The 63,088-nt window shown below is 45.8% G+C and overlaps 3 protein-coding genes across 5 annotated transcripts in view; 1 reads left to right on the top strand and 2 right to left on the bottom strand.

Annotated features, from left to right (window-relative positions):
- Positions 1-3,055: 3,055 nt before the first annotated feature.
- Positions 3,056-12,546, bottom strand: LOC120921992 (serine protease inhibitor A6-like). The gene is made up of 5 exons (XM_040334520.1): positions 12,487-12,546; positions 11,222-11,869; positions 8,264-8,534; positions 6,606-6,753; positions 3,056-3,380 (listed from the first exon to the last, which is right to left on the bottom strand). The coding sequence occupies exons 2-5, from the start codon at positions 11,844-11,846 to the stop codon at positions 3,126-3,128; spliced, it is 1,299 nt and encodes a 432-aa protein (XP_040190454.1). The 5' UTR covers positions 11,847-11,869; positions 12,487-12,546; the 3' UTR covers positions 3,056-3,125.
- A 4,278-nt stretch (positions 12,547-16,824) lies between these two features.
- On the top strand, positions 16,825-31,736 carry LOC120921991 (alpha-1-antitrypsin-like). The gene is made up of 6 exons (XM_040334519.1): positions 16,825-16,971; positions 20,604-21,164; positions 22,471-22,741; positions 24,806-24,905; positions 28,788-28,871; positions 31,489-31,736. Exons 2-6 carry the CDS (start codon positions 20,711-20,713, stop codon positions 31,675-31,677), a joined length of 1,098 nt encoding a protein of 365 aa, XP_040190453.1. The 5' UTR covers positions 16,825-16,971; positions 20,604-20,710; the 3' UTR covers positions 31,678-31,736.
- Positions 31,737-43,383: 11,647 nt separating this feature from the next.
- The window catches only part of LOC120921990 (alpha-1-antitrypsin-like), a 22,901-nt gene continuing 3,196 nt past the window's right edge, over positions 43,384-63,088 (bottom strand). Inside the window, exons 2-7 of one of the 3 annotated variants that reach the window (XM_040334516.1) lie at positions 61,984-62,663; positions 60,066-60,327; positions 52,799-52,925; positions 48,558-48,641; positions 47,310-47,393; positions 43,384-43,628 (exon numbers count right to left, since the gene is read on the bottom strand). In XM_040334516.1, the coding sequence (XP_040190450.1) occupies positions 43,440-43,628; positions 47,310-47,393; positions 48,558-48,641; positions 52,799-52,925; positions 60,066-60,327; positions 61,984-62,659 (1,422 nt within the window). In that variant the 5' untranslated portion in view covers positions 62,660-62,663 and the 3' untranslated portion in view covers positions 43,384-43,439. The remainder of the gene's footprint in view (positions 43,629-47,309; positions 47,394-48,557; positions 48,642-52,798; positions 52,926-60,065; positions 60,328-61,983; positions 62,664-63,088) is intronic. The other 2 variants (XM_040334518.1, XM_040334517.1) reach the window with 2 other exon arrangements.

The following is a 63,088-nucleotide window of genomic DNA, read 5'->3' as shown; positions in this document are numbered from 1 at the left end:
CTAGACCTTCTAGGTCTGTGGGCCAGATTCTCGTAGTTTTGCCGCGGGCGTAGCGTAAGCCATTTACACTACGCCACCGCAACTTCCTGGAGCAAGTGCCGTATTCCTCAAGCACTTGCTCCGTAGTTTGCGGCGGCGTAGTGTAAAAGGCCCGGCGTATCCCCGCGTAATTCAAAGGGGGCGGCTTGTATTTAAATTAAGCGCGCCCCAGTGCCGATCGAACTGCGCATGCGCCGGGCTTAAAATAGAGAACTGCGCATGCTCCAGTTCTCGACGGAAAACGTCAATGACGCCGACGTGTGCGTCATTGACGTAAAGTCGTATTCAAGAACGACTAAGGAAAACTACGTACCCGACGGGAAAAGACGACGCGGACCCGACGCCATACTTAACATGGCATACGGCGGACTGGCGTAAGGTTACCCCTCATATAGCAGGGGTAACCTTACGCTTACGCAAACGACGTAAGCGACGGCTACGCAAATTCGTTCGGGAATCGGCGTATCAGGCTCATTTGCATAAACAAATGAGACCTGAACTTAAACGCCATCTAGCGGCCGGCGGAGAATTACATTTAAGACCTGACAGTGTAAGTGACTTACACCTGTCGGATCCTAAGTGTATCTATGCGAAAATGATTCTAGGAATCACTCGCATAGAATAAGTAAATAAATGATTATATACCTCAAAGTGGATGTGATAAACATTGATCAGCGCATAAATTAAATAGATCTATAATGGATGAATAAATTATACTAAAAGTGATGTATAAACTAGTAGTCAAATGTCAAAAAATAACAACAATTTATTATGGCAAAAAATATAGGCAAGGAAAATATATATATATAAATGTATACTTTGGCACACACCGAGGAGAGATCCTGTGAAACCATCCACAGTGACAGACAGCAGCTGGAGACCAACGCAGTGGAACCATCCCTGGATATATTTTCATCCATACAAGCTGTTACATACCTGCCATAAGGTAAGCGCTCTGTGAGCACAACTTATAGAAGAGCCACACAAGAAGACTGTGAAGACATATTTGTTTGTTTGATACTTGTCTACACAAGGACATTCATTATCCACTTTTTGGGACTTTTTTGTCTTACCATTCATCCCATGCGTTTTTTGCACATTGCTACACTTTACACAATTATATTTATATATGAGCACTGAGCACAGTGAGGCGTGCAATGAGCACAGTGAGGCGTGCAATGGGCACAGTGAAGCAGGCAATGGACACAGTGAGGCATGCAATGAGCACAGTGAGGCATGCAATGGGCACAGTGAGGCATCAATGGGCACAGTGAGGCATGCAATGGATACAGTGAGGCATGCAATGGACACAGTGAGGCTGCAATGGGCACAGTGAGGCATGCAATGGGCACAGTGAGGCATCAATGGGCACAGTGAGGCATGCAATGGATACAGTGAGGCATGCAATGGACACAGTGAGGCATGCAATGGGCATAGTGAGGCTTGTAATGGGCACAGTGAGGCATGCAATGGACACAGTGAGGCATGCAATGGGCATAGTGAGGCTTGCAATGGGCACAGTGAGGCATCAATGGGCATAGTGAGGCATGCAATGGACACAATGAGGCATGCAATTGGCACAGTTAGGCATCAATGGACACAGTGAGGCGTGCAATGGGCATGGTGAGGCTTGCAATGGGCACAGTGAGGTGTGCAATGGGCACAGTGAGGCATGCAATGGGCACAGTGAGGCGTCAATGGACACAGTGAGGCGTGCAATAGGCACAGTGAGGTTTGCAATGGCACAGCGAGGCTTGCGATGGGCACAGGGAAGCTGCAAATGTGCATTGTTGACTCTCTTTTCCGCTTACAGTAGCTGCTGCATTTCTCACCCTAGGCTTATACTCGAGTCAATACGTTTTCCCATTTTTTTGTGGTAAAATTAGGTGCCTCGGCTTATATTCGAGTATATACGGTAACAACATATGATACTGCAAAGTAAATCGCATAAGAAATCTGGGATAATGAACATATAGAAAGCTGAGAGTTCGTATGTGATGGTGTACCCAACACCCAAAAACAATACGCTCTTAAATGAAGCTTCTAGTTCTTCCACCACGAGTACTCAATGGGAAGGTGGCAACTCACCAGAGGTGTTTGACCACTTTTTAAGGTGGGTCAAAATGCCCATTTGGAATACCAAATTGATTCCTACTGCCAACACCAGGATAAAAAAAAAAAAAAAGGAATGAAACTAAAACTAACACATTTTTCAGCAGTGCACATGTCTAATATGAGACACCATTCCTCCCACTGACACCAATGATGGGGCAATATTCCTCCCACTGACACCAATGATGGGACACTATTCCTCCCACTGACACCAATGATGGGACACTATTCCTCCCACTGACACCAATGATGGGACACTATGCCTCCCACTGACACCAATGATGGGACACTATTCCTCCCACTGACACCAATGATGGGACACTATTCCTCCCACTGACACCAATGATGGGACACTATTCCTCCCACTGATACCAATGATGGGGCACTATTCCTCCCACTGATACCAATGATGGGGCACTATTCCTCCCACTGATACCAATGATGGGACACTATTCCTCTCACTGACACCAATGATGGGACACTATTCCTCCCACTGACACCAATGATGGGGCACTATTCCTTCCACTGACACCAATGATGGGCCACTATTCCTCCACTGACACCAATGATGGGACACTATTCCTCCTCCTGAGACCAATGATGGGGCACTATTCCTCCCACTGATACCAATGATGGGACACTATTCCTCCCACTGACCCCAATGATAGGACACTATTCCTCCTACTGACACCAATGATGGGACACTATTCCTCCCACTGATACCAATGATGGGACACTATTCCTCCTCCTACTGATCACAGGCTCTATGTAACTGAGGCAATGTTTATTCTCACTGATGTTGGGCCCCGGGATATTTTCTACCCTCACTGGGCACAGTCCGGCCCCCCTGAAAGTTTGGAGACCCCGGGTCTAAATATGTGACAAACCATCCGGAGAGTGTACAGCTTTTATTCATCAAGTTTTATTTAATCCACGGGAATGTTACATTGTGGCAGAGATGGAAACATTGAGGTTCATTTCTCTGTAGGATTGGTGACCGTCCCCATGAAAAGAATGTTGTCGGTTATTTGGTTAATAAATATCACAACAATTGGATGATTATAGAATCTTAATGGGGGGAGTGACATTTCAACATTCCCCACGGCGGCGGCTGCGGCGGCTGCGGCGGCTGCAGTGGCTGCGGTGGCTGCAGTGGCTGCGGTGGCTGCGGTGGCTGCGGTGGCCACGGTCCCTTTTTCATCCACATTTATGACGGCCTGATGTACGGCCTGAAATATAATAACAGACATGATAAGATCAGCAAATAATCACCAAACACAACCCGCCCAGCTGTAGTTCTATAAGATGATTGGATGTCGGGGGGGATGGGAGTTTCTAATCAGTACAAGAAAAGACCAAGAAACAAACTTTATATACAATTTTATTTGTGTGTTTTTTCTAATAATTTTCACCAGTACTTTTGCTTTCTGTTGGATAGACCCGTGTTTCCCAACCAGAGTCCCACATCACCCTGAAGTGCCATCTTGGTTCTTCTGGGGTGCCATGAGCATGAGACCCAGTTTGCCCCCCGGATCAATGCCGTGACTTGCCATGGCATGGACAGGTCAGCCGCCAGCACCATAACAACAATACTGCCAGGGTGCATGGCCCCATTTGTTGCTATGATGGTGGCAGCGGGGTCACCTGCACCATGGCAATGCATGGCTCTGATCCAAGGCAGCTTGCCTGCAGGACTGCCCCCAGCATTTAAGAAACTATGAAGGGCCACCTTCTCCAAATCTCCTCAACCTCCTGTCTTCTGCTTTGCTGTTGAAGCCAAATGGTAGGGCTGTGTTGTAAAGAAGGATCTGTGTAATTGGAAGGCTCAGTGATGGGGAGGCCTGTGTGGCTGGGGGCTCTGAGATGGAGGACTCTGTGATGGGGGCTCTGAGATGGAGGACACTGTGATGAAGGCTCAGTGATGGGGAGGCCTTTGTGGCTGGGGGCTCTGAGATAGAGGACTCTGTGATGGGGGCTCTGATGGAGGACTCTGTGATGGGGGCTCTGATGGAGGACTCTGTGATGGGGGCTCTGAGATGGAGGACTCTGTGATGGGGGCTCTGATGGAGGACTCTGTGATGGGGGCTCTGAGATGGAGGACTCTGTGATGAGGGCTCTGATGGAGGACTCTGTGATGGGGGCTCTGTGAAGGGGAACTCTGTGGGGATGGGTGGAATCATGTATAGGGGACTTTGATGTACAGGGGCAATTCTGATGTTCTGGGGGGCTTTCAGGTATAAGGGGGTCCCTAATGCATAGGTTAAATCTGGTGTGATATGGGGCATCTAATGTGAAAGGATGACTCGGATGTTATGGGGTTCTCTGATGAGATGGGGACATCTTGATGACCAGCGACCCAACCAAATGTCGTTGGCAGGGACGGCCTGCTATGTCCGCATAACACATATGTTGTTGTTTTCATTACTCTTAACCACTCGCCCTCCAGAACGTTTTGCCCCCCCCCCCCTTTCATGACCAGGTAATTTTTTGCGATACGGCACTGCGTTACTTTAACTGACAATTTTTTATTTTCTTATTTTATTTTTTGCGCTTGTAATGGTCAGGGGTTAACGCCGTTTACGATATTCCATTCCTCCAACCCAAGACAGCTTATCCGACACTCCAACAATCCAGCAGACACGATCCATAAGAATTCCCCAGAAGAAAGACGAGACACAAGCTCTGTTCTCTCTGGTTCAAACGAATGAATGCTTTAATGGTAACTCAGCCTTGTTATATACAGTTTAGAACCCAAGTGAACAATGAATCAACTCCACCCACCACATTACACAAGGAACTTCAATACACATTCTTTTAGATAATGACATTCCGATGAGTTAATTATTAGTCATTACCCGGACATTCTGCCTCCGTGACAAGCTATTTACACAATACACACGTTAGACATTCTGGCACCGACTCTAGAGGAGTTAATTACTACAGCTGACAAGTCACATTCCACATCTATTATCAATAGTATTTTCACACAAAACAGTGTCATTAGCATACACAATAAAAGATCTTAGGAGCAGACGTAATTAGCACAATGGATAATAGAATGCAGTCACAGCAAGTCCCATCACTACAGCCAGGTGGACTTAATTAGCATCTCAACAGTCTATGTTGCACATTGAATGAGACTCTATTATTGACCTGTTGTGGACAGAATTAACCACCTGTAATATCTCAAGCTATCCTGCACTACGTGAATTATCATTTCTCAGTCATCCTATGCCAAAAAGGGACTCCCGTTACAGCGCTATAAACAAAAAAACATTCTGTTATAGTACACATCCAATAAAAATAACTACCGGTATGGCGTTGGGTAGGAGTGCCCAACCTTTTCAAGAGCAAGGGATACTTAAGTGGCTTGGTAACCAGTCGTGGGCTACAATGAGCAGAGCAGGTGGATGGCAGCCCACCCTACTCTATAGAACCCACTCTACTCTTTTTTTTTTGTGGATCGGATTGGAGGTAAACGTTTGTGAATGGAGTCCATTTACATCTTCCACTCCTTAGAGGTGAATGGAGGATCCGATTGGGTTGGACTGACCTAGTGAAAGGGACCTAATGCCCCGTACATACTATTAGAATATCTTACGACAGGTTAGCTGCACTTTGCCATAGACTTCTTTTAAATCCTGTACATGTGGTTCACTTTCTGAAAACGCACCAAACTCGCAGGTCATAGAAGTCTACGGCTCAGTGCAGGTAACCCGCAGGTGTGCTGCTCTGCAGCTGCGGATCAGTTTAAAAGCGGCCCAGTAACCTCTGCAGAACAGATATGCCCATATACTTTATAGCCTGCGATTTTAGTAATAAACTGACCTTTAATAACAGTCTTCTATTCCATCCCAGAGCAGGAGGTCATGGACCACATCAGAGGGCCTATTCCATCCCCGAGCCACTGGTTGGGCACCCCTGACATTGGGTATGAATAACAGGATGGATGTTAGCCTGTTTTTGAAATAAGTCTTTGAAATTTTTCGATTTCTTCTTGACATGTTATTATTTCAGCATTTTTTTACGGGAAGAACTAGCGTTGTCTTATTAGTGTAGCGCCCTGCTCCTATTGAGTAGGCTCTAAATGTAAATTTAGAGTTATCTGAGCTGTAGTTAGCTCAGAGGGATTGTGTTAAATTGCTGGTTTCTGTTCCAGTTCAGCTGCGTTGTGCATTTTTCCACTTGACCCTGGGTGTCGCTGTCATTCTAGGTCAAGGTTGGAAATACAGTGGGATGGATGTATTGAGTGTTCTCTCCCCAGAGACAACCCAGTGGGAGTGTTCCTGTCGCTGGGCATTCTGGGAGAGGGTACTTAAAGGAGGCAACGGCAGGCCCAAATATAAACCAGCAGCTCCTACGGGGGTAGTGCTACATTAGATAGGAGGTCAGAGGTGACACCATGTCCAAATATAAACTCAATAACAGGAATAATGAATAGAATGGACTCTTACCGATCCCACTTTAAGCCTGAAATCAGGAGTGATTCCGGAGAAGTTTGCAGCACCTGTGAAAGGGGTTCTGATGCCAACTTCAGGTAACTCATCCACCAGGTTTATTTTGGAAGTTATATTAAATTTGGGTAAATAAAGGTCAATAAGCCTGTGAAGTAAAAAAACAATGAAGCTTATGAGAACTGGGAAATAGTAAAAGCTGTATCAGTTATTGGGATAAAAATACACAACTTCAACCACCTTCTCTATCCACCACTACTGCACCTGAGAGAGACACCCATATACAGCAGCTGCTGATCCACCAAAGAAAATTGTAGAGCCGTACATGACCTGACATTCTATAGAAAACAGGACAATTTATCATTAAACTTGCAGTGAGAATGATTTAAACTGCAAGGATTATTTAGATAGACCTTTACCCTAGAATTGTTGCTGATAGATCAATGGCAAACCACAGGCATTAGAATCTAATAGTACAACCTCTGCACAATCTTCTCTAAATTTAATGTCCAATTACATTTTTCATTGCCAGGCACCACAGTACTGAAATGAAAGCGGTTGTATACCCATTCTGATAACTTTTCTTTATGTGGACACTTGCAGGCTTTATATCCATTTGCATTAGAAGATTGTCTCCTTACCTGCCTTCCTTGTGAGATATATGTATAATTGTGGCTCGTGACGTAGCCCGCGCATGCGCCGTTTTTGTCCAGACCCTGCTGGAAAAATGCAGTGTCTTTGCCGGGGCTGCGTCACTTCCTATTGTCGACGTCAGCCCTGAGATCCCGTGATGCCAGCAACAGGATCTCTCTCTGATTCGCTCAACGTTAGTTTCCATAGTAACTGGAAATTAAGAAGAGGCTTGGACACTGTAATTAGTGCGCATGCGCAAGATTACGGGGAGGGAAATGAAACGCGTATGGAAGTTCATTTTCACCACTGTGCCCTTTAATTGTCGCCACTGTGCCAATTGATGCCACTGTGCCCTTTAATTGTTGGCACTGTGCCCATTGTCGCTACTGTGCCCATTGATGCCACTGTGCCCATTGTCGCCACTGTGCCCATTGTCGCCACTGTGCCCTGTAAAATACCCCTCCTCCCCCGCGCTTACATTTCTGGGGGTCAGACATCCTCCTTCCACGTCCCTCGAAGTCTTCTCCCGCCCTCGATGACGCTTCAGCCAATCAGGTTACCGGTAACCAGAACCGGTGAACCTGATTGGCTGAAACCAGGGAACGCACCCCCCGTAGTCCCTTAGATAAGTTTCCGGAAGCCGATTACAGCCTGAGGGCTGTACTCGGAAAGCTTATCAGAGCCGCTGGCTCTGATAGGCACTTCCACACAGCCAACCAGCTGTGCCATCTGAATAGTCGGCGGCAGCGGCAACAATAACATAGATTCATGCAATGCATAAATCTATGTTATTGTAATTAGTGGCGGTGCGAGAGCCAGAGAGGGCGGCGCTCCGGCGCCCACTATAGACGCACCGCAACTGCTACTGGATAACATCTTCCCTTGCCTGGACTGTTTATAGAGCCCACAGGATGGCAAGGACCAGGACTGATCAGTACCATGACAGGCATGAAAAGTTCTTGCTTCCTGTAAGTCTTTTGTTTAGGGGGGTTTTTGTTCATTAGCCCACAGTTTTCTCCGCTTACGTTTTGCTCCATGATGTCTTCCATCGTTGTACGGTCTCAGCAGACAATCCTTGCTCTACTTCGTGGATCTTGCCCGGCTCAGCCATGGCGATAATCATGGATACATCATTCTTGTATGGAAGCTCCACCACTGTACAAGGAAGCTCTGTATCATGGTAAGTGTTGTACTGTCCCTTGCGATGCATCATTGGAACATCCACCTCTGTGTTCTTATCAGCCTTGAACTTCCGGGTACTTGTAAATGCTGGATTAAAGGCATCCTGCCATTCTCCTAATAACATAAAACATGTATGTATTTTAAACCTATAAACAAACTCACAAAATTATTAGATTTGGTGCCACATATAAAACATGTTCTGTGGCATTAAAGCGAATGTGTGGAAAAAAACATTCAATTCATTCCAACAATATATGCACATTTCCCATGTTTTGTCTCTTTCGTCTCTAATTCTGCAAGCACAGCAAGCCACCCGTTCATCTGTCCAAAATCTGGCAAATTCCTAATTGCCTCTGCTAGACTGAAATGCCAATATTTTCATCTGGAACTGAAGGGCCACATTGATATACGAGTACACAATTAAGTTAGTTACAAAAATGTATTGAATTCAAAAGTTAACACATTTTGGAGGGCCAAACATGGCCCCCTTCTTCAGGGTTCAGGACAAAAGGGGACCCTCATGCATTTCCCAGAACAAAGTCTGCTTCATCTGAGATACTTTCTTTAAGGCGCCATTGAAGTATTTTGCATCCATCTATAGCAGTAAAAAGGCAAACAGGAAGACTACACAGGCAGGTCCGATAGTGCAGGCTCACCCATGGCATGGGGCCTAAGCATAGGTGTGCACAGCCTATTGCATTAGGGTGTGCACCCCAAAGCTCATACATATTTGCATGTGTATATACAGTATACTGATGGTATCAGCAGAGCGGTGGACGGTGTCAGTAGGGCAGAGGACAGTGTCAGTCGTTTTTTGTTTTTTTTTAGGAGCCCCATTAGGGAGCTTTGGTGAAATATTGGGGGTATATTTCTGTGCATTACTGCATGTTTAACGCACTATATTCCAGTGTGTTACTGCACGTTTAATGCAGCATATTTCTGTGCATTAGTGCATGTTTAAAGTAGTATATTTTGGTGTGTTATGTTCCATTTAATGCTGTATTTTTCTGTGCGTTAGTGTCAGTTTAATGTAGTATTTTTCGGTACAATGTGTACCACACAGGGTGATTAGGGTGTTCCCAGGCACACCTGGCACACCCTGTGCGCACGCCTATCGGCCTAAGCACTAACAGGTATTCACCAGAGCTACTGATGGGTTTTGCTGCGCGTTAGAACCAGGTTGCAGTCCTCAGGATCAGCCCACCAGGAGGTCCAGTAGTAGATAAAGCTAGGGATCACACAGAAGCATAGTCAGTATACAAGCCAAAAGTCAGTATCAAGTGGTTGCAGGTTAAGATCAAGCAGGGACATAGTCAAGGAACATGCCAAAGGTCAGCAATAATTTGTAGCGAAGCAAGAGAGACAAGAGCGAGATATTGGCTGGGGAGAGCGCAATAATCTGGCAAACACGAAATGCAAAGGCGTGGCTTAAATGGGAAGTTCATTGGAGGAATAAGAGGTTCAAGACGAGCAAGATACACTTCATGGTTGTCTTAAGCCAGGAGTGCCCAATCTTTTGAAGGCCGAGGGCCACTTAAGCGACTTAGTAACCAGTCATGGGCCACAATGAGCGGAGTGGGCAGATAACAGGTCTGTGTCCAGTCTGCATATGCAAAGTAGACACAGCCCAATCTATTCTATGGGCCCTCCGATCCAATCAGATAGAAGGGGGCAGATCCATTTCTGTTTTTTTTAGCAGATCGGATTGGAGATAGGCAGGTGTAAATGGACGCTCTAATCACCTGCCGCTCCATAGAGCTGATTAGAGGGTCCAATTGGGTCAGACCGATCATGTGAAAGGGGCCTAAGGCTGCTTTTACACTGATGGTCTGCAGTCTATTGCGGCGCAGTGTATATGTGGTTTTCCCACCGGTTAGCTGCACTTTGCCATAGACGTCTATTATATCCTGCAGGTGTGGTGCACTTTCTGAAAAGTCGCTTGCTTCCTCTACCGCCGGCTTCATTTACAACACTGATGCTCTCGGATGGCAGGTCGGCAACCTGCAATCTGGGCTTGCCAACCAGCCATCCCAGAGCAGGAGGTCGCGGGCCACATCAGAGGGCTCCGCGGGCCAACTGTGGCCTCCGGGCCACTGGTTGGGCACCCCTGTCTTAAGCGATCAGGCAGGGAACTGTCGAGTGTCTCAGCAATAAGAGACATTACCAGACACAGCAGAAGTCGCAGGTTAAAATCTGAGACAACATTAGCATAACATTGACAAAAAAAATTGAATACAGAAGTGTCAACCATTATTGTCTCGAGGTTCTAGTAAATCTACTCTGTCCCAAGCAGTTTTCTCTGCCTTGTCCAGTTCAGAATTCGTGAACTACAGATCATCTCCCTCCTCCATATCTCAATTTAATAAGGCTACTTTCACACCGAGGCGTCGGCGTTAAAGCGCCGCTTTTTTTAGCGGCGTTTTACCATATTTTTTACAGCGCTTTTCAGCTGCGGCACTTTGCGCGTGGGTCGGCGCCGCTGCCCATTGATTTCAATGGGCAGGGGCACTTTAGGAGCGGTGTATACACCGCTCCTACAGCGCTGCAAAGATGCAGCCTGCAAGACTTTTTTTTTACCGTCCTGCCAGCGCACCGCTGCAGTGTAAAAGCTCTCAGGCTTTCACATTGGAGTGAGAGGAGAGGCTCTTTCAAGGCGCTTTGCAGGCGCTATTTTTTGCGTTATAGCACCTGTAAAGCACCTCAGTGTGAAAGTAGCCTAAGGCAATCTATCTAGCAGGGGAGAACTGGGCAGAGATGCCAACCTAAATGTAATTATCTACTCCAGATACTGCTGTCCTTACCCTCAAACAGAACATGGTTGGACAACATAGTATCTGAAGAAATTTCTTTGACAGGTTCCTTAATTTCGACTTCGGGTTCAATCATCACAAATTCATTCACTTCTTTTTTAGCCTCTTGTGGGTCATTGAACTTGGTCTTCCTAATTTCAGCATGATAAAGATTCCTTAAATCATCTTCAAAGTTCTTCCCCAAGGTCAGTGTCTGCTCTACAAAGAGGGCGTTGTCAACCTGAAGGCTTCTTTTTGGTTCATTCAGCAGATGGAGAAGAGTGGAATAAGCCCGGTGGACCTCACTTTCTGGGAGGTTTGTGTTGTTCAGGCTCAAACCTTCCAAGATTTCCTGGTGGGTCTTTGATTGGGCGCCCAACAACAGCATGGAAAGAGCAGAAGAAATACTAAAAGTTGACATAACTAGATTTTTGGGTGGAGAATCCTTGCCCTGAGAAGATACGGAGGTCAGTTGCTTGAAGAAATTGAAGGCAAATTCATTATTTCTTTTTACTACTTCATTTAGGGCTTGGGCGTTCTTTTCATCTTCGGCACCCTCATGGGACTCTTCAGGTTTGTGGTCATCTGAAGAAGTTATGACCGGGATGAGCAAAAGCAAAACTAGGAGGAACTTCATGTCTTCTCAGTGTAGACGCTCACCTGCAGGAAATGACAAGGTGTTAGTTGAGTCTTTGTTTTCAACCACTTATCTAAGTATAACATGACATGATCCCAAGACTTCTAAATATCAACATGAAGGCCAAATGTGTATCTGGGCAAAACGAGTAAGAAAAAAAAAATCAGTGCATCTTTTCATTATATCCACATTCTTCACTGTTTTGCAGCTTTAGAATCCTGCAAGTGTAGTAGAATTTCATATTTACCAATATATTTCATATTATTTATTCTAATTTGCATTTGTTTATTGATAATACAATTATTATTCATATTATTATTATTACATAGTGGTCTTATCAATAATATTATTGAAGTAAAGCAAAAATTATTAGTCTATTAACCTGTTGCCGACCGCGCTATAGACAAAAGACGTCTACAGCGCGGTCAAGTTATTCTGGGAGGACCTCCCTGGGATGTCCTCCCAGAATCTTGCTCCCGCGCCCCCTGGGGCATGCTCCCGGAATCATCCGTGACCGCCGGGTTTTCACCGAAAGCTGAAAATTGGTATATTAATACATTCAATGATATGGAATACAATGCAGTTGCTTGTTGAATGTCCCATTAGAATTAGACCATCACCACCCCTCACCGGGACCTACCTGACGAGCCTTCCACAGGGAGATCCTTCCCGTCTGCAGAGTCAGAAACAAATTCTACACAATTCTACACATATATATATATATATATATATATATATATACACCAGACGATCGCCCTGCCCACCGCCCCGTCGCTTTACCAGAACTCTTCTTCTAAGTAAACATAATAATGTTTGCACAAAGCTGGATTGTGAAACAACGCCTCATATTTTCAAAATAATTATAATAAGTAAAGAAATATTAATTATAATTGGCACAATTTTCGTTTCCTTGAGTGCCTTGTGTTTATGGAGTGCGCCATAATAAAACAATAGATCTGAATCCCAGAACTGGAACGTACCCTTGTGTTCTCTTATCATTGTGTGTAAGAACATTTTTTATTGGGTACAAGTCTTCATTCACATTGGTCTGCAGATTAGGCATGTGCAATTTTTTAAGTTACGAATACGTTTTCAGTCAATTTTCGTTATTTTAGTTGATTCGTTAACATACGAATGAACGAATGGTTTAGCACAATTGATAACGAATAACGATATTTTCAAAATAACGAATATGAAAAACAACGAAGATACGAAAGATGAAAGAAACGAAAACATAGAAACAACGAAAATACCGAACCCAAAAAAAATAATAATTAGGAAAAACAAAATGAACGAAAATGCAAACTTACTAATATTCGAAGACCGAAAAGAAAACGAAATGCCGAACAAAGACTAAAAAACGAAAATCAAAACTAACGAAAAATAAATTACGAATCTTCGGAAAACGGAAATGAAAACAACGAAAATACAAAATAATGTAAATTAGCTTTCGTTGGTACTGAAATATTTCTGGACATTGACCAATAGCCACTGAGCGCTGTCCCTTTCCTCTGAAGAGGTTTGTTCCTTCCCCCAATGAGCTTCTTTCTCATTACCTCCTGGCTCCTTGTGTCTTTTTCTGTGTTAGACTGCAGTGCATCTAATTTCTAGATTAGTATTTGTAATATCTGACATATTTTAGTTTTCTTCTACGTCAGACTTCATTCTAGACAGGGTGTGTGTGCTAAGACAGTCAAGTCAATCACAGTAAAGTACAAATTACAAAATTACGACGAGTAGTGTGTCGAATAAACGTAAAATGTATTCTAACAGAATTACGAATGCAATAAAATCTACAAAAATAAGTTTTTACAATCAAAGGAAATTAGACATGAAAATACGAATGATCATAAAGCAACGAAAATATATTTCTTTACGAAAATACGAATGCGGCATGATGGAAAATATAATGTAAATACGAATAACAAAACAACGAAAATTAAACTAACGTAAAAACGAAGAAACGAATAAAATCATTTTAAAAATACGAACGCGGCAGAATACAAAATATAACGAAAATACGAATCTCGATTCAACGAAAAATAAACTAACAGAAAAAAAAACGGAAACGGAAAAAAGAGTGTTACGAAAATACTAAAGAGTACGAATACGATAACTATCGTCTTACGAAATTACGACTCGTTACGAATCACGATAAACGAACAGAAACGAAACAGAAATAAACGAAAATTTTTGCTGTGCACATGTCTACTGCAGATAGAACATCTTCATATATACAAACTGGGCTGTGTACTCAAATTGTATTTATTTTATTCCAGATACTTAGTGATGGCTGGTGCTCAATATTTGGAGGGGCGATGGGGCTCAGGTAAGTAATTAGGGGAGCTGAGGGGGGCTGAGGGGGGCATGGGTTTGCTGTCCCCCAAACCCCCACCCCATGCGGGAGACGAATGGGAAGGAGGCGATCAGAGGCTCCAGAGGTCCAGAGCCATTGTTTCTCCTCCCGGGCCGAACAGGATGTGGGTCCTGAGACCCGATTGGCTGGGATCTGCCTGGGAAACACAGATAGTGCTGGTCTGTGAGAGCAAGGAGGTTGGTGAACACTTTTGGAGCAGTTTATGTGGAAGCTGGCAAGCGGTAGGATTGTTCAGCCTGGTAGTGAGGGCTTGTGTATATATATTGTATAGTTAGAGCCGAGACAAGGCTAGGTTTTTGTTTAACTATTTTTGTTCTGTTTGTTTTTTCTGCACACTGTACAGCACCTGTATATAGACTTTGTATATAGCACCAATAAACACCCCACTGTTTTTCACTTATCCCATGGACTTGGTATCTGTGCCTGCTCATCCCAGGGAGCTTTTGTACCCACTACCTGTCCCCCAGGTTACAATATATATACAGTTTTGTGTATATATCTATATACTCTGCATCCAGTGTAGCCTATATCTGACTGCAGGCCATTCCTGGTGTACTTTTACTAATATACTTCCGGTGGTGTACACACAGGGCCGATCCTCCCTATAGGGTCACTATGCAAGCTGCTTAGAGCCCTGCAAAGCTGCGGAGGGCCCCCCCCCCCAATTACTAGAGTTCCCGCCTGGCGAGAAGTCATTTTCGGCCCCTCACCCCGCTTCTCCACTCGCTGGCTGCATGGGAGAAGAGGTAAGAAGTCAGCCCCGCCTGCCTCTCACTTTAATGTAAGATGTACTGTAATTTCTGACAGCAGAACATCCCCCTCCCCCTGCTTCTCAACTTTAATCTTTAATGTGACATGTCACTGTCCGCATGCCCCCCCCCCCCCACTTCTCAACTTTAATGTGACATGTTATTTTCGGCAGCCCCCCCCCCCTTCTCAACTTTAATGTGACATGTTATTTTCGGCAGCCCCCCCCCTTCTCAACTTTAATGTGACATGTTATTTTCGGCAGCCCCCCCTCTTCTCAACTTTAATGTGACATGTTATTTTCGGCAGCCCCCCCTCTTCTCAACTTTAATGTGACATGTTATTTTCGGCAGCCCCCCCTCTTCTCAACTTTAATGTGACATGTTATTTTCGGCAGCCCCCCCTCTTCTCAACTTTAATGTGACATGTTATTTTCGGCAGCCCCCCCTCTTCTCAACTTTAATGTGACATGTTATTTTCGGCAGCCCCCCCTCTTCTCAACTTTAATGTGACATGTTATTTTCGGCAGCCCCCCCTCTTCTCAACTTTAATGTGACATGTTATTTTCGGCAGCCCCCCCTCTTCTCAACTTTAATGTGACATGTTATTTTCGGCAGCCCCCCCTCTTCTCAACTTTAATGTGACATGTTATTTTCGGCAGCCCCCCCTCTTCTCAACTTTAATGTGACATGTTATTTTCGGCAGCCCCCCCCTTCTCAACTTTAATGTGACATGTTATTTTGCTTAGGGCCCCAGGGAGGTCAGGATCGGCGCTGTGTACATAGTCAGGCCCGGATTTCCCACAGGGCCACCGAGGCCAGGCCTCAGGGCGCGGAGGGGCGGCAGTGGCATGGAGTCCCCCGACGCCCAGAACATACAGTTAAGGGCAGCAAGTTGCATTCTAGCAGGACTAAATGTAGTGTGGGGGAATCCGCCCACTCGTTAACAAGTGATTGCAGCAATGTCGCCGAAATCACTTGTAAAATGTGTGCTGCAGTCTGTCTGTCCCCCCCCCCCCCACATACCTCTCTCTGCTGGCTCTGTCTTCAGGACTCTGTCCTCCCCCCAGCCGCCGAACCTGTCTCCTGTCCCTGCCGCTGATGTACACAGTGAGAGGGGTGAGCTGTGCTCTTCCAATCTCAGCTGTGACAGGAGTTCTAGCACAGTGCTAGGACTCCTGTTTTGAAGGTGACGGGGTCAATAAAGAGAACCTGTCACCTTCAATTACTATCACACAGGGAATTGTTTTCTCCTGTGTGATAGCAATAAAAAAAAATATAAAAATAATAATTAAATTAATAAATTAAATTATAAAAAATTAAAGAATAAGAAAAATATTATTAAAAATAATAAGAAAATTATATATATTAAAAAAAAAAAAGTAAACGACAAGCTACAAATAAATAAAAAGTAAAAAAAACGAACAAAAAATATTTTAACTAACAATGCCGCCCCTGCCATCCGGTTGCAATTCTCCGTTGATTTGGGGGGGGGAGGTGATTCGGTTGACAGGGAGGGGGTGCATTGCGGAACCTGGCCTTGGGGCGGCAGGGAGAGCAAATCCGGCCCTGTACATAGTACACAATACAGTGCAGCTGTAGTTGCTATTTGCAGTCTTTTTTTTACATTTTAGTAATTCCACCCCAATAGAGCGACAGGTGAATATGAACGACTTCTTATGGACGATGAGATCTTTTCTCACACACAATGATGGGATCACATGAATACTTCTCAGTCCTGTGGATCAGACGTATTGCCATATTTTGGCGCACTCCATACACAGAGGGCAATCAAGGTAAAGGAGGATCTGCCAGATGTAATTATGATGAATTGTTTATTAATTGGATGTGATTTTTGATTTCGCAAATATCAGGCGTTGTTTCAGTCTGGCGTCGGGGCGGTGTGTTCCCAGGCTCTGGGAAGGTCTTCTGGTGTCTACATATAGGATTTGTTTCTGGCTCTGCAGACGTGAAGGATCTCTCCCTGTGGAAGGCTCTTCAGGTAGGTACTGGTATGGCCGGGACAAGGGGTGGGCAGGAGGGACGGCTGCCCGGGGAACTGTGGTATCATGTGGAGTGGGGGTAGGGTGACCACGTGTCCTGGATTGCCCGGGACAGTCCCGCATTCTGTAGGTCTGTCCCGGGCACCCTAACTCTGGGACAATACAGTGTCCCCGGAATGAAACTGACACAGGTCCCAGCATGAACCCCTCAGAGCTTAAGATGTGACCCCCCCAAACTAGTGAAGAACTACAGGTCCCAGCATAGATCTGTGAAATCTATGGGGTCACACCCTTAGATCTCACTGGTTCATGCTGGGAGTTTCAAAATTGGGGGAGTCACATCTTTAGATATCATCGGTTCATGCTGGGATTGGTAGTCCTTTACTTTGGGGGGGGGGGGGGTGACCTCCTCAAAGTTAAGGACTACAGATCCCAGCATGAACCCCCCCCCCCCAGAGCTGAAGATGTGAGACCCCCTGCCCCCCAAATAGTGAAGAACTACAGGTCCCAGCATAAACATGTGAAATCTATGGGATCACACACTTAGATCTCAGGGGTTTATTATAACTGACAATTGCACGCTGTACCCGAACAAAATGTCAATTTTTTCCCCCACAAATAGAGCTTTCTTTTGGTGGTATTTGATCACCTCTGCGTTTTTAGTTATTTTTTGCGCTATAAACAAAAAAAGAGCGACAATTCTGAAAAAAATAAAAATAAAAACAAATATTTTTTACTTTCTGCTTTCAAACATCCAATAAAAACAAAAAAATAATAATTTCTTTCTGCTACATGTTTTTGGTAAAACAAATCCCAATAAGTGTATATTGATTCATTTGCGCAAAAGTTATAGCACCTACAAACTACGGGATATTTTTATGGACTTCTTTACTAGTAATGGCGGCGATCAGTGATTTATTATTTTTTTCCGGACTGCAACATTGTGGCGAACAAATCTGACACCTAACTGACACTAAGGCCCCTTTCACACTACCGTGACTTCTAAGTCACGCGATTTTACAGCGATTTCGCAGCCACGATTTCAGGAAAACTTGAGGTCTTTGGACCTCAACTCACATCAAAGTCGGACCAAAGTCGGAGGTGACTCCTCCGTGCATGATGGTGGGGCTGGGGAAGGAGCAGGGCAGGACTTAGGGTGGTGGGGGCCCCCTGGGCTTAATAATCAAAGGGGCCCCCTGGAGCAGAGAAGCGGGGGGTGGGTTGTTACGAACGACCGATCGGGGGGGGGCTGGATCCGCCGACGACCTCTTCCCAGTGCCGCCTTTAGTAATTTTGGTGCCCCTTACACAGCTGCAGTAAAGGGGCCCCCTGGAGCATCGAAGTTCTTGAGCGGCAAGGGGGGGCTGGGAGCTGCAGAGAATTACATCCATCGGCCGAAGTTGTTGAGCGGGGGGGGGGGGTGCTGAAATTACCGTGAACGCTATTGCCTTACGGGAGGGGGTTGCCGCAATTGCCGCAAACAGGGAAGGGGTTGGCGTGATTGGGCCCGGGGGCCCCCTATTGGGAGGGGCCCATGGGCTTGAGCCCAGTGAAGCCCAATGGTAAGTCCAGCCCTGGGAAGGAGTGACTATGGACAAGGAGCCGGTGCGGTGGAAGGCACACTAGTATAACCCTGGGGGACAGAGGATGAGGAGGATGAGGGCGGCTTTGTTATCCACTCCACCAACTCTTCTGCATAAATAAGAAGGAAGGTTTTGGACGGCCGCACTCCAAAAAAAATTGTTCCTTTTTGTTGTAAAATCAAATCACAAAAATACATGCCACAGCTAAAAAAACTGATACAAACTGACGCGTTTCACACTGTAACTCAGTGCTTAATCATAGCTAACACACCCAACAAATGGATATTGAATATGTACTCTGACCCACTGATCACATGACCAGTGGGATGGTGATTGGAGACCCAATTAACAGATAATTAGCTGGTATCTCCTGTGAACACAGATGAATCCAAACGTGATTAAGAAACACACACACACCCATCAAAAGACCTACATTTTGTACTTCTTTTTATTTTCGTATTTATGTTTGTTTTTATTCATTTATCTACATCTATGTTAATATTTTGTTTATGTGTACAAATCTTATATATCATTCTTGCGAATGTGATAAATAAAATAAATATAAACATAAATGTGAAGTATAAAAATATTTTAAAAAAAATCTCTTTTTATATATAAATGTAAATGTGTGTAGGTCACTGTTAAAAAAAACGATCTTTATAAAGACCCAACGAGTAAACTAGTACGGTGTAATAAATAGGTTAAATTAAATTAATTTAAATAAAATAAAATTAAATGTAATTAAATATTGATTATTAGTAATGTGTTACCTAATAGATGCGACTCATCGTGAATCCCTGGAATCAATGGTACATAGTATCCAGTAATAGGTCCTGGGAAATCACGATAAGTCTGTATATGGTGATTAGGGATGAGCTTCGATTTCGAGTCGTACAATTTGGGGTGTTCGCGGCAAATTCGAAAAGCCGCGGAACACCCTGGAAAAGTCTATGGGAGAAATCTAAAGTGCTAATTTTAAAGGCTTATATGCAAGATATTGTCCTAAAAAGTGTTTGGGGACCCGGGTCCTGCCCCTCATTTTGATAGACAGATCACCCATCCCAGGATTGGACTGGTGATCAGTCTATCAAAGTGCCCGGACAAGGGGGAGGGGCTATATATGACGACGCGCGGCGGGGAACACAGCTATTCAAATGAAAGCTGGTATGTTCCCCGAGCGCCGGTCGGCTAGATGGCGGGGGCTTTCTCTTTGCCACTGGAGACCTACACAAAGCTGAATTTGGGGACACGGCTGCATTGGGAGACACGGCTGCTTTGGGAGGCACGGCTGCATTGGGAGACACGGCTCCATTTGGGGACACGGCTGCATTTGGGGACACAAGGCTTCATTTGGGGACACAAGGCTTCATTTGGGGAGACACGGCTGCATTGGGAGACACGGCTGCATTTAGGGACACGGCTGCATTGGGAGACACGGCTGCATTGGGAGGCACGGCTGCATTGGGAGACACGGCTGCATTGGGAGGCACGGCTGCATTGGGAGACACGGCTGCATTTGGGGAGACACGGCTGCATTTGGGGAGACACGGCTGCATTTGGGGACACAAGGCTTCATTTGGGGACACAAGGCTTTATTTGGGGAGACACGGCTGCATTGGGAGACACGGCTGCATTGGGAGACACGGCTGCATTTAGGGACACGGCTGCATTTAGGGACACGGCTGCATTGGGAGACACGGCTGCATTGGGAGACACGGCTGCATTGGGAGAAACGGCTGCATTTGGGGACACACGGCTGCATTTGGGGACACATGGCTGCATTTTTAAAAAAAAGTATCGATTATCGGCATTGGCGAGTACATAAAAAAAAGTATTGGTACTTGTACTCGGTCCTAAAAAAGTGGTATCGGGACAACCCTATTTTCTACATAACTTAATGACCTTACTAATGAACCTTTAAGATGATATAGAAGTCGTCTTGTTAAGTTTGATCAGGGTTTGAAAACAAAGACTCAACTAACACATTGGCATTGACACAAACACATTACCATCATTATCTGCGGGTGACACATTGTTTTTATTTGTAGGTAGGCCCCTATACTCTGAAGACTCGAAGATCCTCCTAATTGTGTTCTTCCTTATCCTGATCATAACGAAGAAAGCCCAAGCCCTAAGTGAAGCAGTAGAAGGAAATATGGAATTTGCTACAAGTGTCTTCAAGGATACGACCTCTGTGTCTTCCCAAGACGAGGCTCCCCTAGACAAAAATGTTTTTTCCTCCCCTGTAGGCATTTCATCTGCTCTTTACAAATGGGAAATCTTGGAAAGTTTGACCCCAAACAACGATCCAGAAAATAAAGTCCATCCGCTCTATTCCAATCAATCCCAGGGGTGGAATGAACCACAGAGCAAAAGTGGAAATGCGATCTTTATTGACAACTCCCTGACCTTGCATAAGAACTTTCAAGGTGATGAACAAAACGACGGCCATGACAAAATGATGAAGGTCGACTTCCGTCACCCAAAAGGAGCTGAAAAGGAAATAAATGATTATGTGAAGAGTAAGACTGAAGGCGAAATTAAGGATGTTGTCAAGGATCTTTCCAAAGACACAAAGATGGTCCTGATCAACTATGTTCTGTTTAAGGGTAAGAAGAGAGCAGCTAGAGCCAGGGCCGCCATCAGCAATTATGGGGCCCCTTACACAGCTTCAGGCATGGGCCCCCTGGAGCAGAGAACCGGGGGGGGGGCGCCGCCTGAAATTGAGGAGCGGGGGGGGGGGGCTGCCGCGAAATAAATAAAAATATATATAAAAAAGGGGGGTAGCCATCTGGGGCCCTGGGGACCTCTGGGCCCTTTAATAAAAAAAAATAAAAAAAATAAACCTTGGGGCCCTTTAATAAAGAAAAATATATAAAATAAAAAATAAAATAAACATTTATAAAAATTAAAAAAAAGGGGGAGGGGTTGCCATCCAGGGCCCTGGGGACCTCTGGGCCCTTTCATAAAATATATATATATATATATATATATATATATATATATATATATATATATATATATATATATAAACAAAAATAAAAAAATAAACATTTATAAAAATAAATAAAAAAACTTTTTTTTTTTTAATAAAAAAAAAGGGGGGCCTCCAGACCTCTAAAAAAAAAATTGTCCCTTTAATAAAAAATAAAATAAAAATATATAAAAAAATATATATATTTTTTTTATAAAAAAAAAAAAGGGGGTGTTTTTTTTTTAAAGGGGGTTGCCATCCAGGCCCCTGGGGACCTCCGGGCCCCTTACAGGTGTACTGCCTGTACCCCCCCTGATGGCGGCCCTGGCTAGAGCCAATGATCATATACTAGATGATATGTTGTTCTTTACTTAAAGCGGAGGTTCACCCTAATAACATGTATATCTGACCAACTTCCTTATATTCGTAACAAGTACAGTCCGCAATTTATTTTTTATTTTTTATGCTTTACGTACCTTGTAATCCATCTTTTCAATCTACTTCTCCGTGCGGGAGTAGGCGTTTCTATGCCTAGGGGGATTGTCATCTGGGAGGTCGCCCAGATGACTGACGTCTGTTCCCCCCCCCCCGGCGGATAAGGCCCCGCCCCCATGTATTGCGTAGGCGCGCACGAGTTACGGGGTTTCCGAAAGAAGCCGAACACGCAGAGCGCAGGCGCCGTATAGAGCCGACTCACATCTCTGCATGTTCAGCTTCTTTCGGAAACCCGACAACTCGGGATAAGAGGGTAACATTATCTCAATGGTCATAATACATGGAGGAGGAACCTCAACTGTCTGCAGTAGAGGGATGACTTGATGTATTATGAAGGAGATGGAATATCAGGTAAAAATGCAGAACATTTGTATGTAGCTTTAGGAGATTATTTGCCCATTACACAGAGATTGCATTTCCTTGTATTACGTTTTTTATTTCATTAGGGAAATGGAAGGAACCTTTTCATCCAGGTAATACAAAAGTTGAGAAGTTCTTCGTTGATGAGAAGACAGCGGTGGATGTTCCAATGATGAATCTCACGGGGCGCTTCAACATTTGCCATGCCACGGATCTCCCTTGTACAGTGGTGGAGCTTCCGTACAAGGATGACGCATCCGTGATTATCGTCATGGCCGAGCGGCGCAAGATCAACGAGGTAGAGCGAGGAATGTCCGCTGAGACCGTACAACGGTGGAAGACATTGTCCACGGAAATGTAAGTGAAGAAGACGGTTGGCAAATGTATAACATCAACTTTTAGTTGTACTGTTCACTCACTCACAGAAAGTCCCCTTATTCTGACCTGACACATGCCAGCTGAAAGTTTAAATCGGACAGAGACACACACGATCGGACTTTCTGCGAACAAAGTTTTCGACTTTTGTCCGTCAACTTGTATTGCATACAAACGGCAAAGAAATTGTTGGCCGACAAACGCGAAACGACGCGTTTTTTCAGCTCTTTAGCGCCACCCTTTGGGCAACTTCTGCTAATGTTGTTGTGTTATGGTGAGCATTGCTTCTGAGCACGCGTGTTTGTACTTTGGAGTTTTGTCCGATGGATAATCCGACAACACACTTTTGTTGGCAGACAATTTTAAAGCGTGCTATCCCACATTTATTGGCGGAAAATCCGACAACAATTATCCAATGGATTGTACAAACGGTCGGATTTTCCGACAGCAGCCTGTCATATGTACCATGTATAGAACCTTCTGCAGCAAAATTTACATTTCTAAAGCAAAAAAGAAAAAAAACGTAGATTAAAAATGTGCGAGCCCCCCCAATCCATACCAGGCCCTTTGGGTCTGGTATGTATTTTAATGGGAGCCCCACGCCAAACAGTGTATGTTGAGGGCATGTGGCCTGCTGTACTGCATGCTCAGATAAGGGTCTGGTATGGATTTTGAGGGGGACCCAGCTCAGTTTTTTAAAATGTTTGCGTGGAGTTCCCTTAAAATCAATACCAGAACCAAGGGGCCTGGCATGGATTGCAGGGGCCCCCATGCCTTTTTTTTCTCACATTTTTCTATTGCTGGCGATAGTATTGTATTGCCGGCAATTTAAATAGCATTTTTCTTCTTTCGAAATGTCAGTTTTGCTGCAGCAGGTTCTATACATGGTACAGATGTGCCACTTTACATGCAGACTAAGGACACCCCCCCACAGGCACTATATTTAAAGGAATTTGTAATTGTTATTGTGTAGGGTTGTCCCGATAACACTTTTTTGAGACCGAGTACAAGTACCGATACTTTTTTTCAAGTACTCGCCGATACCGATTACCGATACTTTTTTAATGTCATGTGACAGTGGCAGTATTTTTATTTTTTTTAGGGGGGGGGGGTGGATTGTCAGTGTGTGTTTTTTTTTTTTTTTAAATTTTATTTATTTAAAAAAAAAAAAGAGAACTGCATGGACGGACAAGGGGAGGTGAGAGAGCTGCACGGACGGACAGGGGGAGGTGAGAGAGCTGCACGGATGGGGGAAAAACATCAGCACGGGGGGGGGAAGACAACAGCACGGGGGGGAAGACAGCACTGAGCACGGGGGAGAGAAGACTTGTAACTCCCCTGTCTGCCCAGGTATCGGGTGAGGCATTGGAGCATTTCCCCCGAGTACAAGTACTCGGGCAAATGCTCGGTATCGGTACGCAGATGGAAGGGGCACATGTGTTAGAACCAATCCCCCTGCAGGGGGAGGCAAAAGAGGATTTTTGTCTGCAATAAGACAGTACAGCTGGCCCTCCTGCTCAGCTTGGGCTGCCCTTCTGAACTGATGGGGCCCGGCCCCACAAAGAGGGCTGGTTGTACTGCCTTATCAGTGGCCCCCGACTGTCACTGTAATAATGACACTGGCTGGGAGGGAGTTAACATCTAGGGGTTAAACATGTGCCTAACTATGTGTAATATATGCTGCTTTCCCTGATAGATCTCTTAGCTTTGTATCCCTATCCTAGATGATCCCCTCCATACAACAGAGGGCTCTGGGCTGTGATTGGACACAGCCGATCCGCAGGTCCGGAACCTGAAAACAGACGGCGACATATGGGTATGTCGCTTTGCCTGTGCGGGCCGCCCAGCGTAAGGCCTAATATTGTGTTATTTTTATGTACACCTCTGAAAATTGGGTCTTTTTCTTTTTCTTTTGGTGTATCTTGAGGCTTTTTTTTATTGTGTATTTATCTATGTGGTTTGAGTTGCCTCTTTTTATCCCAGTGTCTTTTGTTGCATCTATCGGTATTGGACCATATAAATGTCGTCATTTTTTTTTTTTTGTAGGTCCATACAACTTTCCATTCCTAAATTTTCTATTAATTCAACTATAGACGCCGCTGACTACTCAGGGATTACTTGCAATGTCAACCTCAAACTGGGAAAAGTAAGTTTGCTTTTATCTTCAGTTATTTGGTTCATATGTAACACGTAAATATATATGGTGACAGTGCGAGGCCCTGCCACTGTGATAATGGCTGGAAAAAGGGACCCGGATTTACGCGTATGCAGAGTGCGGGACTCCGGAGTATTGATTTGAGTGGAGCTTTCTCTGGATTTTGGTTGTAACAGAATGTCCCACACTCCGATTGAGTGCTTCCGTCATATACCGCTTCCTATCAGTCTGGATATAGATATCGGATATTCCAGCTGCCCTCAACACACAACGAGGCGAGACTTGTTTATGTGCTGAAAATGGAGGGGTAGATTCAGATAGCTGCACCGCTTCTTACGGCGACACAGCGTATCGTATTTACACTGTGCCGACGTAAGTTTGAGAGGCAAGTGCTGTATTCACAAAGCACTTGCCTCCTAACTTACGGCGGCGTAGCGTAAATTGGGGCCGGCGTAAGCGCGCGTCATTCAAATGATGTTGAGGGGGGCGTGTTTTATTTAAATTAGGTTGACCCCGCGTATCTTACATTTTTTATGAACGGCGCATGCGCCGTTCGTGAAAAATCCCAGTGCGCATGCTCGAAATTCTGACGCAATTGTCATTGTCATTGTCATTGTCCAGCCCTATTCGCGAACGACTTACGCAAACGACGTAATAAATTCAAATTTCGAAGCGGGAACGACGTCCATACTTAACATTGGCTGCGCCACCTAATAGCAGGAGCAACGTTAGGCCGAAAAAGCCTTACGCAAATTACGTAAAAAACTACCGCTGGGCGCACGTACGTTCGTGAATCGACGTAACTAGGTAATTTGCATATTCTACGCCGAAAACAACAGAAGCGGTACTTAGCGGCCAGCATCAGAATGCACCCTAAGATACGACTGCGTAATAGAATTACACCAGTCGGATCTTAGGCTAATGTCGGCGTATCTACCTTTCTGAATACAGAAAGTAGATACGCCGGCGCAGCTTTGAATTTACGCGGCGTATCTATGGATACGCCAGCGTAATTCTTTGCTGAATCCGGGCCGGAGTGTTTAATAGAACCAATAATGCAACCTTATATACAGTTTAAAGAGGAGGTAACCAGAACATAAATTAACATGAGCTAATTAACTAATCAGTGAGATATGACCTTTCAAGGTAGACATCCCGTCTCCTCTCATCTGCTATACAATACACATTATCATAAGTGTAAACACAGGGCATCTTCACACAGTAGCAGGGTCAATTAGCACAGAGAACAGAGAGATGGCTGGAGGTGTGGGCATTAGCATCTATGAATGAGTTACTCTTACAACCAACCCTTTTGAGTTCAGAATCAACAACCAGCAAATAGTTCTCGCAGATATCCTGGAAAATATTGTAGATAATAATTACATAATAATCCCATCTCAGGTAGTCCAAGATATCATTTCTCAGTCATCCTATGCCCCTAGTGGACATGATTTTAGACATAAGAGGGCCAGATTCACAGTGAGAGTACGCCGGCGTATCTGCTGATACTCCGGCGTACTTTAAAATTTCCCGCGTTGTATCTTTAGTTTGAATCCTCAAACCAAGATACGACGGCTTCTGGCTTCGATCCGACAGGCGTACGCCTTCGGATCGTAGGTGCAATACTTCGGCGCCCGCTGGGTGGAGTTCGCATCATTTTCCGCGTCGGGTATGCTAATTAGCTTTTTCCGGCGATCCACGAAGGTACGCGCGGCCGTCGCATTCTCTTACGTCGTCTCTAGTTGGCTTTTTCCGGCATGTAGTGCTATTTCGTGGCGTATAGATAGACTTGCCATGTTAAAGTATGGCCGTCGTTCCCGCGTCGAATTTTAATTTTTTTTTTTTGCATAAGTCGTCCGTGAATAGGAAAGGACGTAACTCACGTCGAAGTTCAAAAAATTATGTCATTTCGCGCAAAGCACGGCGGGAAATTTCAAAACGGAGCATGTGCAGTTCAAGCGGCGCGGGGACATGCTTCATTTAAATGAATCACGCCCCCTACCCGCCCAATTTGAAATACGCCCTGAGAAGTACACTACGCCGCCGTAACTTACGGCGCAAAATCTTCCTGGATTCGAAATTCCCGCCAGGTAAGATACGGCGGCGTAGCGTATCTCTGATACGCTGCGCCAGGGCAATTCTCTCTGAATCAAGAGGGTCCAGTGATGTCCCTGGCCGCTAGGTGGCGCTTCCGTAGATTTACACGTCGAATATGGTAATGAGCTAGATACACCGATTCACAAACGTAGTTGTGCCCGGTGTATCGATATACGTCGTTTGCGTAAACCGTCGGACCGGCGTAAAGTTACCCCTGCTATATGAGGCGCAGGCAATGTTAGGTATGAACGTCGGGACAGCGTCGAATTTTCCGTCGTTTGCGTAAGTCGTCCGTGAATGGGGCTGGGCGTAAGTTACGTTCACGTCAAAAGCATTGACTATTTGCAGCGTGATTTCGAGCATGCGCACTGGGATACTTTCACGGACGGCGCATGCGCCGTTCCTTAGAAGTGTCAAATACGTGGGGTCACTAGTAATTAGCATACAACACGCCCCCTACCAGCCTATTTTGAATTAGGCGGGCTTACGCCGGCCCATATACGCTACACCGCCGTAACTTCGGGCGCAAAATCTTTCTGAATACAGGACTTGTGCCCAAAGTTACGGCGGCGTACCGTATATGCGATGCGCTACGCCCGCCTAAGTCTCTCTGAATCTAGCCCCATGTGTGTAAAAAATAAAGACATATTCAGTACATGTCTACAACACATGCACATTCCTTATGTTTTATTCTTTCTGCAAGAATGGAAAAATAACCATCGATCCTGACTGAAATCCAGTGAGCTCCTAACTTCCTGTGCTGTCTTTCCTGCTGCACCAACATTCCATACTAAATCATCTAAAGATGATGCACAAGAAAGTCCACAATCAGTTTGCTGAAGACAAGCAGACTAAGGACATGGATTACTGGAACCACGTCCTGTGGTCTGATGAGACAAGATAAAGGTATTTGGTGTCAGATGGTGTCAGGCGTGTGTGGGGGGGAGGGACCAGGTGAGGAGGACAAAGACAAGTGTGTCTTGTCTACAGTCAGGCATGGTGGGGGGAGTGTCATGGTCTGGGGCTGCATGAGTGCTGCCGGCACTGGGGGGGCTACAGATCATTGAGGGGGCCATGAATGCCGACATGTACTGTGACATGCTGAATCAGAGCATGATCCCCGCCCTTCAGAGACTAGGCCGCAGGGGAGTATTCCAACATGATAACGACCCCAAACACACCTCCAAGATGACCACTGCCTTGCTAAAGAAGCTGAGGGTAAAGGTGATGGACTGGCCAAGTATGTCTTTAGACCTAAACCCTATTTAGCATCTGCGGGACTCCTCAAGGTGGAAGGGGGAGGAGCGCAAGGTCTCTTAGATCCACCAGCTTCGTGATGTCGTCATGGAGGAGGGGAAGAGGACTCCAGTGACAACCTGTGACGCTCTGGTGACCTCCATGCCCAAGAGGGTTAAGGCAGTGCTGGAAAATAATGGTGGCCACACAAAATATTGACACTTTGGGCCCAATTTGGACATTTTCACTTGGGGGTATACTCACTTTTGTTGCCAGCGGTTTAGACATTAATGGCTGTGTGTTGAGTTATTTGTTATACAAGCTGTACACTCACTACACAACATTGTAGATACAAAGTGTCATTTCTTCAGTGTTGTCACATGAAAAGATACAAGAAAATATTTACAAAAATGTGAGGGGTGTACTTACTTTTGTGAGATCCTGTGTGAACTGCATTTTTTTTCTCACAAAAATACACTTGAAGAAAAACACGTAATTGACAGATAAACTAGATGTTCATTTGGTGTTTCTCCTCTGCAGGTTCATCACAGAGTTAAGATAACTGTAGATGAGGAGGGGACAGCGGCGGCTGGGACTGCGGTGTTGAAGGACATTCCTACCGAGGTGAATAATAACCGTCCATTCCTATTCATTGTGTAGCGCTCACCCCGAAGGAGCCGCTGGTTGATTTTGGGATCGGCCTATTAAGTTACCCTGGCGGTGTCTAGGGGTGTAGTTGTGAGAACAGAGGTAGTGAGCGAAGGTCCAGACAGTGAATAAAGGTTTTTCCAATGCTTTATTTTCCAGGCCAACACGGCCAACATCAACATCAATTGGGAAGGACAAAGTTGATGAATAGAGAGAGAGGAAGAACTTTGCAGTATCAGGCCTGGATATAAAATGGAGCAGTCAGTACTGCTCTGAATAGTACCAACTTGTAACTCGTTCCCACTTCAATTGAGTGGGCAAAGTGTCCCCGGACAGACTCGTTTCTATAAGCCTGGCAGCCGAGACGTCACTTAGGGTTTCTAGGAGAAACAGGCCTGTTTATAGGCCTGGCTCTAGGGCCCCTATCACGGGCCTATTCAATAACTGAGCTAGGTAGACAAATGGAGCAAATCCTCCAAGTAGTTTTCTGCATCGGTCACCAGATGACAGCAAACATACCTGTCAGTACTCTGGTCATCGGATCCCCAATTGGTTTGTTAAGGCTCTGTTGGACGACCTGCCTCTGGGCAGGGCCATCTTAATAGCATTATGGGCCCCTGGGCAAAGTAATGCTATGGGGCCCCTACAAGCCCCAATTTACGCACCTACTTTACAATGTGTCACTTGTGTCAGCGTGTCACTTGCCATTGTCAGCTGTCTTCAGATTCAGCATATCAATTGGCACCCGTCCCCTGTCTGAGAGGCAGGGGAGGGGGGGTCTGAGAGGCAGAGGAGAGGGGTCTGAGAGGCAGAGGAGAGGGGTCTGAGAGGCAGAGGAGAGGGGTCTGAGAGGCAGAGGAGGGGGGGTCTGAGAGGCAGAGGAGGGGTGTCTGAGAGGCAGAGGAGAGGGGTCTGAGGGGCAGAGGAGAGGGGTCTGAGAGGCAGAGGAGGGGGGTCTGAGAGGCAGAGGAGGGGGGTCTGAGAGGCAGAGGAGAGGGGTCTGAGAGGCAGAGGAGGGGGGTCTGAGAGGCAGAGGAGGGGGGTCTGAGAGGCAGAGGAGGGGGGTCTGAGAGGCAGAGGAGAGGGGTCTGAGAGGAAGAGGAGAGGGGTCAGAGAGGCAGAGGAGGGGGGTCTGAGAGGCAGAGGAAAGGAGTCTGAGAGGCAGAGGAGGGGGGTCTGAGAGGCAGAGGAGGACGCCATTTACGTTCACGTCGAAGCAAATGACGTCCTTGCGCAAATGACGTAAATTTCAAAAATCGCGACGCGGGAACGACGTGTATACTTACCATTGGGTGCGCCTCGCAATTTGCATACTCTACGCTGACCACTACGGGAACGCCACCTAGCGGCCAGCGTCAGAATGCAGCCTAAGATACGACGGCATAAGAGCCTTATGCCAGTGGTATCTTGGGCTACAGTCGGCGTATCGAGCTTTCTGAATACAGAAAGTCGATACGCCGGCGCTACTTAGCAATTACGCTGCGTATCTATGGATACGCAGGCGTAATTACTTGCTGAATCCACCCCTGTGTGTTTACACACACAGCTCCCGGTCCCTGCTCTGTAACAAACGATCGCAGGTGCCCGGCGGTGATCGCGACCGCCGGGCACGCGCGCGGAAGTCAGGAGCGAGCGGGGCCCCTAGTGGCCGCTAGAAAAGCCGACGTTATACTACATGCTCTCGCGCAGGAGTGCCGACCTGCCGCCGTAGAACTGCGGCGGCTGGTCGTTGTGTAGTTAAGCATAACATCTTCTTTATATTTATTATCAGTTACTCTTTCATAAACAATAAAAGATTTAAAATTCTCATTCAACCGTCTCATCATTTTGATCACAATTTTATATCGGTCTGCTATAATATCATATCTGTTATATTTTCATTAAAGCGGGGGTTCACCCTAAAAAAAAAAAATTTGTTGTCTACCATGCCATCCAGCATACTAGCGTGAGCTACAGTATGCCTTTATTTTATTTTTTTGGGCTGTACTCACAGTTTAATTAGTTAGTTTTGTTTCAGACTCCCCGCGGGGAGTAGGCGTTCCTATGAAGAGGGGAACATGATTGACGGCCGGCTATAGCGCTGCGAAGAGCTGAGTCCTACTCCGGCTATTTTCGGGAAGCGTGACGCGCCATAGCCGGCCGTCAATCATGTTCCCCTCTTCATAGGAACGCCTACTCCCCGCGGGGAGTCTGAAACGAAACTAATGGATTAAACTGTGAGTACAGCACAAAAAAAATAATCAAAGGCATACTGTAGCTCACCCTAGTATGCTGGATGGCATGGTACAAAGTTGTATTTTAGGGTGAACCCCCACTTTAAGCTGGGCCCCGCCCTGGTTATCCCTCCATACAAGAAAAGATGCAATAGAGGTTGAAGCATAGAACAGGAATACATGGACGGCATTGTGGCCGTTTTTCGGTATAGCGTGGGCGGGAACAGGTTAGAGACAGAAAACACGGGGGGGGGGGGGGGGGGGTTGTATACATATTGCAGATATATACTGAATATGTTTTTAATGTTTTTTTTTTTAAAGACAAAGTTTGTCTTGACATGTAAACCGGACATTATTGTGATGTTGTTCCTCCTCTGCAGGCTCAGTGCAAAGCCAAGATAAATGTGGATGAGAAGAAGACGGAGGCCGGCGAGGACCATGTATTGGAGGCCGTTCCAATGAAACCTTCTCCCCCGCTTGTTTTTAATCGTCCGTTCTTACTTAGTATTTTTGACCAGAAAATGGATACTATTCTCTTCAAGGGTAAAGTTGTAAACCCCAAGAAATAATAATAATTCTCAGCACACGTCACTGTTGTGCCTTCAATAAAGATTATTCTTCATTCTCACGCTTCCTGACTCCTTGATGTGCGATATTTTCTGGACGCTCTTTAGGGCCACTTTCTACTTTTTAAATTCTAGCCGCGAAAACCGCCAGCAAACCCCCGGAGTAGAATGTACACATAGTGCCGGCCGCACGCTAGAAGAATTTCGTTCTTCAATTCTCTAATCTTTTAGCGATTCGGCACTGCGTCGCTTTAACAGACACTTGCGCTGTCGTGGCGACGTGGCTCCCAAACAAAATTGGCGTCTTTTCCCCACAAATAGAGCTTTCTTTTGGTGGTATTTGATCACCTTGGTGTTTATTATTTTTTGCGCTATAAACAAAAAAAAGGAGCGTCAATTTTTTGAAAAAAATAAAATAATGGACCGGATTCAGATAGATTCGTCTATCTATCTGCGGGCGTAACGTATCGCAGATACGTTACGCCGCGCCCTTGCTTACGCCCTTGCGCCCTTAGTTAGGCGGTGTAACGTATGTTGTGCGGCGTAAGCCCGCCTAATTCAAATGGGGATGATGTGGGCGTGTTTTATTTAAATCAATGGTGACCCAGCGTATTTTACGCCGTTCGTGAAAAAATCCCAGTGCGCATGCCTCGAAATTACGCCGCAAATCGTCATTGCTTTAGACGTGAGCGTAACTTACGTACAGCCCTATTCGCGAACGACGTAAAATTTCCAAAACTCGACGCGGGAACGACGTCCATACTTAACATTAGCTATGCCTCATATAGCGGTGGTAACTTTACGCTGAAAAAAGCCGAACGTAAGCGGCGTAAAAAAATGGGCCGGCCGGACGTACATTTCTGAATCGGCGTAAATACCTAATTAGCATTTTCATTGCGTAACTATACAGAAGCGCCACCTAGCGGCCAGCGTAAATATGCAGCCTAAGATACGACGGTGCAAGACACTTACGCCGGTCGGATCTTAGGGAAATCTATGCGTAACTGATTCTCTGAATCAGGCGCATAGATACGACGGCCCGCACTCAGAGATACGACGGCGTATCTCGTTTCTGGATCCGGGCCAATATCTTTTATTTTTTGCTATAATAAATATCCCCAATTTAAAAAAAAGAAAAAAAGGAAAATTCTTCCTCAGTTTAGGCCGATACGTATTCTTCTACCTATTTTTGGTAATAAAAATGGCAAGCGTATATTGATTGGTTTGCACAAAAGTTATAGGCCCGGATTCACGTAGAATCGCGTATCTTTGTGCGGGCGTAACGTATCCTATTTACGTTACGCCTCCGCAACTTTGACAGGCAAATGCCGTATTCTCAAACCAAAGTTGCGGCGGCGTAGCGTAAATAGGCCGGCGCAAGCCAGCCTAATTCAAATGTGGTAGATGTGGGCGTGTGTTATGTAAATTTTATGTGACCCCACGTAAATGACGCTTTTTACGAACGGCGCATGCGCCGTCCGTGAAAGTATCCCAGTGCGCATGCTCCAAATTAAACCGCAAGAAGCCAATGCTTTCGACGTGAACGTAAATGACGCCCAGCCCTATTCGCGAACGACTTACGCAAACAACGTAAAATTTAAAAAATTTGACGCGGGAACGACGTCCATACTTAACATTTGTACGCCTCATGTACGCCTCATATAGCAGGGGTAACTTTACGACGGGAAAAGCCTAACGTAAACTCCCATAAATGCCCTCCTAGCAACTGAAGATGTCACGTATGCCCCACCCCCTGCAACATGCTTCTGCTCCCTGGGACTTATTGGACAGGTACAGCTCTAATGATCTTGGGACAACTGCTATGGGGTGACTCTGATGGGGACACCTGCTGTGGGGTGACTCTGATGGGGCAGGGCTGTCTTTAATATGGTTTGGGCCCTGGGCAAACATTTTTTTTGGGCCCCCCTCCAGCTTATTTTGGGCCTGGCTGGTTCTTGCACACACAAACGCACTGTGTTTTTAAAAGCGTGACCTAAACGTCTAAAAATGCAGCAAGTTTGACAGTGCGGGAACTGCAGATAAGTCACAGCAGACAGCAGAATGGACAGACAGTGCTGTATTTCAGTGCTTGATGGGCATAGGTGTGCCGTGTGCGCAGCCTATTACATGAGGCATGCGCTTTTCTTTGCAGGAAACGCAGGCATGGCGGCCCATTCAAATGAATGGGCTGCTGTGCCTGCGCAAATGTGGGCCGCCAAGACACATACATGTGAACCAGCCAGGCCCAAAATAAGCCCATCAAGCAGTTAAATACAGACAGTAATGCCATGTGCTCTGAGGCCTTACTCAGCCTGGACTGCGGGTCTGGTCTGTGATTTAAAGAGTTCCTCTATTTTACACATGGCATGGCATGGGGTCCCATGGTGCTAAAGCAGAATGGACAGACGGTGCTGTGACCCCATGCCATGCCATGTGTAAAATAGAGGAACTTTTTAAAACACTGACCAGACCTGCAGTGAATCATCAAATATTATAAAGACTTTGGGCACACTCTACAGAAAACTTCTATTTACAGTATAGATTAGCAAACAGTGACATACCTTGAGGAGCAGGACATGAAGAAGTCAGCCTCGGGAAGAGCAAACTGGGGATGTTATAAAATCCCATTCTAATTCACTTTTATATACAAGCAGCACCCAGTGGCAGGAAGGGAGAAGTGCATGTCTAAAGGGAAGCCAGGGGTGCTGTACATTTTAAAACACCAGGAAGGGAAGCAGTACTGTCACTGGCTGCGTGCCGCTGATGATTTTCAGCCTGATTTGTGGACAGCACAGGGGCTTAATGGGCGGCAGGGCCCTGGAGCAGAGAACCGGGGGGGGGGGGGGGGGGCTGCCGCCTGAAATTGAAAAGCGGGGGGGGGGTCGGCCGCGACCCGATCGCTGCTGGAGTCCCGCGATCGGTCCCCGGAGCTGAAGAATGAGGAGAGCTGTATGTAAACACACCTTCCCTGTTCTTCACTGTGGCGCTGTCATTGATCGTGTGTTCCCTGATATAGGGAAACACGATCAATGATGTCACACGTCCAGCCCCGCCCCCTAACAGTTAGAAACACATATGAGGTCACACTTAACCCCTTCAGCGCCCCCTTGTGGTTAACTCCCATACTGCAATTGTCATTTTCACAGTAATCAGTGCATTTTTATAGCATTTTTTGCTGTGAAAATGACAATTGTCCCAAAAATGTGTCAAAATTGTCCGATGTGTCCGCCATAATGTCGCAGTCACGAAAATAATCGCTGATCGCCGCCATTAGTAGTAAAGATTTTTTTTTTATAAAAATGCAATAAAACTACACTACCCCCTATTTTGTAAACTATAAATTTTGCGCAAACCAATCAATAAACGCTTATTGCTATTTTTTTTTTACCAAATATAGGTAGAAGAATACGTATCGGCCTAAATTGAGGAAAAAACGTTTTTTTAATATATATTTGGGGGATATTTATTATAGCAAAAAGGAAAACATATTGCATTTTTTTCAAAATTGTCGCTCTATTTTTGTTTATAGCGCAAAAAAAATAAAAACCGCAGAGGTGATCAAATACCACCAAAAGAAAGCTCTATTTGTGGGAAAAAAAGGAAGCTAAATTTTGTTTGGGAGCCACATCGCACAACTGCGCAATTGTCAGTTAAAGCGACGCAGTGCCGAATGGCAAAAACTAGCCGGGTCCTTTACCTGCATTTTGGTCCGGGTCTTAAAGCGGGGGTTCACCCTAAAAAAAAAAAGCGTCAGCTACAGTATGCCTTTTTTTTTTTTTTTTTTCTGTACTTACGGTTTAATCCGTAACTTTCGTTTCAGACTCTGGCCGGGAAATGGGCGTTCCTATGAAGAGGGTACATGATTGACGTCCAGCTATGGCGCGTCATGCCTTCCGAAAAAAGCCGAAATAGGACGCTGACATATACGGCGCCTGCGCAGTCAGCTCCTAGTCTGTGCGCAGGCGTCTTATAGCGCCGTGAAGAGCCGAGTCCTATTTCAGCTTTTTTCGGAAGGCATGACGCACCATAGCCGGACGTCAATCATGTTCCACTCTTCATAGGAACACCTACTCCCCGCGGGTGTCTGAAACAAAAGTTACGGATTAAACCGTAAGTACAGCGCCAAAAAAAAAAAAAAAAGGCATACTGTAGCTGATGCTAGTATGCTAGTTTGGATGGTACAAAGTTGTGTTTTTGGGTGAACCTCCGCTTTAAGTGGTTAAATTTAATTTTATCATGAAATGTCAGTTTTGCTGCGGCGGGTTCTATACATGGTACAGATGCTTCACTTTACAGGCACAGTAAGGGGACCCCCCCCCCCACTATATTTAAAATAATTAATAATTTTCACTGTTGCACGTTAAGCATAATTGAAATTACTGCTCCTAAAAAAAACGATTGTTTAAAAAAAAAAAAATTGCATCGGTACATGCCCCCCAGGGCAGTACCTGGACCCCCGTACCCCTTTTAATGGCCAATTACTTGCATATAAACCTTTAAAATGGGCACCTTTGATTTTTCCTGTTGGGCTTCCATAGACTTCAATGGGGTTCGCCCTTCAGGTTAGGGGGGTGGGGGGTGTTCAGCCCGTCTCTATTTACCAACAGATGAATGTGAATGACTGCTGGAAACTTTATTGCACACAATGATGAACAAACACAGGAAGACTTCTCAGTTCCATGAATCGGGTGTATTATTGTATGATGGCACACGCCACACACACAGGGCATTCAGGGTAACAGAAATGGTGCCAGGTACATTTATAATGAATATTTAATTACTTAGACATGATTTAGGAGATGTAAATATCAGGCGTTGTCTCACAATCCGGTCTTGTGCAAACATTTTGTTCATCTGGAAGAAAACTTCTGAGACTAAAGATCTGGGACTAGAGCCCATCGCAGCGAAGTAAAGAAAGTTAAACGCGTTTAATTATTTTTTTCTTATTTATTTGACTTTTTTTATTTTTTACACTGTTCTTTTTTTTAAAAAAATGTGGTCGGTCTGGAAGTGGTGAAGCACTTTTCACTTTATTACTATTTGCATTCAAATTTATTGCACAGTATTATTTGTTGATTCTTTTTCTTCTATTGTTTATACACAGTTTTGGAATTTTATAACAGTGTATAGCGCAGCCAGTTATAAAGCATTGCTCAGAAAGCCAGATATAAAGCATTTCTCAGAAAGCCAGTACATTGTGGGCAGGTGAGGACAGTGAAGGGTGGGCAGGAGAGTACAGTACAGGGTTGGCAGCAGGGAACAGTGCAGGGCTGGCAGGAGGGTACAGTGTAGAGAAGGCAGGAGGGTACAGTGTAGAGAAGGCAGGAGGGTACAGTGCAGGGCAGGCAGAAGGGGTACAGTGCAGGGTTGGCAGGAGGGTACAGTGCAGGGCAGGCAGAAGGGGTACAGTGCAGGGCTGGCAGGAGGGTACAGTGCAGGGCAGGCAGGAGAGTACAGTGCAGGGAAGGCAGGAGGGTACAGTGCAGAGAAGGCAGAAGGATACAGTGCAGGGAAGGCAGGAGAGTACAGTACAGGGTTGGCAGGAGGGTATAGTGCAGGGCAGGCAGAAGGGGAACAGTGCAGGGTTGGCAGGAGGGTACAGTGCAGAGAAGGCAGAAGGATACAGTGCAGGGAAGGCAGGAGAGTACAGTACAGGGTTGGCAGGAGGGTATAGTGCAGGGCAGGCAGAAGGGGAACAGTGCAGGGTTGGCAGGAGGGTACAGTGCAGGGAAGGCAGGAGGGTACAGTGCAGGGAAGGAAGGAGGGTACAGTACAGGGTTGGCAGGAGGGTACAGTGCAGGGCAGGCAGAAGGGGAACACTGCAGGGTTGGCAGGAGGGTACAGTGCAGGGCAGGCAGGAGAGTACAGTGCAGGGCAGGCAAAAGGGGAACAATGCAGCGAAGGCAGGAGGGAAAAGTGCAGGACAGGTAGAAGGGTACAGTACAGGGATGTCAAGAGAGTGCAGGGCAGGCAGGAGGGTACAGTACAGGGTTGGCAGGAGGGTACAGTTCAGGGCGGGCAGGAGAGTACAGTGCAGGGCAGGCAAAAGGGGAACAGTGCAGGGAAGGCATGAAGGTACAGTGCAGGACAGGCAGTAGGGTACAGTTCAGCGTTGGCAGGAGAGTACAGTGCAGGGCAGGCAGAAGGGGAACAGTGCAGAGAAGGCATGAGGGTACAGTGCAGGACCGGCAGGAGCGTACAGTACAGCGTTGGCAGGAGAGTACAGTGCAGGGCAGGCAGAAGGGGAACAGTGCAGAGAAGGCAGGAGGGTACAGTGCAGGGCGGTCAGGAGGGTACAGTGCAGGGTGGGCAGAAGGGGAACAGTGCAGTGAAGGCAGGAGGGTACAGTGCAGGGTTGGCAGAAGGGGAGCAGTGCAGTGAAGGCAGGAGGGTACAGTGAAGGGTGGGCAGGAGGGTACAGTGCAGGGTGGGCAGAAGGGGAACAGTGCAGTGAAGGCAGGAGTGTACAGTACAGTGCAGGGCAGGCAGTAGGGTACAATACAGTGTAGGGTGGGCAGGAGGGTACAGTACAGTGCAGGGTGGGCAGGAGGGTACAGGAGGGTACAGTGCAGGGTGGGCAGGAGGGTATAGTGCAGGGCAGTGCAAACTCTTCAATATGACAGCACATGTGTGCTCCGCCCGCACGTAGATATGTAACAATATTTTATATATATATATTTATATATATATATATATATACAGCTCTTAAAAATTCTAGTCACCTGCTCACATTTTGCGAGTGGATTTTGAGGGCTGGCGAGTGTGGGCTGCCTGGGAGGGGGGGGGGCACCGTTCATAGGGGAAGAGAGCTTTCGCTGCCGCCGCCGTCTGGTTAATCAACGCGTGGGGAACATAACAGCTTTAATTTCAATAGCTGTGTTCCCTCGCCGCGCGCCGTCATATACAGCCCCCCCCCCCTTTCCGGGCACTTTGATAGACAGATCACCCGTCCCAGGATTGGACAGATGATCTGTCTATCAAAGTGCCCAGACAAGGGGAGGGGCTTTATATGACGGCGCACGGCGGAGACACAGAGCTATTGAAATGAAAGCGGTTATGGGCACAGATAAAGTTAAATGTTTAATGTTAAAATGTATTTTTTATAACTTAATTCTGCATAAAACATTTAAGTGTAATTTCATGAGATAATTTATGAGGGCGGGATTAGGGGCGGGGCAACTGGTGGCGAGTAACCCTTGAGGTCTGGCTAGTAGCTCAGGATTTGAAATTTTGACCCCTAATATATATATATACACACACACGTATGTTATATACATGTGTATGACCACCCAAGAGTATGACTTTCTTTACTTCGCTGCGATGGGCTCTAGTCCCAGATCTTTAGTCTCAGAAGTTTTCTTCCTGATGAACAAAATGTTTGCACAAGACCGGATTGTGAGACAACGCCTGATATTTACATCTCCTAAATCATGTCTAAGTAATCAAATATTCATTATAAATGTACCTGGCACTATTTCTGTTACCCTGAATGCCCTGTGTGTGTGGCGCAATAATACAGGTGTATACAATAATACACCTATTTCTTGCAACTGAGAAGTCTTCCTGTGTTTGTTCATCATTATGTATGTAGCGCCCCCTTACTTTCAGTATGGGCACTATGCTAAAGTTAGTGGGGAATGGGAGCGTTACTTTGGTCCCATTCAATGTTTGTTTAAATTTTGGGACTTCTGTCATTCCAGAAATGTCCACTGGGTCAGTCTGTGGTCCAGGGGTGCGATACCACCCCTGGCCGGCAGTTGGCGTCAGAGGGGTTCTGGCAGAGCGAGTTTTCCCCAGCAGCCAATTGGAGGAGTTTTCCCTCGCGGGGCATGCTGGGGGAGAGTTTATCTGTGACAGGGGTCATGTGTTAAGAAATCTTCGCGGGGTCCCCGTTCCAGGTGCGGTATCCACCTTCAGGGTACGCGCATCCATGGACCCCGCCGGTGCGGCCCACATGGGCAAAGCTGCAAACTGCCTCGAACCTCATCCGGAGGTAAAGGGGGACCCCAGTACTTCATTGGGTTCCTGGACCTGTTGAGAAAATCCCAATCTGGGATCGGGTGTCCGGACCACTGACAGGTATGATTGCCGTCATCCGGGGGCCTGTATAGGAAAAGTCCAATGGGAGGATTCGCTCTCTTCATTCACTTAAGTCATTTATTGAAATTGGCCTGTGGCAGAGGCCCTAGAGCCGGGTTTGTGAGAGAGACCTGTGAGAGAGTGACGCTTCGGCTGCCGGGGGTCTGTCCGGGGGCACTTCACCCACTCCAAGCAGAGTGGCGACGAGTTACAAAATTGGTACTATACAGAGCAGTATTGACTGCTCCATTTAATATCCAGGTCTGATACCGCAAGGTTCTCTTCTCTTTCCTTCATCAACCTTGACCTTCCCAATTCATGTTGATGTTGGCCGTGTTTGGCCTGGACAATAAAGCATTGAAAAACCTTTTATTGGCTGCCTGGACCTTCGCTCACTACCGATGTTCTCACAACTACACTCCTAGACAACACCAGGGTAACTTAGTAGGCCGATCCCAAAATCAACCAGCGGCTCCTTCGGGGGTACACGTGCAATAAAGTTTCCATTGGTGGTTCACATTCATCTGTTGATAAATAGAGATGGGCTGAACATCCCCCATTCCCCCCCCCCCCTGTTTGGTTCGCCACAGAACTCCCAAACAGGGGAAAAGTTCTAACCCGAAGGGCGAACCCCATTCAAGACTATGGAAGCTGAACAGAAAAAATCAAAAGTCCCCATTTTGAAGGCCATTAAAAGGAGTAATTGTTTTTTCAGGAGCAGTAATTTCAATTATGCTTAAATTCAGGGTTGCCAACTTTCAGTATATTTACGAACAGTTTGTAAAATCCATATGTAGCGCCCCCTTACTTTCAGTACAGGCACTACGCTAAAGTTAGTGGGGAATGGGAGAGTTATTTTGCTCCCATTCACAATTTGCTAAATTTGGGCTGCTGTCATTCCTGACCTGTCCTGTAGGTCAGTCTGCGCTCCAGGGATGTAGTTTCCATCCCTGGGCGGCAGTTGGCGCTAGAGGGGTTCTGGCAGAGCCGCTTTTCCCCAGCAGCGAATTAGAGGAGTTTTCCCTCGCGGGGCATGCTGGGGGAGAGTATGGGCCAGATTCTCAAAAGAGATACGACGGCGTATCTCCAGATACGCCGTTGTATCTCTGAGTCCGGCCGGTCGTAACTATGCGCCTGATTCTTAGAATCAGTTACGCATAGATTTCCCTTACATCCGACAGGTGTAAGTCTCTTACGCTGTCAGATCGTAACTGCATATTTCCGCTGACCGCTAGGGGCGTGTACGCTGATTTACGCGTCAAAATATGTAAATCAGCTAGATACGCGAATTCGCGAACGTACGCCCGGCCGACGCAGTAAGTTACGCCGTTTACGTTAGGCTTTTCCCGGCGTAAAGTTACCCCTGCTATATGGTGGCGTAAGTGCGGCGTACCAATGTTAAGTATGGCCGTCGTTCCCTCGTCGAAATTTGAAAATTTTACGTCATTGGCGTAACTCGTCCGTGAATGGGGATGGACGTCATTTATGTTCACGTCAAAACTAATACGTCCTTGCGGCGTATTAGGAGCAATGCACACTGGGAGATTTCCACGGACGGCGCATGAGCCGTTCAAGAAAAACGTCAATGGATAGTCTGCCTATGTAAACAAGGCAGATCCCCGTTCTGACAGGGGATAAGATAGAGATCTTGTGTTCCTGCTAAGCAGAAACACTGATCTCTGTCTTCATCCAGTCAGATCACCTCCCCCACACAGTTAGCAAGCACCCCCTAGGCACACACTTAACTCTTTAAATACCCCTGATGTTAACCCCTTCCCTTCCAGTGTCATTAGTACAGTGACAGTGCCTATTATTTAGCACTGATTACTTTAATAATGTCACATGGTTCCCAAAATAGTGTCAGTTAGGTGTCCGATTTGTCCACCGCAATGTCGCAGTCCTGCTAATATCCCATAGTAGACGTGATAACTTTTGCGCAAACCAACCAATATACGCTTTAATCGGGATAGCGGGCACGCGCACCACTGCACTACGGGGGTGCCGATGCTCGTGACCGGTGGTCGCGATGACCGCTGGCCACGAGCGATCACGGGCATGAGAGGCAGCACGGGGACGTGTGTGTAAATACACACATCCGAGTTCTGTGAGGAGAGAGAGATCGTGAGTTCCTACGAGCTGGGAACCACGATTTGTCATATCCTCTAGGTCAATCCCCTCCCACCACAGTTAGAACACATATGGAACACAGTTAACCCCTTGATCGCCCTCTAGTGTTAATCCCTTCCCTACCAGTGACATTTACACAGTAATCAGTGCATTTTTATAGCACTATTTGCTGTATAAATGCCAATGGTCCCAAAAATGTGTCCAAAATTGTCCGATGTGTCCGCCATAATGTCGCAGTCCCGACAAAAATCGCAGATCGCTGCCATTACTAGTAAAAAAAATACCATGAATGTATTCCCTATTTTGTAGATGCTATAACTTTTGCGCAAACCAATCAACATATACGCTACCAAAAATATGTAGAAGAATACATATCGGCCTAAACTGAGGAAGAATTTTACTTTTTTTTTTAAATTGGGGATATTTATTATAGCAAAAAATAAAAGATATATAGCTAGATTCACAAAGAGTTAGGCCGGCGTATCAGTAGATACGCCGACCTAACTCGGAATCTGCGCCGTCCTAAGTTTAAGTGTATGCTCAAACAGAGATACACTTAAACCTATCTAAGATACGACGGCCTGCGCCGTCGTATCTTAGGGTGCAATATTTAGGCTGGCCGCTAGGTGGCGCTTCCATTGAGTTTGGCGTAGAATATGTAAATCACTAGATACGCCTATTCACGAACGTACGTGCACCCATCGCAGTAAAGATACGCCGTTTCCGTAAGAGATACGCCGCCTACAAATAAACATGCCCCCTAGGTGGCGTAGCCAATGTTAAGTATGGCCGTCGTTCCCAAGTCGAAATTTGAAAATTTTACGTTGTTTGCGTAAGTCGTCCGTGAATGGGGCTGGACGTCAATTATGCCCACGTCGAAACCAATACGTCCTTGCCGCGTACTTTGCCGCAATGCACACTGGGATATGTACACGGACAGCGCATCACGTCAATCCCGTCAGGTCACCCCCCATTAACATAAAACACGCCCCCTCAGCCTAATTTGAATTAGGCGTGCTTACGCCGGCCACATTTACGCTATGCCGCCGTAACTTAGCAGGCAAGTACTTTGTGAATACAGCACTTGCCTAGCTAACTTACGGCGGCGTAGTGTAAATACGATACGCTACGCCGCCGCAAAGATGCAGCAATGTACCTGAATCCAGCTAATTGTGTTTTTTTCAAAATTGTCGCTCCTATTTCTTTGTTTATAGCGCAAAAAATAAAAACCGCAGAGGTGATCAAATACCGCCAAAAGAAAGCTCTATTTGTGGGAAAAATTGACGTCAATTTTCTTTGGGTACCACGTCGCACGACCGCGCAATTGTCAGTTAAAGCAACGCAGTGCCGAATCGCAAAAAGATTCAAGAACAAAATTCTTCTAGTGCGCGGCCGGCACTATGTGTACATTCTACTGACGGTTTTCACGGCTATAATGTAAAAAATACAAAGTGGCCCTAAAGAGCGTGCAGAAAATATCGCACATAAAGGAGTCAGGAAGCGTTAGAATGAAGAATAATCTTTATTGAAGGCACAACAATGACGTGTGCTGAGAATTATTATTTCTCGGGGTTTACAACTTTACCCCTGAAGAGAATATTTTTATTTTTCTCATCAAAAATACTAAGTAAGAACGGACGATTTAAAGCAATCGGGGGAGGAGGTTTCATTGGAACGGCCTCCAATAAATCGACCTCAGTAGCCTCCGTCTTCTTCTCATCCACATTTATCTTGGCTTTGCGCTGAGCCTGCAGAGGAGGAACAACATCACAATAATGTCCCGTTGTTTATATGTCAAGACAAACTTTGTCATAAAAAACATATTCAGTATATATCTGCAATATTTACACCCCCCCCTTCCTTTGTCATAGATCACCGTTCTGCCTGTGCTTCTGTTCTATCAGGTTGAGGTCAGGACTCTGTGCAGGCCAGTCAAGTTTCTCCACCTCAAACTCGCTCATCCATGTCTTTATGGACCTTGTCCAAATCATTTGGTGGAGGGGGGATTATGGTGGAGGGTTTGTTTTTCATGGGTTGAGTTTGGCCCCTTAGTTCCAGTGAAGGGAACTCTTAAGGCATCAGCATACCAAGACATTTTGGACAATTTTATGCTACCAACTTTGTGGGAGGAGTTTGGGGACGGCCCCTTCCTGTTCCAACATGATTGCCCACCAGTGCAAGGTCCATAAAGACATGGATGAGCGAGTTTGGAGTGGAGGTGCATAAGGCTTATATACAGGGCTGTCTTAATGAGAGGGCACACCTGGGCACTGCCCAGGGGCCCCAGCTGCATGGGGGGGGCCCTGCACTTTCCCCAAAGCAGCTGGTCCTTGAGCCCACACTGCCCCGAAATTGGGGGCCCCATGATGGCACTGAGAGTGATAGATGCAAAGGGGAGGCAATCTGCCTCCTACCTACTTGATGTCTGTTTACCTGCACTGTCATCATTGTAGGGGCCCCAGAGCATTACTTTGCCCAGGGGCCCAAGATGCTATTAAGACGGCCCTGCTTATATATATGCAAGTTATTGGCCATAAAAGGGGTATGGGGGGTGCAGCCCTGGGGAACATGTATCAATGCAAACAATAAAAATGAAAACTTCCCTTAAATATAGTGCCTGGGGGGTCCCCTTAGTCTGCCTGTAAAGTGGCACATCTGTAGGATGTATAGAACATACTGCAGCAAAAATTTAATTTCTAAATAAAAAATAACTTGCGGTTGCAATTGCCGACTATTGAAAAAAACAGCGTGGGGAATTGTTTTTTAACAATTAAAAATAAAAACGGCGTGGGGTCCCCCCCATCATCCATACTAGACCCTTATCCGAGCATGCAACCTGACAGGTCAAGAAAAGGGGGGGGACGAGTGAACCATACCAGGCCACATGCCCTCAACATGCGGGGTGGATGTTTGGGGCAGGGGGGCTCCCATTTTGATGGGGACAAGGGCCTCAATGGCGCAGCTGTGGTCAGTGGCTGTGGGGGTCTGCGGGCGAGGGGCTTATCAGAATCTGGAATCCTTCTTTATAGGGTTGTCCAGATACCGATACCAGTATCGGTATCGGGACCGATACCGAGTATTTGCGGGAGTACTCGTACTCGCGCAAATACCCCCGATACCTAAATAGAATACTTCCCCCCCCCTTCCCCCCCCGCCGCTGCCGCCGCATCGAGGGACACGGCTAGAGGGACATTGCTGCATATGTGAGGGACATGGCTAGAGGGACATTGCTGCATATGTGAGGGACATGGCTAGAGGGACATTGCTGCATATGTGAGGGACATGGCTAGAGGGACATGGCTGCATATGTGAGGGACATGGCTAGAGGGACATTGCTGCATATGTGAGGGACATGGCTGCATATGTGAGGGACATGGCTAGAGGGACATGGCTGCATATGTGAGGGACGTGGCTAGAGGGACATTGCTGCATATGTTAGGGACATGGCTAGAGGGACATTGCTGCATATGTGAGGGACATGGCTAGAGGGACATGGCTGCATATGTGAGGGACATGGCTAGAGGGACATGGCTGCATATGTGAGGGACATGGCTAGAGGGACATTGCTGCATATGTGAGGGACATGGCTAGGAGGGACATGGCTGCATATGTGAGGGACATGGCTAGAGGGACATGGCTGCATATGTGAGGGACATGGCTGCATATGTGAGGGACATGGCTAGAGGGACATGGCTGCATATGTGAGGGACATGGCTAGGAGGGACATGGCTGCATATGTGAGGGACATTGCTGCATATGTGAGGGACATGGCTGCATATGTGAGGGACATGGCTAGAGGGACATGGCTGCATATGTGAGGGACATGGCTGCATATGTGAGGGACATGGCTAGAGGGACATGGCTGCATATGTGAGGGACATGGCTAGAGGGACATGGCTGCATATGTGAGGGACATGGCTAGAGGGACATGGCTGCATATGTGGGGGACATGGCTGCATATGGGGGGGACATGGCTGCATTTGGGGACACATTTAAAAAAAGTATCGGTATTCGGTATCGGCGACTACTTGAAAAAAAGTATCGGTACTTGTACTCGGTCCTAAAAAAGTGGTATCGGGACAACCCTACTTCTTTAACAAGGGGGCCCCCAGATTCCGCCCCTCCCTATGTGAATACCCATTTACCAAAAAAGTGTTTAAAAAGTAATAAAAACATTTGACAAATAAAAACTTTGACAATTCCTTTATTTAGAAAAAAAATGTGTCCCCCGGAATAAATCCATCATCAATCACGCCACACCTGAAAAAATAAAAAGCGCTCTGCCGTTTCACAGTTCTTATATAGGCAAAGGGTGGGGCCACCTGGCCACATCACCTGGTGGCACCGCCCCTTCTAACATCTCGGACTGGTGCATGCTGGGTTGGCAACGTCACAAGGGGGCAATAGAAACTCCTCCCTCAGAACTTTCCCTGAGCAGTGGTGTCACTAGGATGGTGCGGGGGATGCGGACTGCACCAAGCTCATACTTGTTAGAGAGGTGACACCCATCGGCAGGGGCACCGCTAACATCGCAGCAGCACCCGCATCCCTCATCAACTGTCTGGGTTGGCCCTGGCCTGCTGTCCCCGCTGTCCCACACAGCAGAGTGGACCAAAGCTAATGCCGCCTCCCCCTCCTCGGCTATTTACATGTACACAGACCGGAGGAGGGACACCGCTGTGCATGCCAAAGCTAAGGTCTGTACTGTATTATATTGTAGATGGACAGAGGAGGGGGACAGAGTGATCGGGAAGGGGGAGGGGATTAAATAAGATTATTCTGGGGGGGGGGTAAGAGTATATGTGCTGGGGGGCACTTTGGGTGGGCTCAATTTTATGGGTTCATCTATTCTTAGTCAAAGCAGCAGTGGGGGGGTCTATTTGGTCTTTGAAGGTGGTGCTGGATAAAATACTGGAGAATTAGGGGGGTTGGGCCCATCTGGAAGTATGGGTGCCCCTTCCTATGGGTGGTTTTGAGTTGGTATCTGGTAGGAAGTGTTGATTGTCCCTGAGCCCGTATACGTTGCGGCTGCATGGGGGCTTTTATTAGGTGACAGATACAACCGGCTGGTCTAGAATAAATCGGCCTTCAAAGAACCGGGTAGGACTAAGCTGAGGTTTTGTTTATTGGTTCTGCGTTGACTGTATTATTATGCATTACGATTGTTTATGTTGATTGTTGTGTTTGAATTGTTTTTGTAATAAAAAGGCCGCTATGGACATTGGTCTCCAAGAAATGTGCCGCCTGGTCAATCTCGGAAGGGAAGGAGGGGTCAAGTGTTTATTTCTTATAGGTAGCCCGAGCCTCGGCCTACTCCGCGTCCCTCAGTAATGAGATGCGCAGAGAATTATTTCAGCTCCACCCACAAAGAGAAGACTTGTGGTTTTCGGCTTCTATACAATGAATAGGAATGGACGGTTATTAATTACCTCGGTAGGAATGTCCTTCAACACCGCAGTCCCAGCCGCCGCTGTCCCCTCCTCATCTACAGTTATCTTAACTCTGTGATGAACCTGCAGAGGAGAAACACCAAATGAACATCTAGTTTATATGTCAATTACGTGTTTTTCTTCAAGTGTATTTTTGTGAGAAAAAAAAATGCAGTGCATACAGTATCTCACAAAAGTGAGTACACCCCTCGCATTTTTGTAAATCTTTTCTTGTATCTTTTCATGTGACAACACTGAAGAAATGACACTTTGCTACAATGTAAAGTAGTGAGCGTACCAGTGGCGGCTGTTGCTCAATTTTTTTTTTGGCGTGGGGCGCAAACAAACTGAAAAAAAAAAAAATTGCACTGTGCCCATCAAACACAGCCACTGTGCAATCAAAGGCAGCCACTGTGCCATCAAAGGCAGCCACTGTGCCATCAAATGCTGCCACTGTGCCCATAAATCGCTGCCACTGTGCCATCAAACGCAGCTACTGTGCCCATAAAATGATCGTGTGTACGTGGCATTAGGTGTACACTGTGCAGAGGACACAGTACACTAACTGTAAATACTGCAGCAACCAGTATACTGCCTGCCTGTCAGTATATTATGAAGAGAATACCAGGAACAGATCTAGCTAAACTGAATACAGTATATATATATATATATATATATATATATATACACACAACACCTGGGATGCATATATATCCTCTACACACTGTAACTGCAGCTAACTGGCTCACCTGTCTGCTCTATCTAACTCAAATAAAATTACACCGTCTCTCTCTCTCTCTCTCTCTCCACTGCCGCAACACACTACACAAGGCTGCCATGCAGGCGGCATTATATAGCGTGGGGCGTGTACTAAACCCCCTGAGACATAATTGCCCAAAGCCACCCTGGCTTTGGCCAATCATGGCTCTCCGTTCTTACCACTCTGTGATTGGTCAAAGCATGCGGGTCATAGTGCATGCTTGGCCAATCATCAGCCAGCAATGCACTGCGATGCCGAAGTGAATTATGGGGCGTGACGCACCACTTGAATGTGGCGCGAACGGCCCATAATGTTCGAAATTCGGCGAACGGTTTGAACAGCCGATGTTTGACTCGAATTCGAAGCTCATCCCTAACCGCCACCTGTGCAGAGAATTATTTCAGCGGGTTTGCAGCTCCACCCACAAAGAGAAGACTTGTGCTTTTCTGCTTCTATACAATGAATAGGAATGGACGGTTATTATTCACCTCGGTAGGAATGTCCTTCAACACCGCAGTCCCAGCAGCCTCTGTCCCCTCCTCATCTACAGTTATCTGAACTCTGTGATGAACCTGCAGAGGAGAAACACCAAATGAACATCTAGTTTATATGTCAATTACATTTTTTTCTTCAAGTAGATTTTTGTGGAAAAAAAATGCAGTACATACAGTATCTCACAAAAGTAAGTACACCCCTCAAGGAATGACACTTTGCTACAATGTTGCGTAGTGAGTAGTGTACAGCTTGTATAACAGTGTAAATTTGCTGTCCCATCAAAAATAACTCAACCCACAGCCATTAATGTCTAAACCGCTGGCAACATAAGTGACTACACCCCTAAGTGAAAATGTCCAAATTGGGTCTTCCATAAAGGCCACATCTGACCAGATTCTCCGGACTGTTAGGTCTGAACTGATGGTACCATTGGGTATCTCCCAATTGCAAATTGCAGATGTCAGCATCATGAGGTGTCTTACCTGCTGTACCAAGTTTCTTTGGCCGACCACTGCTTTTTGGTCATCTACATTGCCCGATTCTTTGTGCTTCTACAAAAAGACCACAAGGCAGCACATCTGGAAACATCTAGCCTCCTTGAAATTTCTGCATGTTCTTGATGCAATAGGACCACACTGTCTCTGTTGCTTTGCCATTGGGTGGGATTTTTCTCTTACATTAAACTGTCCTCAGTGCTCACCCAGTTTCATTCCTCCTAAATTGCTAATTATCTTTGATTTAATGATTGTATTTCAACCTACATGTTGTCTTGTTGATGATTAGTGTGACAGATCCACTTGGCACCCCGATTAGGTACTTCTTTCTGCCAAACAGTGCCTCCTGACCTCCCCAAACCATTCCAAGCAGACCCCACAGGAGGACATTCCCCTCTTGATGATATCAGCATGACATTGCAAACTGTAAACATGAATATAATTAACATAGCTAACCAACAGCCAACATACTGATGAGGATGAGGCCCTGATACAATCTCAGGATTACCCATTCTGCCATTTGATTCAAATTAATAAGGTGAAATATGTGGACCAGACAAAGATTCACATCTCACCTCTTCCAGCTTCTCAGCCCAACAGGAGCCCAGTTCTTTTTATTGGTAAAATGACATCACAAAACATATGCATGCTGATTGGTTCACATTATACATTTTACTCCCAGTTACCCTCCCCCTCCCTGTGATGTCTGTAGCACATGGCACATCTTCCTAAAGTCCAGGAGCCATCTTGATTTCAGACAATGGTAGGGACTGTCTAGGAGCAAGGGACAAGAAATGAAAGTCCATGTTTGGGCATGCTGCCCACATCATCCGCGTGTAAGTCTTTTGTGCACTGTTCAGATACAGGCATATAAAGTTCATTCATCTCTGCAAGTTTCCTTCCAAGAGTCACACGGAGATCCGAGTGAGAAGGAGGGAGAGGGACGGCTCTCCTGTTACAACTGAGGAATTTAGGAGGAAGGGGTGGTTTGGGAGTGAGAGCGAAGAGTGGGGGGGGGGGGATGACATCTGCTCTTAATAATAGTCCTTTGTATCTCCATTTCAAATGGTAACTTTTACAACATAATATCTGTTTCTTCATATTTTCAATGCTGAGTTCATAACTTTCTTTAAAACATAATATCTGCATTGCAACACATACCCATACATACATACATATGCATAATGCGTATACAAACAAATAAACAGTATAAGGAATATAGGAAAGAGAAAACATTTCAGTGATTCTAATAATAAAAATAATTAGCCTAATTTGAAAATAGGAATTTTAGAATAATCTATCACAATACACTATAAACTTTAAGCTTATTAAACGACTATCCACCTAGGTGGCTCAGTGCCCACTCAAACAATGTTGTGATTAATCGGATAACCCACTCCAGGTCAGATTGTCTGGCACCGAGCTCATAAAGTACATTACACATTATCAGAATTATAAACACAAACATCTCACAATAGTTCCATAACAAGTTAAAGTGATCACAAGATTAATCTCGTCTACAAGAGATGATTAGAAAGACAAAAACAATCGAACAATGGGAATGCACACCAATGAGGCACATCATGGGGAAATGATGTGCCTCATTGGTGTGATACAACAGTTTATAACAGGAGACCTCAAGAATCAGGTTGCTTTGTGTTGATAATATTAATATCTGCTCTGAGTATTACAATCTAAAGTAGTCATTGCTTGTAATGGGGCATCTAGGCCCTAAGTATGGATCCCGGACCTAGATTCTCAGAGCCTGTGTATTTTGGGGATATATGGACTTGAATCAGAAACAAGACCACTCCAAGAGACCCTCGGTCACACACCTCCCAAAGAGTGTTCCCTTAAAAGCCAGGGCCCATAGTCTGTAGGCAAGAGGCCACACTACATTCACCTCCAAAAGCCCCTATTCCTGGCTAGGTCTGTCACATTTCTCCCCCATCCAAAATTGACTAACAAGGTCCCAGACCTCCACCTGGTCTGGACAAGCTTTAGTCGGGCAAAGTGAACTCACATATTCAGTCCACATAATTTCCATTCTTAACTGCAGGGATTAATTTGTCATCAGTAGGTGTGGAACAGAGGTTATGAAATCTCTGTTCGTCTGCCTTTGCTTCAGCTGGGCATTCTTTACCTTTCCTGGGCTCGGTCTGCTGCTGGGTAAAGGGGCCGACTGCCCTGGCTCACTGGAGCCATGAAGACACATGAGGTGCTAGGCAGAGGCCAGCGGAACTCTGCCATGTTGCCAGTGCTTCAGCTGGGTGGTCTTTACCATTCTGGGGCCTGACCGTATTGCAAGCACTTCAGTTGGGAGTAAGAGGTTTACTATATCAGCTTGTCACTGGGGAGAGGGGCCACCTGCCCCACCTGCCTCGAACTCCAAAGTTGTTGCCGGTGCTGGGCAGAGGGTGGTAGCACTCTGCCCTGATGCCACTGCTTCTGCTGGGGATGCCACATCATCCACACTGGCTAACTTTTGGGTAGGGAGGCCAGCTTCCTCCACTCCCAGACTCTAGATCTGCCACTCGGAAGGGGGAATGGTTTCCTCCGCTACCTGATTTTTATTAAACAATATGTAATTTCCGTCCTAAGATTCCAAAGCAGGGGTTTTGCCACTCGGAAGGGGGAATGGTTTCCTCCGCTACCTGATTTTTATTAAACAATATGTAATTTCCGTCCTAAGATTCCAAAGCAGGGGTTTTGGTTTCACACAGAAAAAAAAGCAACAGAAAAAATATAAAGCCACTTGGCTCTCTCAGCTCACTCAGCCTTTTCTACAGTACCTAGCTGCACGGGCCCACTCTTGCCTCCAGGTAGGGGTTCTCCTGACACCCAGGCTCTCTCACTCCTCCAGTCACTTGGACCCTCTCCTACTTGCTCTGTTAGTCTCCCAGACTCTCTCAGTCTCCCTGACTCTCTTTGCTGCCCCATCTCTCTCAATCCAATGGGTATGAAACAGGGGCGGACTGACAACTCATGGGGCCCCCGGGCAATATAAGACTATGGGGCCCCCGGGCTTACAGATGGCCACCATGCCAGGAGGTATTGCATAGGCAGGGCAGTTAAAATCTCTGGATTTTCACATCAAAAGCATGTCGGTTTCAGACATATCAGGGACAGATGTAAAAAAAAACACAGATTTTTACATACTGTCCCTGGTTTTATTGAGCCTGGCAACCCTGATGGGGCCCCCTAGTGGCATGGGGCCCTCGGGCAGTGCCCGAGAGCCCCAATGGTCAGTCTGCCCCTGGTATGGAATCTCTCCAACATGGAGTGTCATCTTGAGTAGATCACCTCTGTCTCCAAACAAGATCACACACATGTCTTCATATGGGAGCACAACTCCCTCCTGGCTGGAACCCTGACTTATTCCCAGTCCTTCATTATAGCAGCTGTGTATATCTGGACACACACACTGCTTGTAGTTATTAAGGTTTGGACACTCGGTTGGAGATTTCTTCCCTCCCAAAGCACGTTGAAATCCCCAAACTACGGAGCCCAATCCAGGAATACCAAAATCCAGAGAGAGCTGTAAAAACAGTTTTCTCCACTCAAATCAATACGCTGGAGTCTCGCACTCTGCATACGCGTAAACCCGGGTCGTTTTTCCAGCCATTATCACAGTGGTAGGGCCTCACACTTTCACCATATATATATATATATATATATATATATATATATATTTACATGTCACAAATGAACCAAATAACTGAAGATAAAAGCAAACTTACTTTTTCCACTTTTCCTGAGTAGTCAGCGGCGTCGGTGAAGGCGGTTTTAATGCCAAGCTTGTGTAAAGGCTTCTCCGGGTCTATAGTTGAATCAATAGAAAATTTAGGAATGGAAAGTTGTATGGATCTACAAAAGAAAAGAAAATGATGACATTTATATGGTCCAATACCGATAGATGCAACAAAAGTCTTTGGGATAAAAAGAGGCAACTCAAACCACATAGATAAATACACAATCAAGACACTGAGGTCTAAAAACAAAAAAAACCTCAAAATACACCAAAAGAAAAAGAAAAAGACCCCATTTTCAGAGGTGTACATAAAAATAACACAATATTAGGCCTTATGCTGGGCGGCCCACACAGGCAAAGCGACATACCCATATGTCGCCGTCTGTTTTCAGGTTCCGGACCTGCGGAACGGCTGTGTCCATTCACAGCCCAAAGCCCTCTGTTGTATGGAGGGGATCATCTAGGATAGGGATACAAAGCTAATAGATTTTTTAGTAAAAGCAGCACATATTACACATAGTTAGGCACATGTTTAACCCCTAGATGTTAACTCCCTCCCAGCCAGTTTCATTATTACAGTGACAGTCAGGGCCACTGATAAGGCAGCACAACCAGCCCTCTTTGTGGGGCCGGCCCCATCAGTTCAGAAGGGCAGCCCAAGCTGAGCAGGAGGGCCAGCTGTACTGTCTTATTGCAGACAAAAATCCTCTTTTGCCTCCCCCCTCAGGGCTCAAGTCCTGTGGGAACGCGTGGGAACGGAGTTCCTGCATTTTTTTTTCACAGCAGGAACTCAGTTCCCTTTGCAGTACTAGAGCAGCCGAGCCACCCGAGCCAATCCTTCACTAAGCGGCGATGCCCAGCTCGAGTCACTGTCAGGGGCAGGCAAACCTTAGTAATCCTTTATGTTACTGGCCGCTTCCTGTATATGGATTCATCCGGTAGTGTGCGGGTGTTCCGTCACTTCCTCGATGCCGCAATGTCTCCTGGGAGCTTTTGTCATTGTTCCCAGGAGACATTGCGGAGGTCTGCCGCGAGTAATCGTGGGATTTAGAAAGAACTTGATTCTGTAAATAACATAAAGAGATACTAAGGTACAGTGTATCGGGAAAAAAAACATGCGGTTTAGTAATTATGCATATGAGCGTATCATTTTTTTTTTTTGGTGGGGGAGTGGATCTTGGGTGGGAGTTCCCACACTTTTTCCCCAGGACTTGACCCCTGTCCCCCCTGCAGTGTTGCCAGCTTCTTTCTCCCTCCGGCTTCACTGCAGTGGGATTGGTTCTAACACATGTGCCCCTTCCATCTGCTTCCTGGGCTCCCCCGTGTGCCCCTTTCCCCCACAGCCCTGCCGGCTTCTCTCCTCTCCTGCCGACAACTGCTGCTCAAAGCCTGCCCAAAGGCTCTACCCCCATTGTATTGGGCCTTCCTTGGCTACAGCTCCACTCTCCCCATGTGGACTGGGTCTCTGGCAGATTCTGGCTTGGAGTGCCTCATGTTTCTCGTCATGTCTTTCCAAGGTGACCCCCAAGGAGAGACTTCCGTTTGCTACCACATCGGTATCTTCTGATCTTCCCACTGCATACAGCGATTACCGGGATGTGTTCTGTAAGAAATCAGCTGAGGTGCTTCCTCCCCACAGGTCTTTTGACTGTGCCATTGACCTTGTTCCCGGAGCAACTCTACCCAGGGGTCGTACCTACCATTTGTCCATCCCAGAGACCCAGGCCATGTCTGAGTATGTCGCAGAGAATCTTGAGAGAGGTTTCATCCGGAAATCCTCATCGCCTGCAGGAGCAGGGTTCTTTTTTGTTGCCAAGAAGGATGGTACCTTGAGACCCTGCATTGATTATCGAGGTTTAAACGCTGTTACTATTAAAAATCGATACCCCTTACCCTTAATATCTGAGCTATTTGATAGGATGAAGGGTGCCTCCATTTTCACCAAGTTGGATCTCAGAGGGGTGTACAACCTCATTCGAATACGAGAAGGTGATGAATGGAAGACTGCGTTTAACACTCGAGACGGCCATTGCGAATACCTGGTCATGCCTTTTGGGTTGTGTAATGCCCCAGCCGTGTTTCAAAACTTTGTCAATGAAATCTTCAGGGACCTGCTGTACCAGTTTGTTGTCATCTATCTGGATGACATTCTTATCTTTTCGGAAAATCTGCTTGTCCACAGAAACCATGTCCGCACTGTACTCCAGCGCCTTAGAGAGAAAAATCTCTATGCCAAGCTGGAGAAATGTTCCTTTGAATGTTCTGAGGTCCTATTTCTGGGATGCTTTGTCTCAAGTTTGGGTCTTCGTATGGATCCTGGGAAGGTCTTAGCCATTACCAACTGGCCTCTTCCTGCTAGCCTCAAGGCCACACAGCGCTTTCTTGGCTTCACAAATTATTATTATTATAGGCAGTTCATCAGGAATTACTCTTCCATTGCCGTGCCTATTATCGCTTTGACCAAGAAGGGTCCCCCAAAGATGTCTCTGCGTTTCACGATCTGAAACAGGCCTTTGTCTCTGGACCTCTCTTGAGGAGACCAAATCCTGGGGATGCATTCTTTATTGAAGTGGACGCTTCCCTCAGTGAGGGTGGGAGCGGTGCTTCTTCAACTCTTTGAGAAGAGACGTCAACCATGTGCGTTCTTTTCCAAAAAAAATCCCAGGCAGAGAGAAATTATGCCATCGGCGACTGGGAACTTCTCGCAATCAAATTGGTGCTAGAAGAGTGGCGTCATCTTTTGGAGGGTTCCCCTCACTCCATAACGATCTTCACCGATCACAAGAATTTACAGTACCTACAGAATGCTAAACGTCTGAATCCCAGACAGGCCAGGTGGAGTCTCTTCTTTTCCCATTTTAGTTTCACGATTACGTACAAACCTGGTTCCTGCAATGGTCGGGCTGATGCGCTCTCTAGGTCCTTTGACACTTTGGATGAGGAGTCCACTCCTGAACCTGAGCCGATCATCCCAACCTCATGCATTGTTGCCCATTCTACCACCCTGGACTCAAAAATTCCTCCTGGTAAGACCTTTGTCCACACTGAGCTAAGAGCTAAGATCCTTTGTTGGGGACATGATTCCAAGGTGGCGGGCCATGTTGGATTCCTCCGGTCCTTCTTACTCATCAGTCGTCACTACTGGTGGCCTAATCTCCGCTCTGAGGTCAAAGACTATGTCAAGGCTTGTCATGTCTGTGCTCAGTCTAAATCCTCCACACAAGCTCCTGCTGGTCTTGCCCATTCCTAAGGAGCCCTGGGCTCATATTGCCATGGATTTTATCACCGATCTCCCACTGTCTGACGGTAATACGGTCATTTGGGTGGTAGTCGATCGGTTCTCCAAGGTGGCTCATTTTGTTCCCCTTCCTGGTCTTCCTTCTGCCTTGGTTCCCATTTTTATTCGAGAAATATTCCGCCTCCATGGGGTTCCTTCTCATATTGTTTCCGTCAGGGGTGTTCAATTTACGTCTCGCTTCTGGAGAGCCTTTTGCAAATCCCTCAATATTGCCTTGGATTTTTCCTCTTCTTACCAAACTCAATCCAATGGGCAGACGGAGAGGGTTAATCCGGAGTTAGAGGTTTTTCTTCGCACCTTATCTCTGCTCATCATGACGATTGGTCCTCTCTACTTCCGTGGGCGGAATTTTCTCATAACAATCATGTAAATACCAGTTCGCAGAGAACACCCTTTTTCTAAGTTTATGGAAGACATCCTCAACTTCCGCTTCCCATGACCTGTTCTCCGGATATCCCAGCTTTGGCTTCATCTCAGAAATCCTTCAATGCTATCTGGAGTGACGTTCATGATTCCCTCTGGGCAGCTGCCGACAATTTCAAAGGCTTTGCTGACCGCCACAGGCCTAAACTGCCTTCTCTTCAGCCAGGGGACAAAGTCTGGCTCTCCACCAGGAACATCAAGCTCCGAGTTCCTTCTCTAAAGTTTGCTCCAAGATTCATTGGTCCATACACTATAACTTCTAAACTGAATCTGGTTTGTTTTCAAACTCCAGATTCCCAAAAGCCTCAAAATCGCTAACTCCTTCCATGTTCCTTCTGAAGCCTTTAGTCCTCAATAAGTTCTCTCGTCCTCTCCCTACCATGGCGCCGGTCTCTGAGGATAATCAGGAATACGAGGTCAGTCAAGTTCTGGATTCCCGACTCGGTAGAGGCGTTCCTCAGTACCTTGTTCATTGGAAAGTTCTTGGGTCTCTGCATCTGAGGTCTTTGCACCTCGTCTGTTAAAAAAGTTTCATCTGAAGTTTCCTTCTAAACCCGGGCCCAGGCGGGGAAGGGGGAGGTCTTGTAAGAGAGAGGGGACATGCAATAATGTCTGGCAGCTTACCTTCTCCTCCATGTGTCCATTAGAGGCCTGACTCTCTTTCTGGCTGCCTTTTATCACCTCTCCTCCCTGTATGGCTCCACCCCAGGCCATCACAGGAACTCTATATTAACAAGTGCACTGCAGGTCTGCTTTGCTGTTCAACTTTGTTTGTAAGCCAGTGTTCCTGTCTGCAGTGTGCTACGTTAACCTTTCGGTGTACCGATTTTGGCTCATCTCTGACTACTCCTGTTTGCCGGTTACCCTGACCTTTGACCTGTCCCTTGGTTACCCTCGTCTGCCTGTTGCCCTGACCTCGGCTTACCCATCACTATCCCTTGTGTCCTGAGTGGCTGCTTCCCCTCTCTCTCTACAGAGCGTGACCTGGGGGACTCCAGGGGCCGCGATCTCAGTTCAGTTGCAGCGAGGCCATCCTCACCACTAGAGGCTCTGGTGAACACCTGCTGGACCTTAGACTCCGCGCCCTGGGGAATCTTGGGATCACGTTTCCTGTCCATCTGCAGCAGTCTGCTATTGGGTTCACTACCTTGCGGTACACCCCTGTCTCCAACGGGGTGCATTTGTCACCTGGCACCTACAACATCAACTTGTTGCCGATGGTGTCACTGGGCGTCCTTCAACAATTCCACGCACTTTGCACAGGGAGAAGCTGTATGGAGAGTGATGGGAAAGAAGCCTTTTCTGCTCACAAACAGAGTCGCTTGAGGTATGCAAACGCACATTTGGACAAGCCAGCTTCATTTTGGAATAAGGTGCTGTGGACTGATGAAACAAAGATTGAGTTATTTGGTCATAACAAGGAGCGTTATGCATGGCGGCATTCCAAGAAAAACACTTGCTACCCACAGTACAATTTGGTGGAGGTTCCATCATGCTGTGGGGCTGTGTGGCCACTGCCGGTACTGGGAATCTGGTTAAAGTTGAGGGTCGCATGGATTCCACTCAATATCAGCAGATTCTTGAGAATAATGTTGAGGAATCACAAAGTTGAAGTTACGCCGGGGCTGGATATTTCAACAAGACGACGACCCAAAACACTGCTCAACATCTACTCGGGCATTTATGCAGAGGGACAAGTACAATGTTCTGGAATGGCCACCCCAGCCCCCAGACCTGCATATCATTGATCATCTGTGGGGTGATTTGAAGCGGGCTGTCCATCCTCGGCAACCATCAAACCCAACTGAACTGGAGATGTTTTGTAAGGAGGAATGGTCCAAAATACATTCATCCAGAATCCATACACTCATTACAGGCTATAGGAAACATCTAGAGGTTGTTATTTCTGCTAAAGGAGGCTCTACTAAATATTGATGTGATTTTTCTGTTGGGTGCCCAAATTTATGCACCTGTCTAATTTCATTTTGATGCATATTGCGCATTTTCTGTTAATCCAATAAACCTAATTTCACTACTGAAATATTACTGTGTCCTTCAGTTATTTGATAGATCAAAATGAAATTGCTGATCCAAACACCCAAATATTTATAAATGACAATCATGGAAATTGTCAGGGGTTCCTAAACTTTTGCATACAACTGTATATACCCATTACCTTCAGTTTATCGAGAAGACACACCCACTGTAAGTATACTACACCCCATCTACAATGATGTCATTGAGTAGTACCACCCCAAAGGTATTCCTCAGACAAGAAATCTGTGCCAAAAAGAACTCCTGACTTCAAATGAGCAAAGCTCAAAAATTTAATCATATCAGTGTAGCGCTACCCCTGTAAGGGCCCCTTGATTTTTGGGTCCTCCTTTACTTGTACAGCCAGGCAACAGGAATTTTCCTGCATTCACTAGAGTGGCGACTGGTGGTAATCTGGTGGTAATTTCTTTGGGGGGGATGTCGATCGGGCAAAACCCGCACACCGGTCCAGTCGGTTAGTTGGGAGCCCGGGCACTTACCCCATCTATGACGGCCAGTGCTTTCCAATGACCAAAAACTTCCCCGTCCCCTGCTCTCCGCCTCGGCATCACTGCGGCTTCTCTTTCCTCCTCTGTGGTGGGCAGTGCTTCCTTACTTGCGACGTCTTTCCCTTCCCCTGCTCTCCTTCCCTGCATCACAGCGACTTCTGCCCTGTGTCTACTACCTCCTCCTCCTAGGTCAATTAGAATGCTAATCCTTTTGGCCAATCAGGAAATGTGTGTGAGACCCGTGCTTCCTGATAGGTGTGTTAGAATAGAGAATGAATATTCACTTTTCTCACACTGAATCACCTCTCCGCCAATCAGGAAGCACGGGTCTGACGCATTTGAGGGGGCAAACTGGCGGCATTTGATGGCACAGTGGTGAAAATTTAAAAAGTTCACTTCTAATAGGCACAGTGGTGACAATTGATGGGCACAGTGGCTGCGTTTGATGGGCACAGTGAGGCTGCAATTAAAAAAAAATTTGCCCCCCAAAAATTTTGAGCCCCATCCGCCACTGCGCTGCACCCAGTTGCACTTTGATTGATCATATTATTCATATGCGCTTGAATTTCCTAGGAGGACGGGAAGGGGTGAAACTCGCCAAACTTTCTTAGGAAAGGGTCATTTTACTGTCCTGCAGGCTTTAGTGGGACTGGACTGTGGTCAATGGGAGTAGAAAATTGCCATCAGTGCTACACAATTGTATTTAATGGAAGAAACAGTGCCCCATTGTTGGTATCAATGGAAGAAAAGAGCCCCAGTGATGGTGTCAGTAGGGTAAATGATGCCCCGTCATTGGTGCCAGTTGGTGAAATAGTGCCCCAAGAGCCAGCTAAAGGCAAGCAAAAGGTTCACATCCCGCCCCCCGGGCCACAGTTTGGAGACCACTGTCCTAGACAATTGCAATATCAAAATACAAATGCCAATCAATAGCCAATTGTCAATGGTAGACAAGATGTCTACTAAGCATCATTTTATAGAAAAAGTGCTCTTACTCTCTGTGACAATGACTTCTATATTTCGTCAATATGTCTTCTTGACGTGATTCTACTTCCTTCATTTTGCCTTCTTTGGGTAGGATGAATAAGGCGGAGGCGTTCCCTTTGTAAGGCACAGATACAACGGTGGCTTCATCCAATTCTGCTACCTTGTAAAAACCAGTCTGGGACATGAAAGGCACCTTCGCCGCAAGATCCTTATTCACGAGAAAATCTTCTTCTTTGGTAAATTTCTCATCAAAAGGTTTTTCCCATTGCCCTAAGAATGAATGATCAAATAAAAGTTAAAGTGGTTCTAAAACTTTTTTTAGTATTTAAATACCAAACTTATCTATACTTATCTAATTCATTCCGAATTCGTTTTTTTCGTTGTACGACAAATTCGTTAATTTGTAAATATTCAAATTAACGAAAACCTGTTGAATGAATTTTTCTGAAAATTTGTAAAATTGGAAAATTTGTAAATCCGAAAATTAGAATGAAAAAAAAAAAAAACTGAAAAAATTTGAACATCCTAAATAATAATTAACTATTTAATAATAATAATAACTATTACTAATTTATCCAAAGTTACGAATTATCCAAAATAACAAAATAAAATGTTTTAATTATTATTAATTATTATTAATTTGTTACGTTCCATTAATTTCGATGCGCCATTTTGTTATTTCGGTTAATTCGTAACTTTGTGATAAATTTGTGTTCGTTACATTCACTAACAGCCAAATTTGAAAGGAAATTCCAATACCTATAATTTAAAGCGTCAAAACGTCAGTCCCGCCCAGCGTATTAAAGAGACATTTTTTTGTTGTCATTTTTTTAAATGACAACATTTTCATTTATTTTTTTTGCATTTAAGTCTAAATATGAGATCTGAGGTATTTTTGACCCCAGATCTCATATTTAAGAGGACCTGTCATGCTTTTTTCTATTACAAGGGATGTTTACATTCCTTGTAATAGGAATAAAAGTGATACTTTTTTTTCTTTTTTTTCAGTGTAAAAAATTCTAAAATCAATAAAAATAAATAAGAAAATAAAAAAAAATGTTTTTTAAAGCGCCCCGTCCCGTCGAGCTCGTGCGCAGAAGCGTACGCATACGCGAGTAGCGCCGCATATGAAAACGGTGTTCAAATCACACAAGTGAGGTATCGCCGCGATCGTTAGAGCGAGAGCAATAACGCTAGCCCTAGACCTACTCTGTAGCTCAAAAAATGCAACCTATAGAATTTTTTAAACGTCGCCTATCAGAGATTTTTAAGGGTAAAAGTTTGACGCCATGCCACGAGCGGGCGCAATTTGTAAGCGTGACATGTTGGGTATCATTTTACTCTGCGTAACATTATCTTTCACAATATATAAAAAATTGGGCCAAATTTATTGTTGTCTTATTTTTTTATTAAAAAAAGTGAATTTTTTCCAAAAAAGTGTGCTTGTAAGACCGCTGCGCAAATACGGTGTGACAAAAAGTATTGCAATGACCGTCATTTTATTCTCTAGGGCAGTGTTTCTCAACTCCAGTCCTCGGGGCGCACCAACAGGTCTTGTTTTCAGGCTTTCCATTATTGTGCACAGGTGATTTTATCAGTTTCACTGCCTTAGTAATTACCACAGCAGTTTGATCTGAGGGAAATCCTGAAAACATGACCTGTTGGTGCGCCCCGAGGACTGGAGTTGAGAAACACTGCTCTAGGGTGTTATAAAAAAAATATATAATGTTTGGGGGTTTTAAATAATTTTCTAGGAAAAAAAACTGTTTTAGTCTTGTAAACACCGAATCTGAAAAACACCTTCTGTCCTTAAGTGGTTAAAGGAATGCAATGCTGAATAGCACAAAAAAAATGGCCTGGTCACGAAGAGGTAAAACCTTCCAGAGCTGAAGTGGTTAATTTTCAGATATAAACTTATTGACTTACCTCTGACATAAATGAAGTTAACAAAAATGTTAGCTGCGTCCTTGTCTGCATTGCTCAGCACATCAACGATCTTGCCGTTGGTGTTCTTCTCAACGTAGTCGTTGATTTGTTTCTTGGCTCCTTCATTTTCCTCAAGGTTTACAGTGAAGACTTCGGACCCGAAGTTTTTCGCTTTGTTGAGAAAGTTCTCTTTGATTTTCAGCGCTCGGCTCACAAAAAGGCGATTTCCGCTATGGAGATGCAGCTCTCTGTTCTCATCATTTAACGTTGTCTGAAGGTTTTGGAAGCCATGGTTGATTTTTGTTTTGGGAGTCTCAGACATGGTAATGCCTTTCGTGATCTGGTCTTTGGTTGTGCCGTCTGCACCGAGGGACGGGAAGGCCAATGATGTAGATATACTTACTGGGGAAATGACAACGTTCTCATTTGGACGGTCAGCGGCTACCTTGCTGAAGAGGCCAAATGCTAATTTTTTATTGCCAACTTTTCTTTTGTCGACGGACAAAATTTTATCGGCAAGGCTACGTTGCTTGTTGTCACGGTGGTGGTCGGGGTCATGGTCATCTCCTTTCTTCTCATGGTCATCTTTGTGATCATGTTTCTTCCCCTTGCGGTCGGCAAAGACCACCAAACACAGCAGAGCCACACCGAAACTGAGGTACAATAGGACCCTCATTTTCCTTAAAAAAAATAGAACATTTTTTTAATTGTAATCTTCTACCTTAACTCTTTCATGACTAATGCCGCGTACACACGACCGTTTTTCGGGTTGTAAAAAATGATGGGCCAGATTCACAGAGGATATACGATGGTGTATCTCCTGATACGCCGTCGTATCTCTTGTCGTATCTATGCGGCTGATAGAATCAGTTACGCATAGATAGCCCTAAGATCCGACAGGTGTAATTGACTTACACCGTCGGATCTTAGGATGCAATACTTCGGCCGCCGCTGGGGGGAGTTTGCGTCGTATTCCAGCGTCGGGTATGCAAATGAGATTTTACGGCGATCCACAAAGGTTTTCGCGTTCGTTACGTCGTCACTAGTAATTTTTTCCCGTCGCAAAGTTAAGCCTGCTTTAACATGCCTTAACTTTAGACGAGCC

The sequence above is a fragment of the Rana temporaria genome (genome assembly GCF_905171775.1).
Source record: "Rana temporaria chromosome 13 unlocalized genomic scaffold, aRanTem1.1 chr13a, whole genome shotgun sequence".
NCBI lineage: Eukaryota > Metazoa > Chordata > Amphibia > Anura > Ranidae > Rana > Rana temporaria.
This window is presented reverse-complemented; position numbering and strand designations above follow the sequence as displayed.

Excerpts from the sequence above, each read along its gene's own strand:
- LOC120921992 (XM_040334520.1), bottom strand. The coding sequence starts at position 11,846 with ATGAAGTTCCTCCTAGTTTTGCTTTTGCTCATCCCGGTCATAACTTCT. Across the intron at positions 8,535-11,221 it reads CAACCATGTTCTGTTTGAGG|GAGAATGGCAGGATGCCTTT; the intron begins GTAAGGACAGCA and ends TTATGTTATTAG. Across the intron at positions 3,381-6,605 it reads TCAGGCTTAAAGTGGGATCG|GCCGTACATCAGGCCGTCAT; the intron begins GTAAGAGTCCAT and ends ATTATATTTCAG.
- LOC120921991 (XM_040334519.1), top strand. The coding sequence starts at position 20,711 with ATGGAATTTGCTACAAGTGTCTTCAAGGATACGACCTCTGTGTCTTCC. Across the intron at positions 22,742-24,805 it reads AAGACATTGTCCACGGAAAT|GTCCATACAACTTTCCATTC; the intron begins GTAAGTGAAGAA and ends TTTTTTTTGTAG. Across the intron at positions 28,872-31,488 it reads TGAAGGACATTCCTACCGAG|GCTCAGTGCAAAGCCAAGAT; the intron begins GTGAATAATAAC and ends CCTCCTCTGCAG.